This window comes from Ursus maritimus, unplaced genomic scaffold (assembly GCF_017311325.1).
Source record: "Ursus maritimus isolate PB19 unplaced genomic scaffold, ASM1731132v1 scaffold_31, whole genome shotgun sequence".
In the NCBI taxonomy this organism is placed as follows: domain Eukaryota; kingdom Metazoa; phylum Chordata; class Mammalia; order Carnivora; family Ursidae; genus Ursus; species Ursus maritimus.
Genome location: NW_024425675.1, coordinates 8,801,531 through 8,873,619, shown reverse-complemented (window position 1 = coordinate 8,873,619; position 72,089 = coordinate 8,801,531). Strand labels below are relative to the sequence as shown.

Below are 72,089 nucleotides of genomic sequence, written 5' to 3'. Positions count from 1 at the left end.
CCATTCCCCCGCCCACCTCCCCTCCAGCAACCCTCTGCTTCCTAGCGTTGAGTTGCTTATGATTTGCCTCCCTCTCTGTTTTTATCTTATTTTATTTTTCCTTCCCTTTCCCTATGTTCATCTGTTTTGTTTCTTAAATTCTGCATATGAATGAAATCATATGGTATTTGTCTTTCTTTGACTGGTTTATTTTGCTTAGCATAATATCCTGTAGTTCCATCCATGTCGTTGCAAATAGCAAGATCTCATTCTTTGTGATGGCTGAGTAATATTCCATTGTATATACATGCCACATCTTCTTTATCCATTCATCTGTCGATGGACATCTGGGTTCTTCCCATATTTTGGCTGTTGTGGACTTCGCTGCTATGAACATTGGGGTTCATGTTTTATAACCAAGTCACCAGCTTTGTAAACCATGGAAGATCCCTTTCTGCTTTACAAGCTAGCTACCAACATTATGGGTTAATGGGAAATTCTCTTTGCTTTTCAATTATGATCCCCACTCAGAGGGCCTCAGGAGATCTCTCTATGCCTTATCCTTATGGCTAATGCAGTGCACTCAGTGAAGGCCCCTAGAGCCCAAGGGTCTTTATCTTGGGACTCTGCTCTCCCCAGCTATAGGAAGCTGCCAGCCAATACCTTGTACTGAGTGAAACATTCAGAGAGGTTTCTCTCAGACCTTCTTACCCATTCCCAGGCTTTGGCTTACCACCTCTGTGTATTCAGTGAAAGCCCATGGGATAGAGTTGACGAGTGGGTGCAGAACCGATCTGTGGGTAAGTCTCCTTGGGATTCTAAACTGTCACGACAGCTCACATGGGGCATTAAGATTATGGGACACTGGGGTGCCTGGGTGGTTCGGTAGGTTAAGTGTCTGCCTTCAGCTCAGGTCATGATCCCAGGGTCCTGGGATAGAGCCCTACTTTGGGCTCCCTGCTCAGTGGGGAGCCTGCTTCTCCCTCTCCCTCTGTCCCCCAGCTTGTGCTCTCTCTTACTTTATCTCTATCTTAAATAAATAAGTAAAATCTTTAAAAAAAAAAGATTATGGGACACAACTAAAGTTGTCTTACAAGGAAATACAGAGCCTTAATGAATATAATGGAGAAAAAGAAATGCTAAAAATCAATAAGTCTGCATCTGATGAAGATAGAAAAAAGAACATAAAAATAAACCCAAACAAGGAGAAATAAGGAAATAAAAAAATTAATGAGATGTATAATCAACAGATCATAGAGAGGATTGAAAAAGACCAAAATGAGCCTTTAGAAAGAATTATAAATTTAATAAATTTCTGGGAACACCAACTGAAGAAAAAAAGGAAGACCTCAATAATCAAGAATGGAAATGAGATATACCTCAGATGTTACAGAAATAAAGTAGTTTATAATAAAAACAAAACAAAATACTTCACACACACACACACAAATGGGCAAATTTAAGGGAACGAATTCTTAAGAAAAACAAACAAAACCTTAAAATGAACTAAAAAAAAAAAAGAAAAAGAAAGCTTTAATATTCATTAAATAAATAAACAATAAACAAACAAAATTAAAGAAATTTTGTCAGTAGTCAAATAGCTATAAAACCGAAAACTTGAGGCCCATGGCTTCATTGGCAAGGTCTACCAAGCATTAAAGGAAGGAATAACACTGCTCTTGCATAAAATCTTTCAGATAATAGGAATAAGAAGGGGGAAGACTTATTTTGTGAGACTAGCATAACTCTGATACTAAAGCCTAACAAGGATAAAACAGGAAAGGACAATGACAAGCAAACTCAATTGGGTAATATGAAAAAAAAAAAGATAACCGTTATTACCAAGTAGTTATATGAAAGATGTAAATTTAGCATTATAAAGCCAATGATTTTGTCGGGGCGTCTGGGTGGCGCAGTCATTAAGTGTCTGCCTTCGGCTCAGGGCGTGATCCCAGCGTTCTGGGATTGAGCCCCACATCAGGCTTCTCCGCAAGGAGACTGCTTCTTCCTCTCCCACTCCCCCTGCTTGTGTTCCCTCTCTCGCTGGCTTTCTCTGTCAAGTAAATAAATAAATAAAAATCTTAAAAAAAAACCCAATAATTTTGTAACTATATATGGTGACAGATGTTAACTGGACTTATTGTGGTATACAAATATTGAATCAGTATTTTGTGCACCTGAAACTGTACATTATGTTACACTTCATTTATATATCAATTTTAAAAAAGGGAAAATTGATTGACAAAGGAAAAATGTCCTATTATAATCTCAACAGATTCAGAGAAAGTACTTGATAAAATTCATGATCATTTATGATTGAAAACTCCAACTATTATGGAATAAAAGCAAAATTATTTGTAGATTATCAGAAGTCCTTCCATTAACTTGATATGTAATGGTGAGTCATTGAAGTTTCCCTTGGAGTTAAAGAAAAGACAAGAATGTTCATGCCACATCTTCAATTCAACATTTTGGTAGTGCTTCTAGGCAGAGCAATAAAGTGAAAAGTTTTAATGATTGGAAAGGAAGAAATGAAATCGGTATGATTCACATGTGACGCGGTTGTGTTTTTGGTAAAACAATATAACATACAGATAAAATATTAGAGTTAACAAGGAAGTTTAATGAGATAGGTCTATATAAAATCAGCACACAAATTTCAATTGTGTTTCCGTAAACCAGGAAATTCTTAAAAACATATCATTTACAATGGCATCAGACAAAGTCAATTATCTAGGAATAGATCTGACCAAAGACATAGAAAGGATATATTTATAAGAAGGATAGCAAACTTAAGAAACATTCACAGATTTAAATATATGAAAAACACCGCATTCATAGATACACTCAATAAAGCAAAAATTAAAATTTTCACAAACTGATTTACAGATTTAAAAAAAGTCAATAACTTTTTTTCCAGTGAAATCTCAAGAAAAGTTCCAACAGCTTTGTGTGTCTGTGTCTGTGAAATTTGACAAATGAATTCTAAAATTTATACAAAAAAGAAAAAAACCCTGAATTTAAAATTCATATGAAATTTTATTTTATTTTTATTTATTTATTTGACAGAGAGAGAGACAGCCAGCGAGAGAGGGAACACAGGCAGGGGGAGCGGGAGAGGAAGAAGCAGGCTCCCAGCGGAGGAGCCTGATGTGGGGCTCGATCTCATAACGCCGGGATCACGCCCTGAGCCGAAGGCAGATGCTTAACAACTGAGCCACCCAGGCGCCCCTCATATGAAATTTTAAAGGGCCAAAAGTAGCCCAGGTATTCTTGAAGAAGATGTACGAGATGGCAGGATTTCCTCTCCTGGCCACCAAGATGATTTCTAAAGCCGTAGTAGTAAGGATAGCCTGATACTAGTGATGCAATGGACAAATAGTAAATGGATCTATTTTGACGAACTAGTAGGAAAGTTTTTAAAATAAAAGAGCTCAGGTAATGGGATGTCCATATGGAACAAAATGAAACTGAACCTCAAACCTCATATCAGATGCAAAAGTCAAAACCAATCAGGTTAAGGCCAAAATGGAAAGGCAGAACTATAAAGTTTTAGAAGACAATAAAGGAGACTATTTTCACTGCTTCAGGAAAGGGAAGAATTTCTTAAACATGACCTCAAAAAAACACATAAAACATAAGTTGCATTACACTGAAATGGAGAATTTTACTGAAAAACATCATAAAATAAGTGAAAACACAAGCCATAGGTGGGAGAAGACATATTTCCACTATATCACTGACAGAGGACTAGTATTCAGAGCATTTCCAGAACTTTCACAATGTGAAAAAGATAGAGAACCCTAAAAATAGGCAAAAGACTCCAAAGAGGCACTTCACTCAAGGGGAAATCCAAATGCCCATAGACATGAATGGGTGTTCAATTTTATTAGTGATCGGGGAAATATAAATTAAAATCATGAAATACTACTTCACTGTTATCAAATTAATTGGTGGCTTTTTGGTTTCATTGTTTATTAGTTTGACTCATATCTTTTAAATATCTAGATGAGGATGTGGAGCTCCACTTGTTGGTAATGTTAGCTGGGATTAAGTGATGAGGACTTTTATTTTTTTAAGATTTATTTATTTTGGGGGGGAGGGGCAGAGGAGGAGAGAGAGAGAGAGAGAGAGAGAGAGAGAGAGAAAATCTCAAGCAGACTCCCTGCTGAGCGAAGTGCCCACTCGGGGCTCGAATCCCACGACCCTGAGAGCACGACCTGAGCTGAAACCAAGAGTCAGACCCTTAACCGACTGAGCCACCCAGGTACCCGGATGAGGACTTTTTGATACACAATTTTGAGTTTACAGAAGTCACAAGAATCGTACCCCCCCAAAACACTTTTTTCCCTTGAACCATTTGGTTGCAACATGTAAGTTGTTGTATGATTGAAAAAAATGTTATGGTCTCACAATATGCCAAGAGTTGGCAAAGATGTGGAACTATGAGAACTCATATGTCGAATAAATGAGTGTCTAAATTGGTAGAACTACATGGGCAGATGGTTTGACACGGCAGGGTAACGTTCACAATATGTCTACTCTGTGACTCAGAGATTCCACTCCTAGTTATACCCGAGATATATGTACGAGAATGTTCACAGCAGTATTGTTGATAAAATTACCCCAAACTAGGGGCGCCTGGGTGGCTTAGTCATTTGAGTGGCTGCCTTCAGCTCAGGTCCTGATCCCAGGATCCTGGGATCAAGTCCTGCATCCGGCTTTTTGCTCAGCGGGGAGCCTGCTTCTCCTTCTGCCTGCTGCTCCCCCTGGTTGTGCTCTCTCTCTCTGTCAAATAAATAAATAAAATCTAAAAAAAAAAAAAATTATCCCAAACTGGAAATAGCCCAAGGAGTCATCATCGGCAGACAGGATAAATAAATTGTGGTATTTTTACAAAGTAGAATCTTCTATAGCAACGGAATTGGAGGAGTTATAGCTACATACCGTATAAACAAACTAAGAAAATAAGCAAGACAAGACAGATCATTCCACCTGAAGAAATTTAAAAACAGGCAACACTAAACACATTATATATGGATAGAGGCATACACGGTAAATATATAAAGGAGAATAGGAAATGATTAGCATAAAAGTCAAGTAGGAAGTGAATTGCATAACAGTTGGGATAAGCCCTGCTCTCCCAGAGGAAGCCGGGTTTTGGGAGTAGGAAGGACTGCTAGTGGGTTGCTGCTATGCTAGGAAATTTCTGTTTTGTGACCTACAGAATGGCTGCACTGGCATACTTTTTTTAGCTATTGTTCAACTATGCACACATACTTTTTACATGTGGTAATATTTCACAATAAATGTGTGTGTGTGTGTGTGTGTGTGTGTGTGTGTGTGTGTGTGTGATAGGGAGGGAGGGAGGGAGAGAGAGAGAGAGGAGATGGAAGGAGGGAGAGATTGATTGAGTCTTGGTTTGATTTAATGTGGTCCCAATAAACTTATGGTTCACTGAAGCAGGCATTTGCCAAGCACGATAAAATTTTTGCTATCTTAAAAAAATGGATTGAGGATGAGAAAATAACCATTTAGTTACAAGAAGAGAAGTCATTATTGTATAGTTCAGAGGTAGGATTGAAATGTTAGAGTTGGTGAACTAAAAAGCAAATTGGTTTCATCCAGTGACGTTCTTGCCCCTCTTGATCTGTGCTGAAGTTCTGTGCACTTGTAGTGACTCCTAAAATAACTGTCTCCCTGTTTTCTCCTAGAAGTAAATGATACCAGAACAGAACAGTTTTGTCCAGCTGCAGCCCCTCTCATTTGGAGGAAGTGAATGAATCGTTGTGAAACTTCTAGCTTCCCTGAAAACAAAAACAAAATGAAACCAGGATGACCTCTGTACGCAAAAACACACAAAACCCTCATCGAAATGACTTCCTATAACTGGAAAAAGTGGGGCTCCACGTTCACAGAAAGGAAAAAAAAAAGATCTGTATGTTCTGTGTGCAAACAATTACATGTGTATTCAAGTAACAGGAAGTTAAGGGAACTCAAAGATCCTTTCAAGGGAGAATGAATAGTTAAGAGAGTCAGTGCAGGGAATTAGTATATGCATTCAGGTCATGACCTGGCTCCTTTGGAACAAGCTGTTTTCATATGTTTTTAAAATAATCATCCTGAAGAAAAGCACATTAAATCGCAGTAATATGGTTTAAATTAGAGTGCCAGAGTAAAATTAGGCAAGGAAAATTTGTTTATTATTTTATTTAAAGACTAATTTTGAAAAATCCTCCCAGGATGATTGATTATGGGATGGAAATGACTTTTTAGGAAACAAATGGTTTCCCCAAACATTTTTGTAGGGCTGGTCCTTTTTGGTACAGAGAATAGCAGCCAGTTTCGATCTTGTTCTGCGGAAAGATTTCTGCCCCTTTTCTGCTGACTGCAGGCCCCGCTACAGCTAGGTTGTACCCCCAGTTTTCCTTTGTGCTCCTGCAACTGAGACAAGCCAAGGTAACTGGAAGGAAAGGACCTTAAGGTAGGGTTGATATTTTTGTGTACTTACAGGGTGCTGAACTCTGGATTAAGAGCTAGGAGATCTGGATCCCAGACATTTAATAGTTGAATGATTTAGAGCAAGGCGCTCAAATTTATTGGTCTGGGTGGTTTGTTTGTTTGTTTGTTTGTTTGTTTGTTTTTGGGTTGTTTTTTTTTTTTTTGGTGTTTTGTTTTTTTCATCTGTAACCTAGGGATAAAATTCCTTATCTTGTCTACATTACTGGGTTGTTAAAAGGATCAAATAAATAACATGTTTTGAAAAATACAAGTGAAATCTAGTATCATTTTGACTGCACTCTAGAACAAGTCTGTGCTGCGTGTTCCCCTGCCCTGTGCCAGCATCCTTTGCCCTTGCCCTGGCCCTGACCGTGGCTGTTGGACCTCCAGAGCCTATCATGGAGCCAGTGATAGGACGGGAGCAGTAGAGGCACAGACAATGGGAGAGGGGGAACCTGATCAGAGCAGTCCCAACAGCTCAGTTGCTCCAGGTTATCAGCTACACTCTTTGTTGGGGTCCTAGCCACGAAGAACACTTTCTGAAAACTGTTGCGCAATCAGAAATGTTTCTGAAAAATTGTTTTTTCTAGCTCTGAGTTCTTTCACTCTGATCCCTGAAATTCTGATTTAGGGTTGGTATGGAGAAGGGTCTCTTACTCTGGGGCCATCACCGGCTCCCCCAGAAAGAACTCCATCCACGTTATGGAATCATGAAATGAGTTGAGTATGGTGGAATTTGGTTTACTAAGAATTGCTTGAGACAGGCGGGACCGTACCGGTTTCAAAATGGTAACACTTGACAGAATGTAATACATGTTTTAATGGGGTATGGGGAAGACGGTGTAGTGACAGTGTTTTCTAGGCTTTTCTGGGGTGGATCACAAGCTTTGCATTGATATTACTAGTGCATGGGTTATATGCCTGAACATATAATCACAGGGGTCCCTTTAGAGGGGAATTTTCTTATTCTTTATGAGGGTTCACAGGCTAAGGAAGGAATACTTTAAGGTTAAAGAATGTTACTACGCGCGTAGGCATCAATGAAGTTGAAACCAAGACTAACCTGAATAACTTGCCTTACCACCAAAGTGGGGTTTCTCAACAACGGTGCTATTGACATTTTGAGCTGAACTGTTGTTGTTGCAGGAAGCTGTCTTGTGCATTGAAGGATATTTTGCAGGATCCTTGGCCTCTACTCACTAGATGTTGATAGCACTCTCCAGACATTGCCAAATGACCCGCGAGGGGCAAAAATCACTCCGGCTGAAAATCACTGCACTTAAAACCTTTCATTTAATTCATTGCACAAAACTATTATTTTGCTTCTGGAAATTTGCTCTTATGAAGGAACATACTTTCCAAATAATCCACAAATTTTAGTTCTCACTAATTAAAAATAATTTTTATGGCTTTCTAATTTACAAAATATTTTTATATACAATATTATGGAATTGAAAGAAGGAGAGGAGTCGATATTTATTATTTACCATATGCCATCCACTGAAGGACTTACTTCAAATACATTCTTCTGTTTAGATCATGGAGTATTTTTTTTTTTTTAAGATTTTATTTATTTATTCGACAGAGATAGAGACAGCCAGCGAGAGAGGGAACACAAGCAGGGGGAGTGGGAGAGGAAGAAGCAGGCTCATAGTGGAAGAGCCTGATGTGGGGCTCGATCCCATAACGCCGGGATCACGCCCTGAGCTGAAGGCAGACGCTTAACCGCTGTGCCACCCAGGCGCCCCTAAATCATGGAGTATTTCTTACATGAGAGTCATTTCCTCTGTATTATAGATGATCAAACAAGCTTAGAGATAGTAAGTGGCTTTCCCAAGAAATGAGGTCAACCTTCTGACTTCAAGTTTTACTACTCTTTATCCCACATCACAGCTGCCGGGGACGCACTGATCTTTTACACCCCAAGGTAAAATAGCAATTATGGGTTGTGTGTCAGAATTAGCTATCTCGTTAGGGTCCCCAGTCTTTTTTTACAGCAGTGTTACAATTTTCTATTTTGAGTTTGATGGGCCCCAAATCCACCACGTGTCACCATTAAAAGAAAATTCAGTTTCGTGTTTTGCATTGGGCCAGTTCAAATAACCAAATCACTCACGCTCTCTCTGGGTCAGTAAGTTACCTTAGCCTTCCATCTGGCTGGTTTGGATTATTACAGGGTGTGTGGGGAGCAGGGTAAGTAGGGTAAGAGACGTTACTGGGGATTTGGAACAAAGGAAGGCGATTTCCTTGCAGATGAAAAACACTTTGGAATTAAGTACCAGATAACCCTTTTCTTTTCCATGGCGTTTCTGGAGTACACCCCATTCTTTCCGGCTGTCTTCTTTCCTGGCTCCAATCTGCCATCACACACAGCTTCGTCAGTCTTTTCCCTCAAGTATCCCCTCCTAGCCCCGGACTCTCGAGATACCTTCATCTTTAGCTTTCCCCTAAATTAGATTCCCTTCATTTATAGGGCAGAGCGATTAGCTCTCTCTCCCCTCCTCAGGTTGGGGTCCACCCCCACCTATTCGGAGATGCATTTATCACTCTGCTAAACAAAAGGCCATCTCCTCAAACGCTCACCCTTGTGCAGCACTGAAGAACTGGCAGGCTTTGCAATTTCTGCTTTTCCTTAGTCCCCACCCCCCCTCCCCCATTCTCCTCCTCCCAAGCTCTGTAAGTGCAAGAGGTCAATATAACATTTATTTTCCCATTGATAAGAATTGTCTGGCCACCCCCGGACACATCTTGGAAGGAAGCAGTATTCAGTTTCGTATGTTTTAAAATGCTTTGTATTGAAGTATCAAATACATACTGAAAAGTACACAATCCCTAAGTGTACATCTCTATTAATTTTATAAACTGAACACACCCGTATAACCAGCGTCCAGAACAAGACGCAGAACATTACAAGCATTCCAGAAGCCTCTTTGTTCCCTCTACCAACCAGTGTAGGATTTTCTAATAACAAGGAGTCTGTGCCTGAGGGCGGATGGTCTCTAACCAAGAGCATTGCAGTGAGTAACTTAGTTTTATTACTGTGTTGGCATACAATCAGAAGTTCACCACATGAGGCACGACTGCTTGTATTATTTGTACACAAGTCGTTGAGTATGTAGCGATTGTGTTAATACCGCGGTTTAGGGACTCAAGAAGGGGCAGAAACCTCGCACATCCTGTTCCTGGGATTTCTCAGAGCCCGTGGGTCTTTCCTAGATGGGGTTCCCTCCTAGTCACCCAAGAAGCCCCACTCTTGTTTAGGTTCTACAAGTATTACCTATTCTCATAAGTGACTACAGCTCTCCCAGCGGAGTTCACACTACTGCAGGTGAAAATACTGCTCCTAGAATCACCAACACTGCCACTTCCTACTGTAATGTGTCAGCACATAGGGGACCCTGAAGTCATAGAATTCTCGACCCCCAGTGGATCTCATCCTTGACAGCACGTTAGTATTGAAGAATTAAAAAAAAAAACCAAAAACAAACCCAAAACCAACCAAAACCAAAACCTCATCCCCCCACAATTAGATCAGAATCTCTTGAGGGGTAGGGTCCAGCACTGATACTTTTCCAGTTCCAGATGTTTCTGAAGGGTTGAACTTCTCAACCTCTCCTTGCAGCACCCCTCCCTTTCAATTGTAGGCATATCAGCAACTCTAATTACATTCTCAAGGTGATTGAAGATTTACCCCAGACTTGATTGCCTAACCACCTTTCAAATGTAGGGTAGGGCCTTTTTTTTCTTTTCTTTTCTTTTCTTTCTTTTCTCTTTTCTTTTTTCTCTTCTCTTCTCTTCTCTTCTCTTCTCTTCTTTTCTTTTCTTTTCCTTTTTTTTCCCCCCAACCAAGGGACTATCCTTAAGTTACTGGAAACTGGCAAAATGCCTCCATTGTCTCCCAGTTTCCTTCCATTGACCAGAGTGGTTGGGATCCCTGTGATGAAGATCTGACCGCTAGAAGCCCCTGCCCGGGGAAGCGCGATCTACTCCAGCATGGGATTTCAGTTCGGGACACGAGGTCTCCCTTCACAGAGCCACGTGGAAAGTGGCTCCAGTGTCTCCAAGGCAGTTTTACTGTCAACAGTCACCAGTCCCTCACCAGCTACCTTCTGATGGCTTGTGAGTCGCACTGGTGATGTGAGGGGGCCGGTGAGTGGAGCAGACGTTCGGATCGGCGGGGGAAGGGGCATATTCCAGCAATTCAGCTCAGGAAAGGCCTAGGGAGAGGGTGGAAGGTGTTGGCCCCGCCGTGGAGGATTTCTCTTACAGAAAGAGAATTCTCTTTCACGTCATCATGTGCCTGCTTTTTCTGGCTCTTTCTCTCCCCCGAGGAAGTACTGTGCCCAGAAGATCTTCGTTGGAACTGCGTGTGGCTTCCACCACCTGAACGACGCAATAACTAAAGGAAGTGCAGTGACTGGAGGAAACATCCCAGAGCCTGGGGGTGGGGGGGTGTCACACGCAGATATGAAATTAGCCCCAAACATCTCTGACTCCTATTACACCCTTCTCCATGAGTTTCGAGTAATTAGAAATTCCACCTTTTCTTTCTGCCCCCTTCTCTTCATACTGACTTAAAAAAATTTTTTTTTAATTTACTCCTTTTCAGTTGTTTTTCATTGTTTTTCCTTTTCTTTTTTTAAAATGTTTATGCAAAAAGTTGATTTGATTAAAGGGGACAGGCCCTGTGGGCAGAAAGCGCTGCCTCTTCTTGTTCCTTCTCATCTAATAGTTGAAGGGTAGGAGAGTGGATGTGATACTGGATAGTTGGCTCCAGACTTCAAAGAGATGTCTTTGCTGGAAAACAAAGTGTACCCCTTGATACACTTGAAGCCCCAGCTTTGAAACTGGGCCCCAGGCAAATAGTCCTCAACTCATCCTTCCATAGTAAAACCCCTGGGGAGTCACCAACTCTGATGGCAGTCCTGACTGATGGGACTGGCTGGATTAATAATAATAATGATAATGGCCATCATTATTGAGGCTCTGCTGTTCACCAGTCACTGTATATTCATCACATTATATGATTAACCCTTAAAGGTAGGTATAACTCCTGTCATCTTACAAATGAAATCAGGGCTTAAAAACTTGATTGGCTTGCCTCTTCCGTCACACAGATAGTAAGTGACTGAATGAAGCTTTGAAATCAGGTCTGTCTGATTAGACCCTGTGGCCTTTCATAGACAACATTGATCTTCTGCGTTTCTCCCTGTAAGGCAAAGCTGCTAAACTTTCTCAGGTGCCTGGTGCTCTTATGCCAGATCTGAATTCAGAATTTCCCCCAATTACGACCCAGTTCAGGGCTGCTCTCCTCCTTCATAGTCCCACATGGAGATAGCTATGTCCTGTTCTCCACTTAAGGCTTTTTTCTTTTTTCTTTTTTTTTTTAAGAGATAGCTTCCAAAGTAGGAACAGTTCCATGTTCTATGCAAAATGTCATGAATTCATCTTTGGTTCTTCTTGGAAAATACCTGAAGTTTATGAGAGCTTTCCAAAAGCAATGCCTCATTCACGATTGATGCTGATAGTTGGTATTTTAGGCACCTTGAAGAGAGAGATATATTTGGGGTACTTTTAGAGGTTTCTTGAATGGGTCAGTGAGGACCCTTTGGTTGGCAAGTAAGGGAAATGCAAACGCAGGCTAACTTCAGGGGAAAGAAGATATACTAGCCAAATATTGGAAACATCAAAGAGCGAATGGTGAATACATAGTTTTATGGAATTTGGAATACAGCACTTCAAATGAACTATAGCTGCGTCTCGCAACATAGGTAAATCTCTAAAACGCACTGAATAGAAATGTCAAGTTGCATTGAGTACCTGTGAAATTTGATAAAATTATAAAGTTAAAAAAATCTGTAACACAGGTTTAAGGATACATAACTAAGTAGTAAAAATATAATGTCAGGTTGGGCACGATAAACACTAAATTTATGACTAAATAACTCTGGGTTAGAGTTGGGACCTGGCGGGAGGGTGTAGGTTGTCTCAAATCTGCAATGTTTAATGCTTTACATGGAAAACACCTAAATTATGATGCTTAACAGATTTGATAAAACTAGATGTTCATTATATTATTCTCTACTCTCATCTGTGTGTATAAAATAATTCGTAATTGGGGTGACTGGGTGGCTCAGTCAGTTAGCATCTGACTCTTTTTTTTTTTTTAAGATTTTATTTATTCATTTGACAGAGAGAGAGAGATAGCCAATGAGAGAGGGAACACAAGCAGGGGGAGTGGGAGAGAAAGAAGCAGGCTCCCAGCGGAAGAGCCCGACGTGGGGCTCGATCCCAGAACTCCAGGATCACGCCCCGAGCCGAAGACAGACACTTTACGACTGAGCCACCCAGGCGCCCCAAGCATCTGACTCTTGATTTCAGCTCAGGTCATGATCTCAGGGTCATGAGATCAACCCCGCAGGTTGGGCTCTGTGCTGGGTGTGGAACTTGCTTGAGATTCTCTCTTTCCCTCTGCCCCTCCCCCCCCACTTGCTCACTCTCTCTCTCAAAAAAAATTAATAAAAATAAAATAAAATAATTCATAATTTTCTTTAAAAAGGGAATCTACTGGCTCATACAAGAGAAAGATCTGTGAGCATCTTCTGGCTGTGAGTCTGGCTCAATAGGATCTCTCCGTCCCTATATCGTGGCTCTACCTTCTTCCCTCTGGGCTCTGTTCAAGTTCTTATTCATGATAGTTAGAGGGCTCCCAGTGGCTTCAGGCCCATGTCCTAACCTTTCAGTGTCTCTTGTAGAATGGACTTCTTTCTCCTAACAGTTTTAATAAGAGCCCTAGAATTTCATCCCATTGAATCATGTGCCCATCCATGATTAAATCATTTTGACTAGGGGAGTGAGCTGGGGAACTAGGCCTCAGTTGTGTGCCACCCCCTAAGACTGATGAGACTAGAGATTAACTTCTCTCAAATGACATTAAAGGAGAAGTTTCCCAAGGAAATTAGGACAGTGTCTAACAAGAAGAAGGGGAGATAGATTTAGGGTAAAAAGAATAAACCCTTCCACGCAGAATGTTGTATCTTGATTGTCTTAGAACGATGCCTGCTGTGTTTGCCCATCTCTAAGTGAAAGTGATTTATAGGAAAATATATCTCAGTCTCACTGTGGAATATATGTATATATGCAAACTTATAAATAATATGCCAGAAAATATAACTGAATAGTATATAAAGGAATAATTTGCCAAAATCAATCAAGATTTATCTTAGCATAGAATAATATAACAAAATTCATTACTATAATACATGCATTGATAAGTTATGAGAAATAACGATAGGTGGAACTCTATACGTATTCCCATTAAAATTAGGAACAAGAAAAAATGGTGCTCATTATCACTATTAATTTTTTTTAATGAAATGCTAGTCAATGCATTAAGGGAGAAGGTAGATATAAAAAGTATCATAGATAGAAGGTGGGGAAAATATTCTACCCATGGAAGACCAAAACTAACAAAAGTGGACAGATTCAGTCCAGTTTATGAACAAAGAGAACCTGATCTAAGGGACGAGGGCACAAGCTTGCTTTGGAATGGGGACAGTGGGAGTAGTAGATACAGAGCCAGGTTGTTCTAAGAATTATCTGAGAACTAGAGAAAAAGAGCAAGATCCAGCCCCCAGGAGATAAGGCTGGCAGTAATGAAGCTGGAAGCAGGTTCCAGCCAGCTGGCTTGGTGCCCATAGGGCACTGACACCATAGCACCAAGAATATGGAAGCCCCGAGTCCTCCAGGAGAAGAGAGTCGGGTAGGGGCCCAGACTTGCCATGTTGTATATCTGTCAACACCTCTTGGTATTCTGGAACGATAGACATACTTAACGTAAGCATACTTAAGTGAGAGCAGACGTGGTGCTCGGCTGGCTCATCATTGGTGGGTGAGGGCAGGCAGCCTATTCCTAAATGAATACTCCTGTAACAGACCATGTAACTTGGCTGAGAATAGTATGGGACAAGCCCTGACTATGCTTTCTGTGTGTATCAAGGATTGTGAATGGCATATCATAAAATAAATCATTATGTTTTAAATACACTAATGAAAGATACCTGTTGAAGTTTGAGCTCTTAACATGGTAGATTATCCTTTGTTACTCAATAGATCTAGCCCTCTGAGTAGACTAGAGGGCCAGAAATTACAAACTCAAAAGGCTCTGGTCAAAGTGTCCGCTTTCAGGTAAGAGGTAATGAGTATACTCCACTTCTTCTCTCCCACTGAGTGAAGCTGTGCAACCTGGAAAAGTGTGGAGCAACTACTTAAGGACTTTGAAAAATAAATAGCATATGGCTTGGGAAAGAAGACGAGAATTTGAAATACCACGAAACCAGCAGTGTTTATCATTCTTTTTCTTTTCGAAATTTCCTGGCCTCAGCTCGACGTACTGGAAGTGGGCAATGGGGCACAGAAAGAGAGTTCTAGGAAAGGCCTCTGGTGGTGACTTGAGTGGAAAACATAACTTCTAAGCTCAGAGAGAGCATGGAACTTGGCCCCCTTGTCCTCTTTTCAGGGGAAAAAAAGAGGGGGAAACATTATACTGAATACATTAACTACATTAAAAGGAATACATTAAAATATACTGAATACATTAAAAGGATAATAACTCTACTCACATAAATTCAACAGCTAAGGTGAAAAAGACTCATTTAATTCTTCAAAAAACACAAACTCTCTAAACTGACTGAAGATGAGTATGTAGCATATATATATATATACACATATATATATTTCTCCCTTAATGCAATTTCTTTAACTATATATACACACACACACACACAATTATTTAAAATAATTAATTCTCAGTTAAAATTCTTTTGAAAATCTCCAACCTCAAATAGTTTTACTTGTAAATTCTACCAAGCAAGTAAAGAAGAAGTAACACTAATTCTACCCAATATCTAAATAAATTAAGTTAACAATAAATAATCTTCTCAAAAATAAGCCACCAGTCCTAGATGGTTTCACTGGTGAATTCTACCAAATATTTAAGGAAGACTTAAGTTTAAACTGAATTTAGGTTGGGGCGCTTGGGTGGCTCAGTCAGTTAAGCGTCTGCCTTCGGCTCAGGTCATGATGTCGGGGTCCTGGGATTGAGTCCTATATGGGGCTCCTTGCTCAGTGGGGAGTCTGCTTCTCCCTCTGCCCCTCCCACTTGTGCTCTCTCTGTCAAATAAATAAATAAAATCTTAAAAAAATTGAATTTAGGTCAATTCTCCATACTCTCTTAGATAATAGACTATAGACCATTCTCTAACTCATTTCATGAAGCCACAAACCCGAACTTGACAAAGCTGATAAAGACAAAACTATTGACTTTCACGAATATCCATAGCAGGTTTATCTAGGTTTTAGATTCTCAGACTACATTGATTAGTAACTCACAACTAACATTATTTATAATAAAAAAAACCATACTTCTAACACTGTATTTTCTTTTGAGGTCCTTTGTTAGCTTATCTCTTCCTGGTTTTTGGTAATTTAAGTTGTTGGCTATTGACATCATGGTCTTCTTATCATTCACTCTAAATATTAGCTATTCACTTAATATGTCTTCATGAAAATCTACAGCCTACCTTGAATTGTTGCCCATCCACTCCACCCCATGTTCAAATATCAGAATGCTCACTTGTAGCTTTGAACTGAAAGTGTCATTATCAACATGAAATATCTAAAACATTCTAGTCAATAGTGAAAATGAGCTTCATGCAAATACCTGAATAGCATAGAACTCCTATCCATGTAATCAGTGTTCCCAAAAGTAAATTTCTCTTCCTTTGTGGCTAAGAGACAAAACTGTAAATAACCAGAAGAGTTAGGGCTTCTTTTCCTATACCGCTGGGTACTGGTGGTGGAGGAAATAAGCCTTTCTAGGTTTAGCTAAAGTGTGCATGTTTATGGTGATGCTATGATATGGAGTAATGGAAGTTAATCAGGAGATAAAATCCTGATTCAGTTTTTATCCCCTGGCGTGTGACCTAGGGCAAATCACTTCGACTCTGTGACTCAATTTCTTTTTCTTTCTTTCTTTCTTTCTTTCTTTCTTTCTTTCTTTCTTTCTTCTCCTTCTTTCTTTTCTTAAAGATTTTAGTTATTTATTTGAGAGAGTGTGGGACAGAGCAAGAGATGGGAGAGCATGAGCGGGGGGAGGGGCAGAGAGAGAAAGGGAGAGAGCAGCAGACTCCCCGCTGAGCAGGGAGCCCAAGGAGGGCTTGATCCCAGAGCCCTGAGATCATGACCCTAGCCAAAGGCAGCTGCTTAACTGACTGAGCCACCCAGGTGCCCCTGACTCAGTTTCTTTAACTATAAAATTAGCATAACATCAAGCGCTCAATCCAGTGAATTGGTGAAGAGAACGGCTGCATCGGTCAAGCTCCCAGCAAGGAACAGAATCTAACACAGGTGCCTCAAGAAACTATCCTCAAGGGACTGTTTACAGTAGTAGCACAGTCACATTAGGACAACGAACATGGGAGGAACTCAGAGATTAATGTAGTGGGAAGCCTTTTCCACTCTAGACCTGAAGGGGAAGAGGCAAGCAGTGATGGTACTAGAGCCCATGAGAGCTGGGACAATAGCACGTAATCTAGACTGGGGAAGTCAGATGCTCTCTGTGGACTGTGAGTTCTATGAGAAAAGCAGCATCATTTATAGGTTGTAAGTTTCAAGTTTTTACTGCATCCTAAAGTATAGCACTCCAGCCTCACAGGATGTTGTCCTCACGCTGGCATCGTAACTGAGCCTGTCTTCAGCTCTGTCGGACCAGCTGCTTCTGGGTGATGGGTATGATGATAGCGCCAGTAAAGTCCAAGGGCCTGCATGAGTCCATTGCCACATTTCTTTTGCTGCAAAATGAATTCCTTGGTTTTAAGTGGTATTACGTGGGTTATAATGGGTCTGGGGTCAAATGGAGAATAATTGCACCACGGTCCTCTTCTCAGTCTCAGCTACCCTGTCCCCTGGGTCCTGAGACAGCGCTGCTTGTGTCTAGCTCCAAAACCTAATATGGCTACTCCAGCTCTTGACCCTGACCCCTCTCATTCTAGGGCTGAAATCCCACCCAAGAGTTCAAAAGGGCAGCCCAGGACTTTACCTCTCATCGACCTCTCCCAAGTCCCCAGGGCTTTATCAAAACAACTGCAGACCAAAGCTCCTGTACGTATCAATGGAGACTAGGAGATAACCCAGAAGGTGCAGTTGATTTCCGGAAACTCTGCTCAGCCAGGGGCAAATGGAGCTTGGGGGAGGGGCCAGAGTGGGCAGGAATGATCTGTGGCTCAGCACCAGGGGCACCTAAACTCCAGCCACAAAGGCCTGTTGTACTTGGCCCTAGCAGCCCTGTACAAGCCATGAGTCACAACGCTCGTGTCGGTGCCTGTTAGAGGGTGCGAGTTCTGCAGGCGGCATTTCTAGTCTCTTCACCCTGATGCTGAGAAGCATAGCAAAAATATGCAGAAAAGTCAATGGCCTGAAGGTGAACTTTTTCCTCCCTTGTTGTCCCTTCCTGGGGCCACTGCAGGGGGCACGCTGTGGTCAGCACAGACTCGGGAGGCCTTCCCCATCACATTTCCAAGTGGTTTCTTACTTACAATCCCTTCCTCCATACTGGGCTTGCTCATAGGTCATCTCAAGCTTCAGGTCTTAAGCATCTTGCCTCCAATTGAGCTCATCATATTTTTTGAACATGGCAGAAAGATTTAATACTAGTCTATGGAACCACAATAAGGTATGTCTGAAGCCTAAGCAAGAATGATTCTTTTTTCCAGGGATTTAAGCATAATAGTGTATATGTGGAACAGAGCACCCAGGCCAAATCATTGGTTAAGAACGTCATTGACCTGATTGTTCTTGGTGTCTCGGTATCTGCCCTGAATTTCAGAACCACGGCTCCAAAAGGAGTTCAGAAAAATTTTGCGTCCAAGGCTCACCTCCATATAAAATTCAATATGGTTGAAACCTAACTCATTTTCCTCCTTCTTTCTGTCAGGAATTTTCCTTCTTATCGGTGGTACTAAGGCTTAAAATATCACAGAAGTGCTTGATATTTTTCTCTCCCTTTTCTTCTCCTTGCCCTTCACTAATTGCCCCATGCAATTATCCCTTGTGTCTTTTGTAGACAGCCTTCCATTTCCAAGCCCCCTGCCACCACCATTTTCCTGCACTTTCCTGAATACTTCCTATACATAGCCAGATTTATCCATCTAAAAGATTATATTTACCTCTCCTCCCAATGCCTTTGTTTATACTGAATTCATTCTGCCCGAAGTGTTGCTCTCTCTCTTGTACTGATCTAAACTGTACCCTTTGTTGAGTCCTGCTTTCTTTGTGAAGCCTTTTCTGGTTGCTCTAAGCTTCAGTGTTCAATTGCTCTGGTCTGAGTTTCTGGAGCCTTATTATCTGTATCAGTCATTTAGCACACATACACACACACACACACACACACACACACACACACACACGGCACTTTGCCTTATCTGTGCACGAATGCTTGCTTCCTTTCTAGCAGTACCTGGTAATGGTTGTGCATTAAGAGTACTGAGGTTTTTTTTTTTTTCTTTTCCCCCTCATTCAAGATAGAGATTCAAGAGATATCCCAACTTATATAGAAAAACAAAAAAGCAGACTACATCAGTTCAATTTCCTGAGGATGACTTGTTTTTTTTTTTCTTTTTGTTTTCTTTTTATTTTTTTAAAAATATTTTATTTATTATTTGAGAGAGAGCGAGAGCAAGAGCACAAGTGGGGTGAAGGGCAGAGGGAGAAGCAGACTCCTCGTTGAATAGGGAGCCTAATGTGGGGCTTGATTCTGGCACTGTGGGATCATGACCAGAGCCGAAGGCAGATGCCCAACTGACTGAGTCACTCAGGCACCTCTGACTTGAGGTTTTTATATTGGTAATTTTTTTAGAGCAACTACTCTATGCCTCTATGCTAGACATTATACCAGATGTTGGAGACAGCAACGAACAGGACAGCAGCCAGTTCTGCTTTCCAGAAGCACACATTCTGACCGGGCAACAACACAATTATAATACTGTGGAATACTCATCACGATAGATGCACGGGCACTATCAGAACACATAAGAAGAACACGTAATGCCCGCTTGGGAGGCCATGTAAGTTGTCCCAGAGAAAGGGATCCCAAAACTGGAACACAGGGGATGAGTAGAAGTTGCCCAAGCAAAAGTGTGTGTGAGTGTATATGCAGGGATGGGGTGGGAAGTGGGGGACAGATGATAACTCCAGGCAGAAGGAACGACATGTTCAGGGTCCTGGAGACAAAGCAAAACCTGGTTCATTGAAAATACGAAGGGAGTTTACTTTGGCTGGAACACAGAGTACAAGGCATGGGAAAGCAAGAGATGAGGTTGGAGGGATAATCAGGGCTTTATGATAAGATAATAAACACTTGTAAGGGCAGTGAGCAGCTGATGGGAGGCCGGATGACTACATGAGACATGCGTTTTGGGAATACCACGTTGCCTGCAGTGTAGAGAATGGTCTGAGCGGACAGGAGAGTGGAGGCAGGCAGGCCAGTTGGGCTGCTGATAATGATAGGTAATCCAGCAAAACGTTGATGATGACGTAATCATAGCAGTGGTGGTAGAGATGAAAAAAATGGATAAATTTCAGGGATGCTTAAGGTAGAACTGCAAGGACTAAGGATTTGGGTGTGGGGAGTGAGAGAGAAAGAGAGAGAGAGAGAGAGTTAAATGGAGGCTAATGCCATGCCATAAGATAAATCAGGAGAAAAAGCTAATATGGAGGAGAAGATAATGCATTCAGTGTCAGGCATGTTTAGCTTGGCATTCTGCGCCTGGGCATACCACATGGAGATGTCTTGGCCATTGTGTACGTTGGCTTAAGCCTCAGGAGAGAAATCTTGGCCAGAGACGTAACTCTGGGACTACTCCAAGCAAGTGGGATAAGGAAGCCATATAAGTCCAAGAAGACAGTGTGTGTGTTGAGTAGTGTACAGTAAGAAGTGTGTGTAAAGTAAGTAGATAAAAACCAGACTAAAACCCTAAAACCTAAAGAACAAAAATGTTTAAAAGACGAGCAAGAGGAAGCATCTCACAAAACAACCCTGAAAAGTGGCCCAGAGGTAGGAGGATATCTAAGAAAACATGGTGTTGCCTAAGTGTTGCATACACTTTCTGTAAGTCCAGGCCTGTTATTTATGAGAAGGTTTTTTGTTTTTATCTTGGTGTGAATACTACAGTGCAGCAGTTCTCACACTTTTTGGTTGTACAAATGATTGTATACTCTTACAAATTACTGAGGACTCAAAAGAGCTGATTTTGTGGCCACATCTATGAATATTTACTCCACTAGAAATTAAAACAGAAAACTTTAAGTGTATTAATTAATCAACAATTGATAAACCGATTTAGTTAATATGTTTATAAATGTAACTATTTTTTTTAAAAGATTTTATTTATTTATTTGACAGAGAGACAGCCAGCGAGAGAGGGAACACAAGCAGGGGGAGTGGGAGAGGAAGAAGCAGGCTCATAGCAGAAGAGCCTGATGTGGGGCTCGATCCCACAACGCCGGGATCACGCCCTGAGCCGAAGGCAGACGCTCAACCGCTGTGCCACCCAGGCGCCCCTATAAATATAACTATTTTAAAACAAAAAACTTGGAAGGCTGGCATTATTTTACATTTTGGCAAAACTCTTTAATATCTGGCTTAATAGAAAACAGCTGGATTCTCATATCTGGTTCTGCTTTCAGTCTGTTTTGCTGTCACACATTAGGTGTGGCCTCTGGAAAATTCCACTGTATTATCACGAGAGAACAAGAGTGAAAAAAGTAAATAACATCTTAATTAATTATGAAAATAGTTTGACTATTTTGCAGACTCCCTGAGAGTCTCTAGGAATCTGGAGACCATACTTGTAGAATCACCACTGCCCCAGAGCGGGAGAGCTTGACAATACTGTGAGCCTCACACACTCTTGATACCATAGTCAAAAGTAGGCTGGATAGAGTCAACTGAGGTTTCAAGGGCTATTTTATGAGAGGTTGCGGTTGCCTGGTTGATGCTACCTTGCAAAGTTAGGAATGGACTCTAGAATGTTCATTCAATTAATTCCTTCAACAAATATTTATTTAGGGGCGCCTGGGTGGCTCAGTTGGTTGAGCTGGGACTCTTGGTTTTGGCTCAGGTCATGATCTCAGGGTCGTAAGATTGGGCCTTGTGTCAGCCTCTGCGCTCAGCACAGAGTCTGCTTGAGATTCTCTCTGCACCCTCTCCCCCCTGCCCATGCACATGCTCTCTCTCTCTCAAATAAATAAATAAATCTTTAAAAAAAAACACAAATATTTATTTAGCACATAGTCTATGCCAGTAACTGTTTTAGATGCAGAGGATATAACACTGATCAAAACAGACAAAAATCACCTTCATGAAGGTCCCTTCCATTGGGGAAGATTACACAGTTGACAAAATAGTAAAATATATGGTATACAGGAGCATGGTAAGTACTATGCAGAAGAATAATGCAAAGAGGTATAAGGATTGTTGGAAGGATTTGCAAATCTCAGTAGTAGGAACAGAGAAGGACTCTTTTGAGCATAGGCAACATTCAAGCAAAGACCTGAAGGAGGTGAGGGAGCCATTTGGTTGTCTGGCAGAAAAAGCTTTTCTAGATATTTGAAAAAATTAGTTTTTAAAATTTATCCTAAATTTTATTAATATATTCTTCACCCAGATACCTGTTGTATCTGGCATTAGCTGCAAGTATAAGAAAATAAGGTCTGAGAGCTAAGGTTCATTTAGTGTCTGCCATGTACCAGGCACTTCGCTAAACATTAAATAGGAGGTTTGGTACCTTCATTAAGATTCACAGTTTAGTGAAGAAGACAAGCATGTCCATACAATTCCTGCAGATGTGCTGTAGCAGTTCTTATGAGGAGCAGTAGTCGGTTTGAAGTTGCACCTGCAGGGGTCTGTATGCACCTGGTCTACCTGACATTTCCATCTCGCTTTCACAGTGAACTGACTGGGTGAAGGGTACTACTCTTTAACCTAACAGAAGGTAAGCCAGGAAGTTAATAATACCCAATCGTACACCTTTTATAGAGCACTTGAGTTTACAAAGTGTGTTCATTAATTACCTCATTTAATCTTCATAACAATTTTAAGAAGTCGGTATTATTCTAAGAAGTATTATTGCCTTTGTCTGTGAGACAGGAAACAGGCTCAGAAGGCTAGGTAATGTAAAGCCGTTATACGGTATTGGTGTGAGGTCTCTGAGCACAACAGTCACGAGAGAGTTCTTGACGAGTTGTATGGTACAACTTAATAAGTTTATTTAAGTAGCACGGGGACAGGACCCGTGAGCAGAAAGGGCTGTACTTTTTGCTGTATGAAGCTGGTGGTTATATGCTTAATACTCACTTAGGGAGTATTGGAGGGAGGAGAGATGTGTAGGGAGTATTAGATCATAAATGTTTTCTTCCTATTTCTTTTTTTTTTTTAAAGGCTTTATTTATTTATTTGACAGAGATAGAGACAGCCAGCGAGAGAGGGAACACAAGCAGGGGGAGTGGGAGAGGAAGAAGCAGGCTCATAACAGAGGAGCCTGATGTGGGACTCGATCCCAGAACGCCGGCATCATGCCCTGAGCTGAAGGCAGACGCTTAACCGCTGTGCCACCCAGGCGCCCCTCTTCCTATTTCTACTCCTAAAGCTACTTTCACAAGATTTCTCTGGTGCTTATCATTCGGTTCAATATTAACCAGTGAGATATACAGGCAGTCCTGAGACTATAGCAAGCAGCACATATTTGAACCTTATCCAAACTATGTAGGCTGCAGGTCAGCCTTTTGGGCTAAAGGTGAACATTTTCCTGCTTCTATCCCTCATCATGTAGCGTTGGGACCTAAATTTAAGATACCTGCCTTCAAGCACAAGCCTTTCCTATTGCAATGCAGCTGTTACGAGCAGCTGCTGAAATCGAAGAGCGTTATGCTCTGCCAACTCAGTCCCTTCCCAAGTATATCACTGAAGGAGGGGTAGATTAGGTCAGGGGAGGAGTAACAGCCTACAAAAGAGGGTGAAATCACATGCGGGTCTTCCCATCTGCGCTTGCGCAGAGGATGAATAAGCGCTCCGGAAAGACGCCTGGGACTCTGAGTTTGCGCAGACGCAGAGCTTCCTCAAGGCGGAACTAGGGCGACCGGGGCTTCTGCAACCCAAACACCCGGGGAGAAAGGAAGGTGGCAGACGCACAGCGGTGCGCATGCGCGGGCTATCTCTCCGGTGAAGGGTTGAGAACCGGACCGGGGTGGCCAGCTGGGCTCACAGCGGAGCAGGGTCAGGATGGACGAGGACGTGCTGACCACCCTGAAGATCCTTATCATCGGCGAGAGCGGCGTGGGCAAGTCCAGGTGAGGCGGGTCTGCGGGCGGTGACGAGGGCGGCGGGGCTCTTTCTGCCTCCGTGGCCGCTGTCTGCTGGGCCACGTCGGGAACGGTAAAGGCGGCGGCCGGTGCGGGCCGCTCTGGGGGCGGGCCCCGCTCGTTCTCCCCGGTCTCTCGGCCGCGCGGTCTTGCAGCCCCAGCCCCACCCCGCGCCCGCCTGCTAGTCGGCCCCTGGCAGGCCCGACTTGTCTGGATACGTTTCCCCTCCTGTCGTACCAAATAAGAAGACAATTCCGAGGGCCGCCGCTCGGCCGGCGGGTTTGCTGCCGAGTTGCTTAAGGGCGTGGCGGGCGGGTTTGGGCCCGAGTCTGGCCGAGAGCGCAGCCCGACTGGGGTTCAGGCTCACGGTCACCCCGCGAGTTGAGTTGTAACTTTAGCACTTTGGTTTTTCTGTCAGGCTTTCTCTGAATACGTAGTGTTCCCCGCAGGAAGTTTCGTGACGCCCTGGGTCACATTCCTGGCCTAGTTTGGTGCACCCCGTTGCCGCTTCTCTGTTTTCTTCTGAGTCAGCTGTGAAAGAACTCTTTGGTCTTCTGACCGCTTGAGTAATTCACTTTAGTCTAAGATGCTAGAGTTTAAACTGTGGACCCCCTTTGAGAATGAAGTGTAATTGTTCCTTCGCATTCTGCCACATTATATAGAGGGGAAAGAACAACTTAGTATTTTGTGTTTTCTTTCTTGACTTTTTCTTGAGGGAAAATTATAATTGACAGTAGTTCGAGGTGAGTATCAGGTAAGAACAGTGACGCTCAGTGGGTGTCGCAAGCGGGTTGTGATTTCATCCAAGCCTTAGAACAAAGTTCTCCAGGTAGAGTTATCCTTGCCATCTGATTATTGTTATTGTTATTATCACTAGGTTGTATTCTAGGCTGTCTTGATTTTTAAACAATATTCCAATTCCAGGAGCTGTAAGTAATTTCATATTTTAGCTGTACCTGCTGATAAACTTATCTTTCAGATCACTTCATCAGCTTGTACTTTTTTAGATGCTTAAGGATTTGAAATTTTATTCTGTTAATACGTTCTACAATTTTATGTATTTTTGGAGTATGACAATGTATTTTCTAATTTTTCTCATTTAATGTACTCAGTGTATATGGAAATGAGGGATTTGTAATAACAAGGAATAAATTAATGAAACGCTGTGGGCTAGCAAAATAGTATGGGGAGTGTGTACGTGTCTGTATGTATGCATTATTTAAAGGACTGAATAGGGCACATGGGTGGCTCAGTGGGTTAAGCGTCTGCCTTCTGCTCAGTCCATGATCCTGGCGTTCCATGATCCCAGAGCCCTGCGGTGGGCTCCCTGCTCAGCCGGGAGTCGGCTTCTCGGCTCCGCTCCTGGCTCGTGCTTGTTTTCTTTCTCACACTCTCTCTCTCAAGGAAATAAATAAAATCTTAAAAAAAAAAAAAAGGACTGAATAAAGTAATTTTCATGATCACTATTATATTTGAGGGTTAAAAAGTTAATATATTGAACATTGTCTTAATAGGACTTCTATAGCCTTGTGATCTTTTTTTCTTGAGATGTGACCCTCATTTAGGTTAAGGTGTATGAGATTGCTAATTTTGAAGTCTTTTTTTTTTTAATTAATGATTTTTTATTATATTATGTTAGTCACCATACAGTACATCCCCGGTTTCCGATGTAAAGCTCGATGATTTCATTAGTTGCGTATAACACCCAGTGCACCATGCAATACGTGCCCTCCTTACTACCCATCACCGGTCTATCCAATTCCCCCCCGGCCCCAGGCCCTCAGTTTGTTTCTCATAGTCCATAGTCTCTCATGTTTCATTCCCCCTGCTAATTTTGAAGTCTTGAATGGTTGAATGTCATTTCATGTGGTTCAGTCCAATACAGGTTTGGTTGGCGATATTTCCTAAGTGTATTGGATGGATGACCAGTTAAACTGTGTTAAAATTTTCTGGAAAGCTAACTAGAGTGTTTACGTAATTGGGGTTCTTCCTCTAGTGTAAAATCAGTTAAGTGGATTTATTGGTTTCCATAGTTCCCTGCCTTCAGATGAACTTGTTTGGATCTACTCTGCTCCAAACTTTTCTCAGTACTTGTGAATTTTCAGCTGCTCTGCAAAATTTTAACACCTTTAACTACCTTTCAAGAAAGGATTGTGTTTAGGGAGAAAGTTAGCTTGTTTTTCTAGCTAGATAAACGTTATTGGTGCATATGCACCAAGGTTGGAAAACAACCTTGAACACTTATTCCTTCTGGGTATGATGAGAATAAATGACTCTACTAAGATAGAAGCCTATTCTTTTTAAGGTGAGTTAGTTCAAAAACATTTGTCATGGGTATAATCTTTCAGGCTTGTTCTGACTAATGAGTGTCTGTTTCTTTACAGATCTAGAGTTAATAGAAGTCAAATACCACTTGTTATTGTTGCACGACAATGGACATCTTAAGTAATTCAAATTAATGGGTTATTTTTCCAGTTTATTTCAGACCGCTGGAGTGTGATGAGCATGTGTGGTAGCAGCCAGGAGGTCAGGATTATGAAACTGGTGCTGCCACTTGTGTGGCCTTGTGTGTGATACTTGACCACTCTAGGTCTTCACTTCTTCGTTTGAAAAATGAGGTTGGAATAGAAATCCTTCAATTCTTCTCTAATGTTAAATGTATAAGATGCTTCGATCCTGTGGCTAGCCACGGTGAAGTAAAGAAGTAGCAAAGTGTTTCAGAAACTGGGAGGAATTATAGAGACCTTCTGTTACCTAAATTGCTGTCTCTCCTATGTCTCTGTGTCCCCATCCTTTTTGGCCAATTTCATTTGTAAATTAAGAAATGCAGACTATTTACACCGTTTATTAGAAATTTGTTTTGCTCCAAGTGATACAGTAGTAGTTACTCCTTCCGTCTGTAGCTCTGCATGGAGCGTATTTTGTTCCTTTGACTTTGAAAATATGAATACTTAAATATACATCCTTTAGAGCACTGGTTCTTAATCATTTTCTGGTTGTGAAGTCTTTAAAAAGTCTAATAGAGAAATAGACTCTCTGCCTCGAAAAAAAGCGTAATATAGAGTTTAGAATACATTTCCAGCTAACAGTGTATCCCTGGCTAAGATCTGCTTCTACTCAGACCAGTATTAAAATTTGTTGCTTTGTACCATATCAGTTCCCTGGCTTTCCTGACAAAGTACCTTTAATGACAAGGATTATCATAAGGATTAACAATTATGTAAGAAGAACCGCTGGCTTAAGTGTCTGGAACATTGCTGGTGTTCAATAAATAATAGCCAATACCATTGTTATTTGTATTATTCTGGTATTATTATTATTACTGCCACTACTACTCTATGAGTTTCTTTTATGTAATAATATTTAGTGTGGTGACCGAGTATGGATACATACCTTTTCCATTCTTAAAATATGAGTAAATTTTTACTTTTATTAATTTAAAGACTTACTGTTGGGGAGAGAAGAAAATTTGTACAGTGCAGTCTTTTAAGATTCTTATTAGTGCTGTCATCTGACTCACGTTGGAGTAAGCAAAGTTACAGTCAAGACTGTACAGTGTTAAGTGGAAAATCTGTTTATTTCACTTTTGTGGTGCTGGTTTCATAGTAAACACAAGAAAGCAAAACCAAGAAAGGGAGAGTTAATCTTTCAAATACAATTAATGACACCGGATTTTGAATACCAAAAGGCCATTATGTGTTGCAGTATACTCTGGGAAAAAAAATCTCTAGCAGCAATAATTACAACCTACAGAAATATTCATAAATTTTTTTTACATTTCAGACATCTGATAGCTATTTCCCTGATTTAATTAATGCATACAGGTTGATAGAACAGTCTCGACCTATTGTAGGAGATAATGTGAAGGATGATTGATTAATATTATAAATCTAGGGCTTTAATAAAAGCTTAGATTGTATTTTTGAAGAGCATCTAATAAATGACACTTCCACCTTATATTAAGTAAATAATTCTGGGAGATGTAAAATCTTAGAGTACTCATATGGTGTCTTTTTTTTTTAATTTAAATTCAATTAATTAACATATATTATTTGTTTCAGGGGTACAGGTCTGTGATTCATCACAGTCTTACATAATACCCAGTGCTCATTACAACATATACCTTCCCCAGTGTCCATTACCCAGTCACCCCATCCCTCCAACGCCCCTTCTGTCCAGCAATCCTCAGTTTGTTTCCTATGATTAAGAGTCTCTTACGGTTTGTCTCCCTCTCTGGTTTCTACTTGTTTCATTTTTTCCTCTCTTCCCCTGTGATCCTCTGCCTTGTTTCTTAAATTCCTACTCATACGGTGTTTTTTGCTATTATTTCATCTCTTTTCTTTCTAGTTTCTTTACCATTTCTTAGGTTTAGTCCTTCTTATCTCTCACCATAACCATGCCGTTGTCTCCCGTTAATTGTCTTGCATTTTGTTTTTTGCTGGCATTAACTTTTCAAAATGTAGAGCAGTTCTTGCCATTCTTTTTTTTAAAAGCTTTCGGTAACTCCCTATTGCCTGCTTGATTTCATACACCCTACCTAGCATTTGCTAGAGTATACCTACTCTGGCTATCGCGTGATCTACCTTCACTTTTTACTGTGGTTTTCTTCCCACTTAGGTAATAGTCCTATTACTACTTGTTACCAAATGATAGATTTTCACAGCTTTCTGTTTTACTTGAATTCAGAGTGTAGTACACATCAGATTTAAACAAAAAATTAATTTGCTGCATACCAAGAGACTTACTTTTCCCCCCTTTTGTCCACGTCACAGTATGACATGTTGCTGATACTATTTTCTCACAAGGATATACCATTACAGTTAAAAACCAAAACCAAAACCAAACCCAAATCTTTTCACACTTGGGAATTGTGTAGGGGAGCATGGGGAATATATTAAGTAAACTGCTTTGCTCTTGGGATTCTTTTATTGCCTTTCCAATAATTTAATTCCTATATATATAGCTGCAGTGAGGCAGTATTGTGGGAGCAGACCTACATCTTATGTGTGCCTAATTTTTTTTTTAAAGTAGTCTCTTTTACTTATTTTTTTTTAAGATTTTCTTTATTTGAGAGAGAGCGAGAGAGCAAGTATGAGCAGGGTGAGGGGCAGAGGGGGAAGCAGACTCCCCGCTGAGCTGGGAGCCCAACCTGGGGCTCCATCCCAGGACTCTGGGATCACGAGTGAGCCACTCAGGCACCCATTATTTGTGTCTAATTTGTGACAAAATATAATAATTATGAACATTTGCCAAATGGGTAGGAAAAAAGACAAATTTCTAATCTGTCTTTTTAACATCTCTTTTAGCCTGCTCTTGAGGTTCACAGATGATACTTTTGATCCAGAACTTGCAGCAACAATAGGTAAGCCTGTGTGTAAAAATTCAATAGAAATGCCACGTGTTTTCTTGCCTTCAGTCTGTTTTATGTAATTCCTTCTTACCCTCCATCTACCACCCCATTGCTTCCATGTCTGTTGAATTCTTTTGTCTTTCAAGGCTTAACTTTGGTTTCATTAAATTCTGGAGACTTTGTAGATCTCACCAAGCAAAAATAACTTATTTGTTGTTTCATGGCACTTGGTTAACACTGTGAATATTATGATTATCTGTACATACATTTCTCTCTTGTAGTGTGGATTGTCTTTTATTTAGCAGCATACAATTATCTGAAAATTTATTGTATGTCGGGCACTGTCCTAGTGGTGGGGTTATAATAATGAATAATATAGACTTGGTGATCTATCATTGTGGACCTAACAGTATCACCTGATAGTAGATAGTGTTAATTTTGCGTTTTTAGCATTTGCTACAGTATCCTGCATATATTCTGAACTCAAATTCTATTGATATTAGTTATTAAAGATTATTAGAAGCAGTAATACCTAAATGCATCTTTAAAATGAATTTAGATTGCCTGAAATTGGTTTGCCACATTAGCTTACTGGAATATATGAGAAAGTTGAGCTATTTAGCGTGTGTATCACATGGTTAGGAAGTAGATGACGATACAAAGGTATCAAGAGACAGCTTGCAGTGTGAAAGAGCTGAGTCAGAGCAGGATAGTAGTCTTGACTCTGCCTTGAACCAGTCGTCTAGATCTTGAGGAAGGCCTTCAACTTCACTGTTTTCACCTACGAATGGAGGAGTTTTAGTGAGAGATAATACGTTTTTCTTACAGCTCTAAAATTTCATGATCTGTTAAGTAGAATGTACTAAATATGATTCTAGCATAATTATAAGGGAAAATAGAGTTTCTCTTACTGGCTTTTTCTTTCATTTATTGTGTGTGTGGATTTTTTTTCCTTTTTTTCAAGTGTTAAATAATTTCATACTTAGAGGAAAGTTGTAAAAATAGTACAAGAATTCTTGTATGTCCCCAAATATTAATATTTATCACATGAGCTTTGTCACGCTTTCTCTAAACACACACACATACACATACACAGTGTGTTGTTTTCTTTGAATTGAGAGTAAAATTGCAGACAAGATTAATGTCTAAATACTTTAATGTGTATTTCCTGAATGAACATGGATACAATTCTGTATACAGACAGATTTCATTAATTGTCCCCCTAATGTCTTATTTAGCGAAAGAAAAATAATTGTTTCTGGTCCAGGATCCAGTCCAGGATCACAACTGTGTTTAGTTGTCATTTCTCTTCAGTGTCTTAGTCTGGGCAGTTCTTTGGTCTTTTTTTGTCATTCATGGCCTTGACATTTTTGAAGAGTACATACCAGGTCAGTTACAGTGTAGAATATCCTTTAGTTGCATGTGTCGTAGTGGTTAGATTCAGGTTGTGCATTTTTGGCAGTAATTCCACAATGTACTTCTCAGAGCATGGTGTGTATTTGTACCATATATTTGTACAATTATTGGTGATGGGACTTTGGTTACTTAAGGTGATATATGCCAAATTTCTCTGAGGTGTCATCCTGTCATTCTAACTATGGTGGTTGTCAAAAAGTGATTTTTCAAAGTCTGTCATTCCGTCTACATTTTTTATTTAGAATTCTGCAAGGAAGAGGTCTTTTTGGTTTCTTTTTATCAATATGAATTCATAGTGCCTCTAAATGTTTAATAGGTTATACCAGGCATTACTTAGCTTTTGTGTGGCATCTTAACATTTACAGATTTACATTTATGTGTGTGAAAAGGAATCATTTAAAACACGCGTAATTTGAAATCCATTTTTTTTTTAAAAGATTTTATTTATTTATTTGACAGAGATAGAGACAGCCAGCGAGAGAGGGAACACAAGCAGGGGGAGTGGGAGAGGAAGAAGCAGGCTCATAGCGGAGGAGCCTGATGTGGGGCTCGATCTCATAACGCTGGGATCACGCCCTGAGCTGAAGGCAGACGCTTAACCGCTGTGCCACCCAGGCGCCCCTGAAATCCATTTTAATTTGGCTTTGATATATTATTTGTTCTTTAAAAAATTAGTAGTAAAACTTCATTTCACTCAGTACATGCCTAACAGTGGATAGCAAGGAGTAGAAGAGTAGTAACTGGCAGGAAAATGAATTTGCCTAGAGTTAAAATTTTACTAAGGGAATAATCAGTATATAATATAAAGCTGTCTGTCTTCATTTTAAACCCAAATGGAATCTGGAGAGTTGGACAGTGACAAATTATGTATTGTCCTGATTATTAAAAAGGCTTTGTCTGCTTTAAAAATAAATACTAAGATTGTAGCAAACTGGTGATGTACATAATTTGTTCCCCAAATGGGCTCTGGGTCTTGAAAAGTATCTTTTACATCTAGGCATCAGATTGTTTTCTGACTTGGGTTATAACTAATATACACATGAGCTTTTAAAATAAAACAGCTCAGTTGCTAATGGCCTTGTAAAAATTAGTAATTTGTGGAAAATTAGTATTTTACTGTTAAAATAGAAGGAAAGCACATCTTTATCTTTCAGTAATATAGTGAGACACTCAAGTTTCTATCTTATATAAAATATTCTTTTAACATAATTGTTGGATTTTGAATCTGAGGATGGTACAGTAAAGTTGGCATTTTCTTCTTTTGCTTTCTGGCGGTTAGCCAGAGTAACAACAAAGGGGAAACACTAAACAAAGAGGGAAAAACTAAAATACAAACCCCATATTCCACTGAACTAGAAGAAAGCTAAAAACCCCAGGCCACAAAATAGGTGGAATGGCTGCCAAAAGCAGTGAGTCTCAGCAGACTGTATGTGGGAAGAAGTAGAGTGAGGATGCCACAGCTGCAGAGATTGGAGCCAGTAAGAGAAGCTTCATGAACCTGAGAGGCCCACCCTGAGATGCAAAGCCTAAATCCCTTGTTTGCAAAAGCAAAATAGGTTTTTTTAAGCTGATGGCAGGAGTTCCCCCCTGCACCTGGTTTGATTCTAAGACGTTGGGGAGATGAAGCCAAGCAAAGAATCACACAAACAAACCATTTTTAAATTTGTCTGTCTCTGTAGCAGTAGGGGAAGAGATGACTTTGCATTGTGAAAACCTCAAGGCTGCCTATGTCCACTGGCTGTTGAAAAGAAAAACAAAAACAAAAACAAAAAAAACACCAAAAAACCCAAAAACCTAAATGATTCTTATATAAAACCTTGAATCAAGACCAAGTTTTGCTGGTCAAGAACCGGAACCACTATAGCCTTCTGCATGAATCTCTTATAAATAACTTGGCCAAAAAAACATCACCTCCTTTAAAGATGAATTATCAAAAGGATTTCAGCTAAAAGCTACCCCTACCACTCACGAATCCAAAAGGAAGAAAGTAGCAGAAAAACAAAGGGCAGGTCCAGGCGCCTGGGTGGCACAGTCTTAAGCGGCTGCCTTCGGCTCAGGGCGTGATTCCGGCGTTCTGGGATCAAGCCCCACATCAGGCTTCTCCGCTGGGAGCCTGCTTCTTCCTCTCCCACTCCCCCTGCTTGTGTTCCCTCTCTCACTGGCTGTCTCTCTCTGTTAAATAAATAAATCTTAAAAAAAAAAAAAAAAAGAAAGAAAAACAAAGGGCAGATGAATACTCAACAGAGAAAATTTTTCTGTAAAGGAGATGAAAATCATGCCCAGCTGTTTTGCTATGAATTTAAAACACTTTTTGGAAGTATTTACCACTGAGAGCACAAAGCACTGATGCGAGAGGTCAGGGAAGAGATAGTGTGACTGCAGGAGAAAATGCAATGTAAGCTGATTGAGCAGAAAGAAAAATAAGGTAAAATTAAAACCATCACTGAAACAAAGGTGAAATTAGAAGGATCACAAGGGACAGTAGAGACTGTGGAAAACAAGATAAAGGACAATAGAAGCTAGAAATAGAAAAAGTGGGTAGAATTTACCAAAATGAATGAAAGTGTTAAAACACATTAGAGAGAAAAAATGATGTGGAAATCAGAAAAGGAGATTCAGCATATGTATATTTAATCCAAAAGAAGAAATAGAATGAGACAACAAATATTTAAAGGTATAACCCAAGATAATATTTCTGACATAAAAATAAATAAACACATACACAACACACACACAATTGTAAGACTATTTTGACTGGGTTTTTTGTTTGCTGCAAGGGGGTGTTTAGAAAAACAAAAGGCATCAGGTTTCTTTTTCTGCTTATGGCAAGGCCTTATGATGGTACTTTTAATCAGCTGCATAGATAGAACTGATGGAAATTTAAGCATGGAGATTAGATCCTTGTAGAAATTAGTTACACTAATTTTATACAATCTGGTTAAATAGGCAAAATTTGCTTCATGTTAAAGTTTTTATTTTTTAAAAGTTTTTTATTTTTTAATTTACCTTGTTTTATACTCAAAGTATAAAAAGTGCTTTCAGTAAAACTTTTTTCAGATAGAAAAATTAGAAAATTTATTTGTTAAATTAAAATTTAAAACGAGTTCTCTGCTTTTTTTTTTTTTTTTTTTAAGATTTTTATTTGAGAGTGAGAGGGGGAGAGAGAGAGAAAAAGCATGTGCAAGTGGGGGGAGGAACAGAGGGAGAGGGAGAGAATCTCAGGCAGGTTCCACGCTCAGTGCAGAGCCTGACACAGGGCTTGGTCTCACAACCCTGATATCATGACCTGAGCTGAAATCAAGAGTCAGACACTTAATTGACCGAGCCACCCTGGCACCCTGAGGAATGTATTTATTTAATCGTTTGAGAAATTGTTTCATTTTTTTCCTTCTCTCCTTCCTACTTTTCTTTTGGTTTGTTAGTTTCTTAAGATTAGTATTAAGTTCCCTTCTTTTTAATCCTTACTCTTTAATAAAGATGTCCTCTAAGAACAAGTTTATTGTGCCCCATAGGGTTTGGTAGGGTGTGTTTCTTTTTTGTTGCTCTCTGGATAGTTTGAATTTTCAGTTTAGCTTTTTTGAACATTTGAAATTTTTGATTTAGGAATGTGTTTCTTAATTTCCAAGCTGTTTTGTTGTCATTTTATTTCTTGTTCATTGGATAATGATATTTGTTTGGAATAAGACCATCCAACCCTCTGCCAGCCCCATGTCCGTCAGCAGAAGTCAAGTTGGGAGTCTCAGAATTCAGCCTGCTTCTGACAAGGCCTTTGTCCACACCCCTCTTTCCACTCCAAACATTTTTTATGTTGCTGTTGCTTTTTGCCGTAAAACCATCATACTGTTTGTCTCCCTTTAAGTAGTCATCACAAAAAGTCCTGGCTTCCCAGGTTATTCTTCATCTCCCAGACTTTAATTTTCATGAGGTTTTGTACATCTTTTCTCACCCCCAGCTTCCCCTCCTTCTCAACTCTTAAAATATGTTAACTCTGTCCTCTGGGGTAGTAGGGCACTTACTTCATTTTATTGTTGATACTTTCAAAGTTTGTAAACTCAAATTTGGGGATCTAGGTCCTCATAATCATTTCTCTGTTAGATCCTTAAAGCTTTTATAGTATCCCGCTTGATGGCCCCTTACCCCGATGTTACCTTACCCCTTACCCCCCAAAATAACTAGCAGGTAAAGCAGGAATTTTTATATATCTTGATGAGAAGGGGGAAACGGACTTAAAGAGGTTAAGCTGCTGCCTCAGTGAAAGAGCTGCGACTAAACCCAGCCTCCTAACTTTTCTAACTTGGTATTCTTTTAATCGCAACGTAGTAATACAGAAATAAAAAGGATCAAACACAGATTTGAACAGAATGTCAAAAATGTTAAACATAAGAAGGAAGCAACAGAATTAAAATATATCCGTTAATTAAATGTGAATAGGTCCAATTCTAGTAACTCACATTGTCAGATGGAATTGAAGAGTACTTAAAACAAATAATGAAAAGTTGAAAATAAAGGGATGGACCAGGCAAATGCAAACCATATAAAAGCAGAGGTGGTAATATAATGTATTTTAAAGTAGAATTTAAGGTTAATGTACTGAATATAATGAAATAAGATAGTATGTAATAATGAAAGGCCCAGTTAATTAACAAAGTAGCTGTAACAGTCCTAACAAGTAGGCACCAAACATAGATGCTATATAGAAGAACAGAATCTGTTCAAAACACAAGAGAATTTGATGAAAATACAGTTCTATTAGGAGATTTGTTATATCTCTTTCGTAATTAAATAGATCCAAAAGACACAGATGAGACCATAGGGAAACAGAACAACACAATCAACAAACCTTTTTTTTTTTTTTTTAAGATTTAATTTATTTATTTGACACAGAGAGAGAGACAGCCAGCGAGAGAGGAAACACAGGCAGGGGGAGTGGGAGAGGAAGAAGCAGGCTCTCAGCAGAGGAGCCTGATGTGGGGCTCGATCCCAGGACCCCGGGATCACACCCCGAGCAGATGCTTAACGACTGAACCACCCAGGTGCCCCAGGAGAGAGAGAGTCTTAAGCAGACTCTGTGCTGAGTCTGACGCAGGGCTTGAATCCCATGACCCTGAGATCACGACCTGAGCAGAAACCAAGAGTTGGTCGCTTAACTGACTGGGCCATCAAGGTGCCCCAATCAATAAATCTTTCGAGTGAAGAACTTGTTACTTCAAAAGCCCATGGAACAATTTTACAAAATCAGTCTTGGACTTAGTAGCAAAATAGATGTAAATCTGAAAGAAGCAGAAATTTTATAATACATGTTCCCTGGTTATTGATTCTTTTAGAAAATATTTTTGATATGTTATATTCCTAACATGTGAGTAGATAGTGGTTTTTTTTTTTTAATTACCATACAGTAAAATTGACCTCTTTTTGGTATACAGCTTTTTTGAATTTTAACATGGATTATACAAACGTATATAGGCATTTAATCATTACCACAGTGAGGATATTAAGCAGTTCCATCATTCTAAAAATTCTAGTGTCTTTTTAGTCGTACTTTTCCCCTGCCTCTGCCCTCTGGCAACCACTGGTCAGTCTTCATCACTATAATTTTATCTTTTTGAGACCGTCCTATAAATGGAATACATGATGTAAACTTTTCAGACTTTTTTTTCACTTAGCGTAATGCCTTTAAGCTGTATCCAAGCTCTAGCATGCCAGTGGTTTGTTTCTTTTTATTGCTGGGTTGTGTTCCATTGTGTGCATGTTTCAGAGTTGATTTATCAACTTCCAGTTTTTGGTGGTTATGAATAGACCTGTAATAAACATTTAGGTACAGGAATTTATATGAATATTAATTTTTATTTCTTTAGAGTAAGTACCCAGTAATAGGATTGCTGGATCATATGGTAAATGCATGTTAAAGTTGGAAAATAGTTCATCCATTTTTAAATAAAAGGATTGTATCATTTTACATTCCCACTAGCAGTATATCAAGTTCCTGTTTCCACATCCTCACCTGTTATACTTAGCACAGTCAGACTTTAAAATTTTAACCATTCTAATAGGTATGTATGTGTTGGTAGTCTCATTGTGGTTTAATTTGCATTGTCTAATGACCAGTTGAGTGTCTTTAAAGTTCTTATTTGCTGTCTGTTGAGCTGTATTTTGAGTGTGTGTGTGTGAAGTATATAAATCTTTTGTTCATTGTTTGTTTTTTTCTTATTATTGAGTTTTGAGAGTTCTTTGTTCTGCATATGAGCCCCTTATTACATGATGTATGCTTTGCTGATATTTTCTTAGACTGTGGCTCCCCTTGTCATTCTCTTAACAGTTTATTTCTAAAAGCAGAAGTTGTTAATTTTGATGAAATCCAATTTATCAGTTTTTTCTTCTGAATGATGGTTTCAGTGTTACATCTTTTGCTTAACAGAGGGTTGCAATGATTTTTCTCTGTTTTCCTCTAGAAGTTGTATAGTTTTATGTGTTACATTAGGTCTGTGATTCATTTTGAATTTATGTTTGGATACAGCATATGAAATATGGATAAAGCATATGAATCAAAGTTCTGTGTTTTTTTTTTTTCTTATATGTTCTAAAACTATTTGTTGAGAAGACTGTCCTTTCTGCACTGCATAGCTTTTGCACCTTTGTTTATAAATGGTGAGTCTATTTCTGGACTCTGTTCTATACCTGAATATTTGTCTCTGTCAGTGCCTCACTGTCTTGATTTCTGTAGCTTTATAGTAGGTCTGGAAGTCGTGTATTGTTAGTCTACCAGTTTTGTTGCTTTTTTCAAAGTTTGGCTCTAGTGTCTTTGTGTTTCCCAGTGAATTTTAGAATCAATTTGTTGATTTAAAAATAAAAGCCTGCTAGGATTTTTATAGGGATTGCATTGAATCTATAGAGATCAATTTGGGGAGAATTGACCTTTTAACAATATTGAGTCTTATCATTGAATAAATTATGTGTCTGTGTTCATTTACGTCTTTCAAAATTTCTTTCAGAGTGGTTACATGTCTTTACATCTTTTGTCAGATTTAGCCCTACATATTTAATAGATTTTTATTAAAAAATTATTAAAATAAAAAAATCCTTCATTGCTGATATATAGAAATACAATAGATTTTTTAAACATTTAGTTTGTATCCTCCAACCTTGCTAAACTTGCTTATTAGTTCTAGGAGGTTTTTTTTTTTTTAATCCTGTAGATTCCATTGAATTTCTACATTTTTTCTTTCCAATCTGGGTGCTTTTTATTTCTTGTCTTACTACCCTGGCTTTAAAAAAAAAAAAACTTAAAAAAAGTGAAGAGGGCTGATAATCCATCCTTTGTTCCTGGTATGAAGGGGAAAAATGCTCAGTCTTTTAACATTAAGTGTGATGTTAGCTGTATGTTTTTCATAGATACCCTTTATCAGGTTGAGAAATTTCCCTTCTGATTCTAATTTGCTGAGAGGTTTTATCAGGAATGCATGTTGGATTTTGTTAAGTGCATTTCCTGCATTTGTTGATGATAATATGAAGTTTCTTTATTAGTTTAATATGGTAAAGTCCCCATTGATTTTTTTCAGTGTTAAATCAACCTTTTGTTCCTAGGATAACCCCACTTGGTTGTGATGTGTTGTTCTCTTATACATATTTGTATTAGTTATGATAAAATTTTGTTTAGGATTTTCATCTGTAGTCATGAAGGATATTAGTCTGTAGCTTTTAATTATAATGTCTTTGGTTTTGGAATCAGGGTAATGTACAACTCATAGAGTGACTAAGAAAGTATTCACTCTTCACGTTCCTGGAGGAGTTTGTTTAGAATGGATTATTATTTAAATGTTCAGTAGAATTCACTCTGGGCCTGGGATTTTTTTCATTGGAAAGGTTTTTTTTTTTTTTTTTTTTTTTTTTTTTAAGATTTTATTTATTTGACAGAGAGAGAGACAGCCAGCGAGAGAGGGAATACAAGCAGGTGGAGTGGGAGAGGAAGAAGCAGGCTCCCATCGGAGGAGCCTGATGCGGGGCTCGATCCCAGAACGCCGGGATCACGCCCTGAGCCGAAGGCAGACGCTTAACGACTGCGCCACCCAGGCACCTCCATTGGAAAGGTTTTTAACTATAGATTCGATTTCTTTAAATAGATGCAGGATTCTCCAGTTATCTATTTATTGTGGTAAAATAGACATAAAATTTACCATTTTAACACTTTTAAGTTTATGGTTCAGTGGCAGTACATTTGCATTGTTTTTGCAACCATCACCACTATCTGTTTTCAGACCTTTTCCATCACCTCAAACAGGAACTCTGTACCAATTAAACAATAGCTTTCACTCCACTTTCCCCGAAGCCTGTGGTAACCTTTAGACTATCTTCTGTTTTTATGAATTTGCCTATTCTAGATACCTCATAGGTAGAATCATACAATATTTGTCCTTTTGTGAGTGGCTTATTTCACTTAGCAGAACGTGCTCAAGGTTCATCTATGTTGTAGCATATATCAGAATTTCATTCTATTTTATGATTGAATAATGTTCCACAATATGTATAAACCACATTTTGTTTATCTGTTCATCTGTTCGGTGAGCACTTGAGTTGCTTCAGCCTTCTATTGTGAATAATACTGCTGTCAACATTGTTATGCAACTATCTGTTTGAGTTTCTGGTGTCACTTCTTTTGGGTATGTACCTGAGAGTGGAGTTGCTGCATGCTATGGTGATTGTATTTTTAGCTTTTTGAGGAAATATCAAACTATCTTTCACAGTGACTGTACCATTTTACATTCCAACAAGCAATGCATAGGGGTTCCAGTTTCTCTATATCCTTGTCACCATTTGTTATTTTTCATTTTTTTTTTAATAGCTGTCTTAAGGGGTGTGAAGTTTAGTATCTCATGTGGTTTTGATTTCCATTTCCCTAATGGGTAATGATGTTGAGCATCTTTTCATGTGCTTGTTGACCATTTGTATATATTCTTTGTAGAAATGTCTGTTCATATCCCTTGCTCATTTTTGAATTAGGTTATTTCGTTATTATTGTTGAGTTAATAGTTCTTCGAATACTTAGTGATACTGATCCCTTATCTGCTATATGATTTGCAAATAGTTCCCACTCTGTGGTTTTTCTTTTTGTCCTCTTTTTTTAAATTTTTTTAATTTTTTTTAAAGATTTTATTTATTGATTTGACAGAGATAGAGACAGCCAGCGAGAGAGGGAACACAAGCAGGGGGAGTGGGAGAGAAAGAAGCAGGCTCATAGCGGAGGAGCCCTATGTGGGGCTCGATCCCTCAACGCCGGGATCACGCCCTGAGCCGAAGGCAGACGCCCAACCGCTGTGCCACCCAGGCGCCCCTCTTTTTGTCCTCTTGATAGTGTCCTCTGATGCACATAAGTTTGTAAATTGGATAAAGTCCAGTTTATCTATTTTTTTGTTGTTGCCCGTGCTTTTGGTGTCATATCCAAAGAAATCATTGCTGCATCCTGTGTCATGAAAAATTTTCCCAGTATTTTCTTCTGAGAGTTTTAAAGATTTATTCTTACATTCATGTCTTTTTTCATTTTGTGTTAGCTTTTGTGTATGGTAGAAGGTAAGGGTCCAACTTCATTCTTTTGTATACGGGTATTCACTGCTGCCAGGACCATTTGTTGAAAAGACTGTCCTTTCCCTGTCGAATGGTCTTGGCTCCTTTGCTAGAAATCAGTTGGCTTTATATGTTAGGGTTTATTTCTAGGCTGTCTCTTCTATTCCATTGGTTTAAATGTCTGTCCTTATGTTAGTACCATCTGCTTTAATTATTGTAGATGTGTAGTAAGTTTTGAAGTTGGGAAAGTGAGAGTCTTCAGACTTTATTCTTCTTTTCCAATATTGTTTTGCTGTTTAGTACTGCTTGCTCTGTATAAATTTGAGTATCAGCTTTTTCATTTCTGCAACAAGTTTTTGGAATTTTTATAGGGATTGTATTGGAACTGTAGATTGCTTTGGGTTGTATTGTCATCTTAACAATATTTAGTCTTCCAACTCATAAGTACAACATGCCTTTCTACTTATGTCTTCTTTAATTTCTTTCATCAGTGTTTTGTAGTTTTCAGTGTGTAGTCTTAAAAGTCCTTGGTTAAATTTATTACCAATTTTTTTTCATACTACTGTAAATGAAATGGTTTTAAAAATTTTTCTTTTTGGATTGTTCATTGCTAGTGTATAGAAAAGCAACTGATTTTTGCATGTTGATATTGCATCCTGCAACTTTGCTGAATTCATTTATTCTAACAAATTTTTTGTTTGGGTTGTGTGTGTGGGGGGGGTGTTATTAGGATTAGGATTTTCTATATATAAGATCATGTCATTTGTGGACAGAAATAATTTTACTTCTTCCTTTCCAGTACGGACGCCTTTTATTTCCCTTTCTTGCCTAATTGCTCTGGCTAGAACTTCCAATACTCTGTAAAATGGAAGATGTGTAGTAAGTTTAGAATAGATGTCCTTGTCTTGTTCTGATCTATGGGGAAAGACCGTTAGTCTTCACCAGTGAATATGTTAGTTAATGAGTTTTATATAGCCTTTATCATGTTAGGGAAATTTTCTTCTGTTCTTAGTTTGTTGAGTGTTTTTTATCATAAAAGGATGTTGAGTTTAGTCAAATGCTTTTTCTGCATGAATTGAGATGATCATGTTCCCCCCCCCCGCCCCGTTCATTCTTTTTTTTTTTTTTTTTTTTTTTTGTTGAGGTTTTTTTTTTTTTTTTAATTGTGGTAAAAAGAACACTGGGTAAAACTTACCATTTTAACAATTTTTAAGTGTACCCTACAGTAGTGTTAACTCTGCGTACATTTGCATGCAACAAATCTCTAGAACCTTTTCATCTTGTAAAACAAACTCTACACCCATTGAATGCCACCCAGGCGCCCCAGCCCCGTTCATTCTTTAATGGGATGTATTATTTTGATTGATATGCTCATATTCCACCAATCTTGTATTACGGAAATAAAACTCTCTTTATCATAGTGTGTAATCCTTTTAATAGGCTGCCTACTTAAGTTTGCTAGTATTTTGCTGGGGATTTTTGCATCAGTATTCCTCTGGGATATTGGTCTATAGTTTTCTTTGTAGCATCTTTGGCCCTGGTATCAGAATAGTGCTAGCCCCCTAGAATGAGCTTGGAAGTGTTCCTTTTTCTTCAGTTTTTTGAAAAGTGAGGAGGATTGGTGTTAACTCTGTAAATGTTTTGTGGAATTTGTTAGTGAAGCCATCTGGTCCTGGGCTTTTCTTTGTTGGGATGTTTTTGATTAGTTATGGTCTCTTCAGATTTTCTTTTTCCTGATAAGTTGATCTTGTCAGTTGTGTGTTTTCAGGAATTTGTTCATTTCATCTAGGTTATCCAGCTTGTTGGTGTATAATTGTCCATAATATTCTCTTATAATCTTTTTTTTGTCTGTAAAATTAGTAGGGGCACCTGGGTGGCTCAGTCATTAAGCGTCCGCCTTCGGCTCAGGGTGTGATCCCAGGGGATCGAGCCCTGCATCAGGCTCCCTGCTCCGCTGGGAGCCTGCTTCTTCCTCTCCCACTCCCCCTGCTTGTGTTCCCTCTCTTGCTGGCTGTCTCTCTGTCAAATAAATAAATAAATCTTTAAAAAAAAATTTGTAGTAATGTCCCCAGTTTCATATCTGAGTTTTGTAATTGGAATCTGCTCTTTTTCCTTAGTCTAGTTAAAAGCTTGTCAGTTTTGTTGATCTTTAAAAAAAAAAAAAAAAAAAAAAAACCAACCATTGGTCATGGGTTTTTCTCTATTGTGTATCAGTTCCCTTGCTCTTCTTTTCTAGTTACTTAAGTTGTAAAATTAGTTTATTGATTTGAGATATTTCTTCTCTTACAATGTATGTGTTTATAGCTATAAGTTTCCCTCTTAGCACTGTTTTGTTATATCTCAAATTTTAGTGTATTGTGTTTTCATTTGCCTCAAAGTATTCTCTGATTTTTCTTATGATTTCTTCTTTTGTCTATTAGTTGTTGTTTAAAAGGGTGTTGTTTAATTTGCACATGTTTGTGAATTTTCCAGTTTTCTTTCTATTACCGAATTCTAATTTCATTACATTATGATAAAAAATACTTCATATGAGTTTAGTCTTTTAAAATTTATTAATACTTGTTTTGTCTGTCCTGGAGAATGTTTCATGTGCACTTGAGAAAACTTTATTCTGATGTTGTTGGGTAGAATGTTCTATTGGATCTTACTGGTTTGTATTGTTCAAATGTTCTGTTTCTGTTTATCTATCTGGTTGTTTTATCCATTATTGAAAGTGGCATATTAAAATCTCCAACTAATACTGTATTTCTCCCTTCAGTTATGTAAATGTTTGCTTCGTGTGTATTGGGATCTTTCCTTTGGTGTATGAGTCTCTTATAGACAGAGTATAATTGGCTCTTTTATATATATTTATTTATATATTTAGGTATAATATTAATATATATTCTGCTAATCTCTGCCTTTAATATAATTACTGATAAGGATTTACTACTGACATTTTGCTGTTTGTTTTCTATGTGTCTTACAGAGTTTTGACCCTTATTTCCTCCATTACTGCTGCCTTTTGGGTTTAGTTGATTTTTTATAGTGACATGTTTTGATTTCCTTTTGTTTATATTCTTTAGGTATTTTGTTTGTGGTCTGTTTCTTTTTAAGTCAGTTCTAAAAGTTTTTAATCTTTGAAGGAAATTGACATTTCATCTGAATTGTCAAGTTTTTTGACCTGAACTCGTTTATAACATTTCCTCAGTAACCTTTTAACCTCTGTACAATCTGTAGTGATGTGATCTTTCTCATTTTTTATAATGGTAATTTTTGTCTTTGTTTCTCCTGATGACTTTGGCTAGAATTTATCAGTTTATTGATTTTTTCCTTACAGAACCAATTTTTTGTTTCATTGATTTTTTAAATTTTTATTTATTTTTGAAGATTTTATTTGAGAGGGAGAGAGAGAGAGAGAGAGAGAGAGAGAAAGAGTATACAAGCTAGGGGGAGGGGCAAAGAGAGAGGAAGAAGCAGGCTCCCACTGAACAGGGAGCTTGACACAGTGCTTGATCCCAGGACCCCAGGATCATGACCTGAGCTGAAGGCAGCTGCTAAACTAACTGAGCCACCCAGCTGCCCATTGCTGTGTCTTCATATTCACTTATGTTTTCTTCTGTGATGTCTAATTTTTGTTAATCTCATCCCATGTATTTTACATCTCAGACATTGTCATTTCATCTCTAGATGTTTGATTTGAGTCTTTTTAATCTCTCATGTCTACTTCACTTTTTCAACATGTGCTATACAGTTAAAATAGTTTTTAATTTCCTGTTTGCTAGTTCTAGCATCTGTTGATTGCTTTTTTTTTTTATTCATGAGAGACACAGAGAGAGAGACAGAGGCAGAGGGAGAAGCAGGCTCCCCACGGAGCAGGGAGCCCGATGTGGGACTCAGTCCCTGGACCCTGGGATCATGACCTGAGCCAAAGGCAGATGCTTAACTGAGTGAGCCATCCAGGCACCCTTCATACTTTTTATATAAATGATGTGGCATAATATTTCTTTATCTAGACCTGGAGAATATAAGATTATTTAATAGATTTTTCATTTGTTTAGCTGCAAAGAAACTTTAACTTAAGTTTTCCTTGGACTATGTTCTTAGCACTGTTCTTTAACGAATAATTGTCCATGAGTCTAGGTATGGCTTTATCAGCTCCTTTATCACCCTAGCCCAAAACACCAGACTTTTTTTTTTTTTTAATCTTTGGCATACGGAAAGACCTGATATAATGCATATTTTGAAATGCATTTTTATTACCTAATTTGTGTTTGTAGTGGATCACCAGAAATCATCCAAGAATTACTAATGTATTTCCATATTGGTGACAGGTGTTCTTGTAAACCTTTAGTATACGAGGGTGCTGTTCATCTTAGTTGTGGCTGTTCTGAATTAATTGTGACAAGCTAATAAGATCTTTTGAAAGTTTCTTTCCAAGGTTCTTGAGCTAATGCTTTCCCTCTGGCCGGTGGGGTAGACTGCACGTTAATTTCAATACTCTTTAAAGACATGTGGGCAGTTACTGTTCATTTAAGCCAGATGGCATGTGTCAACTCCTTTTCCTGGAAAGGGAGAGGGTTTTTTTGGATGGGCGGGGGGGCGCTGTAGTAAAACCTTATGTGTCTTCTTATGGAGCTCTTCTCTTTACATAAATTAGTACTTGCAGAAGATTTTCATAGCACTTTCTCCTTTCACTTATGAGGATTCTTAGAGGATTGGGCACAGATGTTTTTGTGTGTAAATTCTTTTGCAATTGTGCAGTAGCAAGGGATCATTGATAAAGTTATATAGAATGAATACTGTTTTCTAGGATAAAAACAAAGAATTCATAAGACAAGGAGTAAGTGGCACTTTTATGTTTTTACCAAGCTGCTTACAGTCAGAATCTGAGTTAGGGGATTGGCTGGCTGTGGAGAGCACTCTTAATGATGGAGTGTAGATGCATTTGGAGCCCCTTAGAAAACTGCCCTGGGGGTCCAGAGTCAGCCATAGATTGTCTTCTCTACATGAGCACCGTGAATTCCAGCACTTGGCTTTTAATGTGCATCATTAATCACCTTACATTGAAGTTTATTTTTCCGTTAACATTTTTATTTTTTTCAAGCAAGTACAGGTAGGTAAGTGTTTGAATTCTGCAGGCATTTGGTTTTCATTTATCCTGATTAAATCCTAAGCTGCTGACCTTTAGTGACACTTTTTTTTTTTTCACATCCATAACTCCAAGAATTTGGGATGTGAATTTGGGTATTTGATAAAGTGGCCTTTCTGTTTTCTCGTTTTCTGGTAATTGATTTTAAAAGTATTATTTTACTGGGATGCTTATCAGCATTTTCATTTTTTTTCCAAGGTGTTGACTTTAAGGTGAAAACAATTTCAGTGGATGGAAATAAGGCTAAACTTGCAATTTGGGTAAGAGTTTTAAAAATGTATTTTGTATGAATATTAAACTTGTATTTTTTAAAGATGCAGAAATTGATGTGTGTAGAACTCTAGAGGTAAACAATTTATATTAACTTTTGGACAGTTTGGTTAAGGGATAAACAATAAATGGCTATGTCTTATAATTGGGTAATGAGGCAGAGACTTATTTTATTTAAAATTTTAAAATATATAATCCCTTAAGAATATTTAAAAGCAGAATAAAATATAGAAAAATCATCTTGTGTGCCAGAGAGGATTATTGTTATTGAATATGTTTCTTTAAAGTTTTAAGAGGCCAGTGTGTACTCAGCTAACACTGAAGGCAGTTGTTGGGGAGAAGGAGATGAAGGTGCTCAGGAAAAAAGTATTTTTCATGTTTGTTAGTATAAATACTTATGAAATTTGAGTTTGCCAACTTTGGATTTATTTTTTAATATCAATGTCCAGTCTTAATTTGCTGGCTTCTTTTCATTTCCCTGTGAACCCAAACATTCTGATACATGTTGCTTTCCTCACTAGACCTTTTCATGATAGTGCTGACTGAATAAAGTAGCATTAACTGTCAAAACGTCCAAGATGCTCGATGTCCATCTCTGTCTGCCTGTCTTTCCCCCACTCTTATCTATCTACCTACCTACCACCTTCTCTCTATATATCTAAATGATTGATAATATATTACCTATATAATTTATAAAAATGTGCTCATCTCTCTGATTCCCACATGTACTATGATAATTAAATATATAAATATGTTTTTGTTACGAGTGATATTATTAGAACTGGTCAGCAGTCATCATGTTGAGATGTACTTCAACATGGTGATTAAATAGTAAATGTTTGGGCATCAGTTACAGATTGAAATGGCAAGTGTTCATGCATTGTATGATCTGATTCATCTTCCTGGCAATCTCAGAACGGCATATTATTTCTAACACACATTTATCCCAAATAACAAGTAACTGTGTAAGTGTGTCTCATGTTTTTCTGTTAATTTTTTTCTAACATATAATACTTTACATGATTGGTAGCCAATTTGCCCCCCCAAATATAATTATGATATCAGTCAGAATAGTAATGTCTAACAGAAGACAATTTGGAAAATGTTGAATTAGGCCATAATAAAATATATTGAACAGTTTAAGAGTGCTGACTTCTTCCCGTACAAAAGCAGGGGCCTGATTTTCCATATACGTTTCATGGTTGAGTTTATCACTTCTTTCTGCCCTTGCTACTGTTTTGTGAGGTATGCGTGTTAGAGTAGGATCTAAGGCTTGATAGTATCCATGAGATCTTTCTTTTATGCAAGAGGTTTTTTAAATTTACTTTTTAGTTCCTGTGTAACAAAAAGGTTGGCAGGTATTACTGAAATGACATCTTTATCATAAGCATATAAATATTTTTTAAACAAGAGGCCCAGTCTCACAACCCTGAGATCATGACCTGAGCTGAAATCAAGAGTCAGACGCTCAACCGACTGAGCCACCCAGGCGCCCCAAATATTAATGTTCTTGTGTGTGTGTGTGTGTGTGTGTGTGTGTGTGTAATACTGTCATATGCTGCAAATATTTTTTTTCCTGTTTGTCATTTGCCTTGTTTAGGATAAGTGAGTGTATGTATGGGATATGGACGGTGTGGGGAGAGATGTTCTTGCCATACCAAGGTTTTAGTATTTATGTGGTCAGACCACTTTTTTTTTCCCCCACCAATTTGAGTGTTATATCATATTTAGGAGGGCCTCCTCACTCATTAATAGAAATACATGAATCCATTGTTTCCTCTAATTCTTCTGTGATATGCATATATATAAATCAGTTCTTCTCCTGCTTGGATGCTCCGCCTAGGATCAGTCAAATAGAATAATCAAGTGCAAACCTGTCCTCGCTGCTCCCGAAAGTGCCACACACGCATCACGGCCTACTTAGCACCTCTAAGGCTATTTTTCTCTGTATCCTGCCCTCACTTCCCTCCCACATTTTAATATTTAGTCTTTCCAGATCCTTCTTAGTCCTTTATCCATTTCTGTCTTTAATAATCTCTTTTCTCCTCTCCCATCAGATGAGAAAACCACAGATAATAAGCTCTGCTTTTCTTATCTTACAAGGATGCTATTACAGTTAATGCAAATTCCTATCTTGAAAACAAACACACTTTTGACTGTTTAAGCATGTAAATTTTATAGGTGTTATAAATCCTGATCCAATATCGTGGCACAGGGTTTTTGCCCAAATTATCATACCTACTTAAACATTTTTATAAGTGGATCCAAAAAAATCAAGACTCTAAATAGCTGGACTAATTTAAATATTTGTGTGTAAAGTGTCAGTCATGTTTTAACATTAAAACATTTTTTTTTGCTCTAGTCTTTTTTTTTTTTTTTTTTAAGATTAATGAGAGAGAGAGAGAGCACAAGAGAACACAAGCAGGGGGAGGGGTAGAGGGAGACGGAGAAAACAGACTCACCACTGAGCACGGAGTCTGACATGGGGCTCTATCCCAGGACCCTGAGATCATGACCTGAGGGGAAAGCAGGAGTCAGATGCTCAAGGCACTTCGCAGTTCTGACTTGTATGTTGTGTTTCATCAGAGCAGTTACTGAGTTGATCTCAGTGAATAGCAAGGAAAACAAATTTCATATGCAAATGCTTTCCGCTGTTTCTGGAAATTAATTATTACAGTGTGGATACGGTTTGTTACGAAAACAGAATATTTCTGTTACAACAAAAAGTCTTGTGACTAGAATATTTCTTGCTTGGTCCTTGCCCTAACCTATATCAAATTATCCAAATTATAATCTGCTTTAGATAGCAAGTGCACTTCACTTTATCACCTTTAATTTATATTACTGTTTTTGAAAAGTTGAGCCAGTGTGCAAGTGGAATCATTTTAATATCAGAGGTTTTATAAGAAACTTCGAAGCAAAGGGAATTTGTAAAGAGAGAAATCACTCTTATCATAAATTTATCTGTTTAGCAAGTTTAATTTTGTTATTTTTTTCACGTCAGTATGGCAGGGTTGGGGCAGTTTCTGTAGTGGTGACAATCTGGAAGCAGGGACGTTCTGCGTTTATGTCAGCTTACCTGGGGAAGAGCAGTAGATGTGCAACGGGGTTTACTTTGAAAGTTATTTTCCTCTTATGTTTCCCTTCTGGGACCAGAAATTACTCGTATATTCTCTACCTATTGCTCTTATATTATTTTGGCCAGGGAAAGAAAGTAGGTAAGTGGGAAAGTAGGTAGCTGGAGCCCGTCACTGCTGGTTTAAAATGCCTCTCCAATCTTATAAACCTCTTAGAGGTTATTCACATGTTTTATATCTGAAGGAGCTTCTGCTTGCCCCATAGCTAAACTTGAATTTACAACCATGAGACTGGCAGCGAAGTTGATGTTTGACATAACGTCTTCACTTTTCTTCAGGTTATTTTATATTAGCAGACTGGAAACTTTTTCTTAAAGGGCAGATAGTAAATATTTAGTCTAATCCTAAGGCAGGCCATGTGGCAGTGCATAAGTGAATGGGCCTGGCTGTGTTCCAGTAAAACTTTATTTAATAAAACAGGTGGTGGGCTGAGGGAGTCATTTGTCAACTGCTGCTTTGCATAATCATAGGTATCTTGAAGCCACAGTCTAAGGATGGTAGAAAGAAGGCAGAAGGAACCAGGCCCGGAAGTACAGACTTGTTATTAGTTTGGGTATCCCCCCCCCACAAGAAAAGTTAAGCAATTATCCTGTGGCAAGAATTGCTCTAGGCACTGGTGTTAAACCGGTGATTAAGCAGATGAGGTCTCTTTCCTCATGAAACTTGCACTTCTTAGCTGGTGTACTTCTTATGTTCATCTCCCCCAATACGAGTCAGAAACATGTGATAGCAAGTGGTTTGGTTTTATGCATTTTTCTAAAAGAAGATACACGGAAAATACTTTAAGAGTCCAACCTAAAAATTGTTTACCTAAAATAACTGTAATTCTCTTTTAAAAAAATAAGTGGTTCTCAACCGTGATTCTACTTTAGAATCTCCCGGAAGACTTTGAAAACTCTGTCATACGGTAGACCAATTAAACAGGAATCATTGGGGGTTGGACCCAGGCATTGGAATTTTTCATTTCCCAGGAAATTTCATTGTGCTTCTGAAGTTGAGAACCATGGCTTTCAAGGAAATGGGTTTAATGTGTGATAAAAATCTTTAAAAATATCCCTTTACTTAGATGCATTTTTCTAGTGATGAGTCAGTATTTATTAATTTTATTTTATGTGACACTTGTCAGTAAGAAAACACATCTAATTTAAATTTCAAGTTTTAAATGAGCTTGTCCGTGGATATTTTTAATAATGCTGTTGTGACTTTGTACTCTTAATAAATTGAAGATCTATTATTTATACTTTTTAAATTTAGTAATAATTGATTGTCACTTTTAGGATACTGCTGGTCAAGAGAGGTTCAGAACATTAACTCCCAGCTACTATAGAGGTGCACAGGGTGTTATATTAGGTAAGGTTTTACTTTAAGATACTCTTTTAAAAATATTGTTATTTTATTGCAGTTTCTGATTTTCCTTATCTGTGAAGGTCAGTAAGTTTTTATTTTTCTTCAGGGGTACCTATATGTAACTTGAAGTTATATTAGCTTCATTTAATATTAATGAATATTTAAACTTCCAAGTTTTCTTTTCAGTTCTTTGTCTAGCAATTAAAAGTTAAAGATCAAATTAATTTATTTGTTTTAAAAGCACTTGTTGATGAGGACATATTTGAGGATTAATCCACCTGTAATTGTCTTCAGAGTGTTACCAGAAACTGATCTTCAGTCAGCAGCGTATTAACATTTGCTGTGCGTTTATAAAGGAAGAAGCGTGCTAGTTGCTTAGTTGAATCTGTTTTATTAGTCCTAAAAAGTATCACAAAGCACTTAACATTGTTGATTCATAATCATACAGATTCTAAAAACCAAATGTGGATTCTCACTATAAGTTGTTGAAAAGTACTTGTTATTAATATTCCTGGGAAACTTTTAAAAATAAATACTGGTCAGTTTTAGATAAAATTATCTTTTTATATTATATCATAAATTGTGAGGTTTTAGGTTCATTTCGTTAATTTTTAACAGCAACTCTTACTTTGGTTTAGCATCTGTAAGTGTAGAAAACACTTTAATAAGGTCTTTATATTAATAAGCTCTTTATATATTACAATGCAGTGCGATGTAAGGTGAAGTGATAAAGGGAGACAGGATCCTATCAGTTAAGTTTACATATTTTTTCAAAGTTGCAAATTCTGGTCCTTGTAAGAGTAAAATTAACAGGATCATAGATGTTTAAATCCATGGGAAAAATTTGATATTTTGCCACAGGTTTAGATCTGAATGTTTTTGGTTTTTGGATAAATGTCTTTTATTGTTATGAATGGGAACAGCTGTTGTTTTGCTTAAACTAATTTTCAGTTATCGCACAGGATATAATTTCATTTCTCTCACAGTGTGTATTAATAAAATTGAAGCGTGTGTATGTATATGTTTATTATTTTTTAATACACTTTCTCCCCTCTGGGTGAATAGATACTGATTGTTAAGCATCGAAGACTTAGAAACAAACTTGCCTATATAGAAATATTAGCTCTTAGTCACATATCAGAAATAAAATGTCATTGCTGCTTATTTTTAATGCTTATTTAATAAGTGACCCTTTTTATTTCAGTTTATGATGTCACAAGAAGAGAGACCTTTGTGAAATTGGATAATTGGTTAAATGAATTGGAAACATACTGCACGAGAAATGACATAGTAAACATGCTAGTTGGAAATAAAATTGATAAGGTAAGAAGTCAGACACTTGGCATTTTGACTGTATTTTGGTAGCTTTTCTTAATCTTTATACTTATCTTTTAGGAAAATCGTGAAGTCGATAGAAACGAAGGCCTGAAATTTGCACGAAAGCATTCCATGTTATTTATAGGTAGGTGTGTGAACATTTATCCTTTCTTTATTAATGAGGAATTTTAAGGAGTTTTTGCTACATTTTTCTCGTTATGAACTGTAGATGTATGTATTTAGTTCATTATTTTCTTGTGCTTTGAAATCTAACTATAGAGCCAGGTTCATTTTTCCTTCTGTAAAAAAAAAAATCGGATCGCGTTTTGTAGGTTGGATAGGACATCATTCATCTCAGGATGTAAGGGCATTCAGTAAAGCCAGGCACCCAGTGCTGTAGTTGTGCCTTGCTGGTCCTTGTGCTGGCAGCCGTGGTACCACCTGGAAGTTTGTTAGAAATGCTTCATTTCAGGCCCAACCCATCTTTTCTGAATTGGAATCTGTATTTTAACAAGATCTTCATGTGATTTGTGTGCACATTAATACTTGAGAAGCAGGGTAAAGTAGGGTTTGGCAGACTACAGCGTGGGGCCAAATCTGGTTCCACCATTGTATCGGGACACGGCCTTGCCTACCCGGTCATCTACATGCTGCCTGTGGCTGCTTTGGTGCGTCATGGCAGAGTTTAGTGGTTGCAGCAGAAACCATGTGGCATTCCAAGCCTCAAATATTTACCACCTGGCCCTTTACAGGGAAAGTTTGTCGATCCCCTGTCTAGGAAAGTGGACAGGCTATATCGCTGTGGAGCTTTTGTAACATTACAGATTCCCTGGGCCTTGTCACAGGTCTGAAACGGCCTGGAAGACAGTTTCTGAAAACACCTTAGTTGATTCTGATGTGAAGCCAGCTTTAGGAATTACTGATTTAGCTCTTCCACTGTTAGAATCTTTTAGGAATTGGGAAATGGAAATAAAAGAACATCATCTATAGATAGAAGCAGGGTGTTATAAGTGGAAGGTAATAGGGAATTTTAGAAAGGAATTAAGTACTATGTCTGCTGCTTACTTGCTGGGTGTCCTTCATTTTGATGCATTAGTTCAATAAACATTTATTGAACACCGACAATATAACAGATGAACAAAATGGACAAAGTCCCTGCCCTCATGAAACTCACAGACTTAAGGAAGTAAGTTGTGCTGTGAAGGAGAGAGAGTATGATGGGGGTGGGAGGTAATTAGGAGAAGTTCTTGGAGGGAGTGCCATTTGAACAAGAATCCATAATATGAAGATCTAGAGGGAGAACATCTCAGGCTGAGAGAATAGCAAATATTTCCTGAAGTAGGAACCAGTTTAGTGTGTTTAAGGGACAGGAAGAAAGCTTGTGGGCTGGAGCATAGTGTATATTGGGGGAAAAGTTGGTGGTGATAGAAGATGAAATTTAAAAGGTCATGTTGGGCCTTGTAGGGTATGGTAAAGAAATGGATTTTATTCTAAGTGTAGAAAGCAGGGGAGTAGTGCTGTGATCTGATATTCTTTTTAAAAGACCTGTTTGTACAGAAAATGGTCCATGAGGAGCAGAAGCAAGAAGCTTGTCATTTCTTACAGTGGCCCAGATGAATAATGCTGTTGCCTTTGACTGTGGGAGTGGTTGTGGGTGGCTTCTGGAAGGTTGGCAGACCTAGGAGATATTTGGATGGTAAAGGTGACAGGCTCTGCTGATAGATTGGGTATTGAGGATAAGGAAAGAGAGCAATCAAGGATAACTGAGTCTCTGGCATGAACAAACTATGTGGACTGTGCTGCCATTAACTGTGTGTGGGAGCCTGAGGTAAGAACAGGTTTGGGTAAGGGAGTGGGGAATCAAGAATTCTGCTTAGCATAAGAATGAACCATTTTTCAGATAACGAGTGGGCATGCTGGTCATTGGCATTTAGGTGGTATTTAAAGTTATGGAATTACAGATAGTGGTCACAGGACTAACTGGGTAGAAAACAGCTGAAGATTGAAGCCTGGGGTGCTCCAACAATTGGAGGTCAGCAGACACAGGAGGGTCAGCAAATAAGGCTGTGAATGACATGCCGGTGAGAGGAGGAATACAAGTGTTTAGTGTCCTGGAAGTCAAGTGAACAAAGTATTTAAAGGTAGAAAGTGATCAGCTGTATCAAATGCTGGAAGATGTCATATAGGATGAGGACACTGGATTTGACAAGATGGAGAACGCTGGTATTTTTTAAAAGAAAAGTTGCAGTGGAGTGGTGAGAACAAAAACCTAGTTAGAGTACAGTTGACCCTTGAACAGTGTGGGGCTAGGGGTCCCGATCCCCCGCACAGTCGAAAATCTGCGTATAACTTTTGACTCCCCCAGAACTGAAATGCTAATAGCCTCCTGTTGACCTGAAGCCTTACTGATGAGCAGTCAGTTAACATATGTTCTGTATGTTCTGTGTCTTACATACTACATTCTTACAGTAAAGCTAGAGAAAAGAAAATGTTACTAAAATCATAAGGAAAAGGAAATACCTTTACAGTTCTGTACTGTATTTGTCAAAAAAAAAAAAATCCATGTGTAGGTGGACCCTTGAACAACTGGTGGTGTTCAAGGGTCAGTTATAGTTCGAAGAAAAAACGTGAGCTAAGAAAGCGGAAACAGCTTACATAGGTAACTCTTGATGACAATTTTGCTTTGAAAGAGAGTAGAGAACCCGGGTGGCTACTAGAAGGGTGTGTGTAGGCTGCAAGGCAGGGTGGTTGGTTGCTTGGTTGGTTAGTAAGATGGACAATAGTTTTGGAGGCTTTTAAGCTGACTGATGTGATCCAGTAGTGAGGGCATGTGAGGCACATGATTCTTCAGTGAATGAGAAGGGATGGGATCCGAGGAGCTAGAAAAGGGGCTGCTCCTAGATAGCAGGGGCAGTTCCTCCACTGTCACAGGAGCGGAGGCAGAGCCGAAGGTTACACGTGCAGGCAGGTGGGTGAGTCCCCTAGTGGGATGATCAGTAGCTCCTGTCAGATCGCTTCTATTTTTCTCAACATAAAGGTAGGTCATGAGCTGAGATAGAGGAGTTCTATGATAAAGGAATGAGAGTCATCTCAGTGAAAAAGGCAGTTACTAGGGAAAGGTAGGATTGGGGGGCAGGGCTCAATGTCCACATGAGTTTCATGGGGAGCATAAATGTAAAAGGAGATCAGTGGCCATGGTTGTATATCACTTATCCAGTCACCTGTAGCTGCTTGGTTGCAGGCAGAGAACAGCCAGATTGTTCAACTTGGAGCCTGAATTTCCTTATTCTGAAATGGGAATGATGATCTGGGGGTTGATTTTAAGAACTAACTGAAAAATTAAGGAGGAACTTTGGCATAATATTTGAGTAGGGCGTTACAGTGTACAATTCTGTCACAAAATCTTGGGCTTATATACCACTCACTATTCTTGTGGATAGAATTTAAATAGCTCAACTTTTGAGAGTTGTGGGAAAGTCATGAATATTAAACTTGTGGAAGAAGCTGCAGATTTGCCTCAGTGTATAGTGCTGGCTGATATTTATGCCGTAGTAGTTTCCCAGAAAGATGTAGGAATAGGACCAGAAAAGAATAGACTCTGACATTTTTTCTTGAATTTCAGAGGCAAGTGCAAAAACCTGCGATGGTGTACAGTGTGCCTTTGAGGAACTTGTTGAAAAGATCATTCAGACGCCTGGACTGTGGGAAAGTGAGAACCAGAATAAAGGGGTCAAACTGACACACAGGGAAGAAGGCCCTGGAGGAGGAGCCTGTGGTGGTTACTGTTCTATGTTATAAACTCTGGGAAACTCCATCTCTTGCATATTTGATCAGATAGTGACATCTTTCTGTATATAAACTCTCTAACTGCTATTTTAGGGACCTTGCAGTTTGCACATATTTGTTTTGTATCATGGCAGTAAATATTTGCAAGAAATCCCACTCATCGGCTTTCCCAGGTACAATGTTATGGTAAGCATGCACAGTTTGCAGTCTACAGTTTTTTATGTAACATAAAATAGGTGTACTTTTTAAGTACATTTGATTTTATGATTTACATTTATCATGTGATTAAAAAAATCCACCTATCTAGTCTATGTTGATACAAGGTCTACTTTTGGTTTCCTCTTTGCTTATATTCTCCTATCAATTACTGAATTAATTGGTATGTAGAACTCCCAGAACCACTGGGAGATATTCAGGTATCATCAAACCTGGCAGATTTCCTTTCAGGAATAACACAGAGCATGATCCCACAGCTTTTGTAGGATGTTTGCTGACAGATTCTCTTTTAGTACTAAGCAAAATTCTCTTTACAGGACGCAGTCCAGGCCAATTTATAATTAAATCTCCGTTTGTTTTGATGATGCTTCTAAAATAGCATTGATGTGTTAAGAAGTTTGGACTTACTTTTAAATTTTCTTCAATGAGTAGCTCAGTTGCTTAACTGGCGTTTTAACTCTGTGATATGTACGTTGGATTCTGACCCTTTGTGCAGCGTTTTTAGTTATGTGGTGTTTGGCAGAATGGCCATGAGGTTTTCCCCCATTTTGGTTTTGGAAGGACGAGAATAGTGTGTTTATGTAACTCACGTAGTACTTACCACTTTAAAAACCAACACCTTTTTCCATAAATGTTGGTGGTGTTTGTCCAGGTACCTCAATTGTAGCTTGTGTATTGTTTATGAACATCTGTATCTTATGACTTCCTTAAATGGCTAGTTGATATTCAGAAACCTATTTCTGTGTTTTGAGGGTTGGGAAAAATAGAACACTAAATGACGACAGGAGAAAGACCTATTGCTTCCAGATTTTGATGTGTGTGGGAAAATACTGTTGCAATGAAAATCTTGGTAATTTACTGTAACAAGTAGCCAATAGTTTATCAAAACCAACTTGTACAGACTAATAAATCTTTTCCACAGTATTCAGTTTTCTAACCTCTTGCTATTATACATTGCATATTTTTTCACTCATATGTTATTTAATTTACCTTGATATCTGCTATATTAATCCCCCAACTAAGTTATTTGTCCTTTCAGGCAGGTTACCATGATATCCCTCGGTAAGATTTCTGATACTAATTTCTGGGCAGTTTGTTATTTGTATACAGTTGCAAATGATAGACTTTTTTTGGCTCACCTTTGCAATAACTTGTGATAGTGGATTTACATCAAGTTGGGTTCTTTCTGAACTGTATATCTTCATGTAAGAAACCTAACATTCTACTTGGTTCACACTTGTGAGACTACATTACGTGTGATTAAAGGTTTTATACATTATATATGTATTTACTAAATATAAAACATTTACTCCTTTACTGTTGGAGAAAGGTAGCTAACACATGTACTTACGATTTGTTTGTGTTACATTAAAGCTGTAGATTTGTATATTTATGTAGTGTTGTCTGTATTGACAAGACATTTATTTCTGTTTATTGCTTTTTGCTCCTTGAGCTATATAATAATCATTTTGTGCATTGGGTTGTTTGTGTTGATTTGGTCAAAATTTGGATACATATGAGTCACTTACTTTTAAAAAACTAATTTTGTTTGATAGATTTATATTGTAACCTTTTATAGTTTTTGAAATAAATATAGCCTGCTTTCCCTAGATGCATTTATTCAGGAAGTACTCTGCATTTCCCTATTACTCTCATGGGCTGAGGAACATCTGAATGTAGTGTTTTTGAGATTCTAATGTATTATATGGCTTTCACTTCACTATTTTGTTGCAAGCTTATTTCCTAGTGGAGGTTTTCTAAGTGAAGTAGTTATGATAACTAAAATTAGTCACTTGAATAGCTGAGGATTTTGTTAATTCTTCATTTCCAAATCAGTTGAAATAGTTTAAAAGTGCCTTTTGCAGATGGTGCAAATTAGAACAATTAGAATATAGTGTTTTGAATTCTAGAAATACTGACACAGACCTAAACAACAAATAAATACTCAATTTATATTAAACGTAATAGTTAACATCTAAGAGCTGGATTATTTCTTTTCGTTAAACCTCACAACAACTTGAAGAGATTGGTTGGTATGCCTATTATGCCCATTTTAAAGAGGAGGATAATGAAATACAGGTTTGCTAGGTAACTCCCCAAAGATCACAAAGCTTCATCAGTGATGGAGCTGGATTGCAGCGAAGGCATTTTTCCCAAGTCCATGGTCTTAACCCTGCTCCTTTTGCTATGGCTGCTTACTAGCTCCTTTGTTTTAACACAGCAGGATTAAAGGCATTCCCTCATGTTTTTTTAAGTCATTTTTTTTATATGTGTAATAGAAGTAGATCAGATTTCTTGGTTATAAAGTAAATTCCATTGATGTAAACTAAACAGGTAAGTCATTTGATCTGAAAGTTAAGGTAGTAGAGTGGGTCGTCTTAGTCCTTTTCCTTCTTGGGATGGAATGAAAATCCCTGACTTAGGAAAGATACAAAATCAGGAGGTGTATGGGACCTTAAATTTGTAATTGGACCTGAGAAAAGAAATCAAATCTAGGAATAGTCTTTTTTTTTTTTTTTGGAATAGTCTTTTGCTCAAAACAAATCTGGGGGAATGTTTTCATCAAGTACTTAAATTGCCGTATCTGCAGATTCACACTTGGTATTGACTTTCTAAATGAATACAGTGAAACTGAACTTGATTTTGATTCATTGTACTCAACATACTCAAGAAATATATGTGATTCTGTACAAGTGTGGAACTGACCCCATAGCTCCTAAAAGAATCCTTATACCACTACCTTTACTATCTGTGGGATGGCACAGACCTACCTCATATCCATAATATCTTTAAACACAATTTAGTGTATAGTTTTTCGTATTTTCAAGCAAGCTGGGATAATCCTCTAGGTACTCCGGATTGTAGTTCTCTAAGTATTATGCTTCTATATTTTACTAGTCATACTCTGAAAGTTTTTTGTCTGTTTAGATAGAGGGAAAAAGCATTTAATCAGTTTCCGGAAGACATTACCCTAGTTCTGACCCCAGCTATTCTTTGGGTAATTAACTAGAGACTCCATCCTGGGTTTTGTCTAAGAATGTTCAAAGAAGTGAATAGAAAGAAACAGGCTAAGTCAAGACTTGGAGCTAAGGAATATAAATATGGACTTAACCCAGTGATCTCTGATTTTTTTTTTTTTTTAATGGGAGCATCTTACCAGCTTGAACAACAACAACAAAAAAGGAGTCAGCTTCTGTTGGGGCTTTAAATTTTACTGTTTGTTGTTAGCTTTTTGTTTCATATTTAGGAATCCATGTTGTTTCTGATTGTGGTATAAAGTTTGCTTAAGTGCCTCTTAGAGCTGTTCTGTTACACATACATTTCCAATTGTGTGCACACCTGTTCTCAGTCCTGCACCCTCCCCATCTCTCACACATAATACTTCTTTTTTTAAATTAACCCGGTAAGTGACAAATTATGTAATTTTATTTGTATTTCTTTGATTACTAGTGAGATTGGCACTTTTAGTATTTTATTGGATATTTGTATTGTTTTTGTTTTTGGTTTTTTTTTTAAGATTTTTTATTTATTTATTTGACAGAGATAGACAGCCAGCGAGAGAGGGAACACAAGCAGGGGGAGTGGGAGAGGAAGAAGCAGGCTCCCAGGCGCCCCTGTATTGTTTTCTTTAATTGCTTGCTCATGTATGCTGTCGTTGCCTATCCAGCATTCACTTCCACCCACGATTTCTTTGGATAACTGAACCCATCACACATGTGGTTTAGATGGAATTGTCACACCCCCGGCTCTAGGTAGGGTTGGCCTGGTTGCCTTTAACCATTGCTACTAACTCTCCCTCTTCCCCTGCCCCCCAAAATAAATGGTTCAAGGATAGGCTCCTGACCCAGCTCAGGTTGCTTAGATACAAGATGCTTGGTGAGGCTTCCTTAGGAACGGCTGAAAGAAGACACCTTCTTGGAGGTAGTGTGGTGTGAAGATTGACATTCTGAACTTGCTGCAGCTAGTTTTTCTAATACAAAGGAGCCAGCCTTGGGGCTGTACCAAAAAAATGAGAGGGAGTCTAAGTTGGAGCCCTGATGCCGATCTGGAACATTTGAATCAAGTTGTACCTGCAATCAGCCCTACTTTCTGACTTTTTACTGATGTGAGTCAATAAATTCCATTTTTGTTTAAGCCAGTTTGAGTTGGATTTTCTTTTTTCTTGCAACCAAATGTATGCCACGTGAGTATATACGTTCTTATTTCGTAGGGGCTCTTTGTGCATCGAGCTCAATATGTTGATGTTTACTTGCATAGGGAAGAAAAAAGTAAAACTGTCATTTGAAAAGCCATTACTCTTGAAGAACTTAATATTTTAGTGAGGTTACTTTCATATATTTCTTTATAGACATACACATATAAATGAGTTGAATTCATACATGTGATTTTAAGGACCTCTTGTTTTATAGGGTCTCATTTTTTTGGTTTAGTTTCCTCTGTCACATGAATACTCAGCTCTTACCTCTCTCCTCCCTGAGGTAATCAGTGTTGCAACCTCGCATGTATCCCTTTTTGTATTTCTCCAAGCCTCCATAGTCGCCCCCCAAATCATATGCGTCATCTGTATATTTACCTCCTGTTTCCTTTTTTACCTGACGGTAGATTGTGAAAATCCCTCCAAACCAATTTATATGCATCTAACATCTATTTTAGTGATTGTGCAGTATTAATATTCCATGGTATGGGGTATGGATTACCAGAGTTTGTTTGCTGCTGTAGTGATGGGCACTCATATCATGTTTCCATTTTTTGCTTTTGCAGATGGTATTGCAATAAATATTCTAACACAGATCTTTTTGTTTCTGTGGGACGTGTATCTCAGAGTTGGATCCATGGGTCAAAAACAAAATGTGTATTTTTTGGTTTTTATGTATTTTATAGATGGCTTTCCAAAAATGTGTAACGATGAACATTTCCACCAGCATTCCCTGTCAGCCGCAGGAAGTGTTCTCAAATTTTAATTTTTTTTACCTCATATTTGCAAGGTGTAACTTATTTTAGTTCACATTTTCTGTAGAGCATTTTTTCGTGTTTGTGGACCATTTGGAGTTGCTCTTTTTTGAAATGATTATTCATATTCTTTGCCAGTTTTTCTGTCAGTTTTTGTGGTTTTATCTTGTATAAGCTACAGATATTAACCCATATGTGTATGTTTTAAGCATTTTTTTCTGAGTTTTATTTGTTTTTTCACTCTGATGATGCTGTGGTTTTTCATACAAGTTATTTTTTTATATTTTATACCTTCTGGGTTCTCCAGCTCTCAGGTTGTACATGCAGGATCCTTAGCCTCTTCTGAGATCATTGTTTTCTTTCTGAACCACTCATAACTTGGAGTTACTTTTGCTTGTGTCACAAGATAAGGAGCCATCTTACTCTTTTCCATATGGATAGCCAGTGTGCCCGCACTACACAGTAAATACATTGTATTTTCCCCACTGAGCTGAAATACCATTTTTGTGCTAGATTAAATTCCCCTAAGTACTGGAATCTTCTTTGGCCTTCTATTTTAGAGTCTCTTAACCTTGGAAGGTAATGTATTTCAGTGTAATTGGTTTTCTTTAATCCTGTGTATATTGTTTTATGGTTTTAAAAACATTCTTAGAAGGGCTCTGCAGCTTTCGTCAGATGGTCTCAGGGGCCTGGGGAAACCATAGTTTTGATGTTAGTGGCTCTATAATATGTTTTTGGCTGGTAAGGTGAATCCTTTCTCACTCTTTTTCAATTTGTTTTTACATATGAGTGTTAAAAGGTTACTTTATCCTTTGCCCATTTTTCCTTTTTGTGGTTCCTTTTTTTTTTAATGAGTTTTTTCTAAAATATGATATGGATACTACTCTTTTACCATTAATATATATTGCTGAAGTCTTCTCCCAATTAGTGATTTCTCTCTTGGATTTGTTTGAAATACTGCATAATTAAAACATTTTAAACCAAAAATTTAGTCATTTTCATCAGTGTTTTAAAACTGGGAACTCTAATTGGAGTTTTTTTTACTTGCCATTAGGAAACATAGGATATCTTTTTTTCTGTCCAGATTTTTTACCGTTTTAAAAACTGATAGTTTTCTTTGCATAGGTTCTCAGCATTCTTAAAAGTTATTCTCAGGATTCTTTTTTCATTAGTGTGAATAGAATTGTTTTTCTCATTTCAGAATCTATGTAGTTGCTTTTCTGTTCTATCCACATGCCAAATCAGCTTGATACTTTGGTTTAAACTGGAGCTGCTATTTTTTGGGGGTAAAATAACAAAAATGTAATTTATTTTAAAATATATTATTTAGAGGAAGCTGCAGGCATCTTGTTTTGATATTTGAGTCTGTGCCCTGACAAAGTGGTTAGAGGAAACCTCCCATTTCACACCAGCTGTTAAGGCCTGCGCCCCAGCCTTCAGCAGAGCCCACTCTAGCACTGCCCCTTGGCCAGCATGCCCAGATCTCCCAGCTGTCCCTAGGCCAGAGCTCTTCTTGGGTTTCCATGGGCCAAGCTCTCCCTGGGATTCACCAGTTTCTGCCTTTTTTCTAACGTAGTAATAGTAAGACTGGACTATTATTTCTGTTGTTGATAACTTCGTGTTTTGTGAGATTCATAAAATTGGGAAGATTCTTTTTCTACATGCTGAAATACTTTATTTTAAGAAGGGAGATTGTTCATTGCAGGTTTCCTAGAAGTCAGTGTAGCATATTGGCTAGTGTGGCCCCTGGGCATCAGAGTGTGTTCATATTCTAGCTCAGTTACTTTACTGCTCTGTGATCTTGGGCCAGTTACTTAACCTTTTCGGGTCTCAGTTTCTTCATACTGAAAATGGGATAGGGGCGCCTGGGTGGCTCAGTTGGTTAAGCATCCAACTCTTGATTTCCACTCAGGTCATGATCTTAGGGTTGTGAGATCAAGCCCCACATCGGGCTCTGCACTGGGTGTGGAGTCGGCTTAGGATCCTCTCTCTCCCTTTGTCCCTCCCCCAGCACGCTGTCTCTCAAAAAAAAGAGAAAATGGGCTAATAGTGTCCACAACTTTATCGGGTTGTGAGCATTAGATGAATAAGGGAGTATAAAGCTTGACACAGTGTGCTTCAATAAGTGTTAAGCTTTACTATTAGCATAGCCTGGTTAGTAGCTGTCTCAGTTTTTCTATTGTTCCTTAAATCAATTTTTACAATTCTCAGAGAGAAAACTACTTTTTTTTTTTTCTTTTGAGGCTTAAAGATTTTCTGGAACAAAATTGGACATACTCATTTAAAAATTATTTTTCTAAAGTTATGGTTTCTCATTCTGTATGTATTTTCCTTTTCTGTTTTGCAAGCATTTTGTCTGTATGGTCCTTTTTTAAAAAAAGATTTTATTTATTTGAGAGAGAGTGAAAGTGAGCGAGGTCACAGAGGGAGAGAGGGAGAAGCAGACTCACTGCTGAGCGGAGAGCCTGATGCAGGGCTTGATCCCAGGACCGTGGGATCATGACCTGAGCCAAAGGCAGACTCCTGACTGAGTGAGCAACCCAGGTACTGCCCCTGTGGTCTTTTAAACAAGCAAAACAGTAGTCTAGAACAGTGAACTGGAAATAAATGATGTAATGATTTCTAGGTAGAGTGGATAAATGCAGATAAGGTACCTGTTCCGATACTGCCACGTTCCTTCTGTTGTCAAGGCTTGTGCAGGCCTTCTACTGACAGCAGGCCTCTCCTCAGGCTACATGACATTGCATGTGTCTTGGCCCTCTGAAGTCTGCACACACCACAGGAGCTCCAGGCATTCCGCTTGTCGTGTCAGGAAATAGTACAGCCTCCTGCCGCAAGACATTTCTTCTTTCTAAGATTCATGTTCCTTTAGCCATATTTTCCTCACTAGGAATTTTAAGCTAGTTAAATATTCCCACATGTCACACTCATACCGCCTATTTTAGGTTAAACACAACTGACATCCAAGTTTTCTGTAACGCACCACTAATAAATCTTGTACCAGATAACGTAACCATGTGCATTTATAAACTTGTCTGTTTACACTTACCTCTTGCACGGCTCACTTTATAGCAATAGAGCTAAGATTGAATCACTCTTACAAAATGATTGGAGTTAGAATTCCAATAGAACTACTAATCACAAACAGGCTAAGAGATAGTAAAGCTTCATTAGCATTCTTTTTGTCCTTAGGTGTAATTTCACCATGGGCAGACAATCAAGTGTTCACATTACTTGAATACTTTTTCTTTATGGTTTATTAGGTTTATCATCTATTTGATAGGAGTTCCTTCGCTCCTATTTGTACTCAGTTTTAGCGTGCGCTTTTTCATCCCTTTTATTTGATTTTTCCCATTCCTACGGATGCCACCCTGATCTCAAGACCTCCCCAGATGTAGTCATTATCACTAAATTCTGGTTTATTACTCCCGTGTTTCTTTTTGCAAAAATTATGCAATATTCTTTTTTTTTTCCATTTCTTAACAGAAAAGGTAGCATACTCTATACACTCTTTTTTTTTTTTTTTTTAAGATTTTATTTATTGGGGCACCTGGGTGGCGCAGTCGTTAAGGGTCTGCCTTTGGCTCAGGGCGTGATCCCGGCGTTCTGGGATCGAGCCCCACATCAGGCTTCTCTGCTGGGAGCCTGCTTCTTCCTCTCCCACTCCCCCTGCTTGTATTCCCTCTCTCGCTGGCTGTCTCTGTCAAAAGATTTTATTTTTATTTGACAGAGACAGCCAGCGAGAGAGGGAACACAGGCAGGGGGAGTGGGAGAGGAAGAAGAAGGCTCCCCGCAGAGCAGGGAGCCCAACGCGGGGCTGGATCCCAGGACCCCAGGATCACGCCCTGAGCTGAAGGCAGACGCTTAACGACTGAGCCACCCAGGCACCCCGCTATACACTCTTTTGAATCTTCCTTTTCTACTTAACAGTGTAACCTGAAGAAATCATTCCACATATCATTGGTCTGTGGAGCTCATCCTCATTCTTTTTTTTTAAATGGTTGCAAGTCTTCTGTTGTAGAGTGCACAGCTTTTTCAACCAGTGGCCCATGAATGGACAGTGAATAACTGTATGTGTTTCATTTCTTTGGATGAGAAACCAAGTTTCTAAGTCAATTTTGAAAATCTTTATTGAAGTATATTTTACATAATATGAAAAGCACTCATTTTAGGATCACATTTTGATGAGTTTTTTTTTTTAAGATTTTATTTATTTATTCGACAGAGATAGAGACAGCCAGCGAGAGAGGGAACACAAGCACACAAGCAGGAGGAGTGGGAGAGGAAGAAGCAGGCTCATAGCGGAGGAGCCTGATGTGGGGCTCGATTCCATAACACCAGGATCACGCCCTGAGCTGAAGGCAGACGCTTAACCGCTGTGCCACCCAGGCGCCCCACATTTTGATGAGTTTTAATAGATATATACACTTGTATAATCACTATCACAATAAAGATATGGAACATGCCTATTGCCAGAAGGGCCCCTGTGTGTCATGTCTGGTTGCCTTCTTCCTCCCACCTCCACCATACCCAATGCTGCTTGGGGCTTTCTATGTGGACCCCCAGCAGATAGGCTCTGGCCTCTATTGCAGTCTTTACCTGGATACTTTAGACTTCCTTTTTCTCTCCTTTTATCCATTAAAGGCAACCATCTTTTCTCCATTTTGCATAGATCTGCAGAAATATGATATTCTTCACTGCCTTCACCATTAAGATTTGTTCTTCAATTCCTTTATTTTTAAGATGTTCTTGGGAGGGCATAGAAACAAACGTGCTTGGGTGTATCTTCTAAGCTAGAGCAGTCATTGGTCTTTTAACTAGTGAGGCCAACAAGAAATTGATGACTGGAAAAAAAAAAAGGTAGAATCAAAGGGTGGGCATTCCTAAAGAGATCAATATTTTGGAGTAGATGTTCCAGGGCAAGTGAGCTGGAAAGATAGGCTGTGTCAGAGAGATGCTTGACTTTGAGATTTTGGGAGTAAATCAAGATTATAACCATGTATGGGTCCCTGAGGGAGTGGAAGAATAGATAGTTGGAAGTGAGGAGGCCGAGATACTAGCTGGATTATGGATGTTTTTTCCATCAGTAGACACACAGTTGAATCTATTTCTAGATTCGATTTTGTTCCGATGTTGTAGTGCTGTGCCAAAATGAACCATTGAGATTTACGGAATATTTATAAATCGAGTTCTCCCCATCACTGCTTTTTTTTTTTTTTTTTTTTTTGCCAATGATTTTATCTAGTTACAAAATAAAATCCTTTGGAATTCTGACAAGAGCTGCATTAAATATATATATTTATAAACTGACATTTTAAAAAGTTCCCCTACCCAGACACATGGCTTATCTCTTTCCATTGTTTCAGTTCTTATTTTACATCCTTCAGTAAAATTTTAGAATCTCCTTTATATATATCCTCTACTACATTTGTTAATATATTCCTGGGCATTCTATCATTTTTTTTTTGTTACTACAGTGTATCAAGTGTTTTTAATATTTTTCATTTCTCATTAATTAGTCTCAGTAATAAAAATTAGTGCATATATTTCTTATAAATAGCATCTTACCAAATTTGTTAATACTAATCTCTTTAGTGTTTTTTATTTCTAGGTTCATAATTATATGTATGAGTAAAGATAATCTTTGTTTGTTCCTGATTTTATGACAATACTGTTTTGCCTTTTAGTGTACTATTTGTTTTTTTACTTTCAAGAAAGTCTTTATTTTAGAATGTTGATTGATGCGGCTTTGTTCTTTTAATATTTTACTTCAGTCTTATTTGGAATGGCAGCTGAATTTTTCCAAATTCTTTTTGCTTGTTGTTTTTTTCGCCACCTACTAATATCAGTAAATGTTTCGTTGCTTGGTTTAATATAATGGATTATATTGTAGGTATGGACCTTCGGTATGGTGGTTACACCAATTCACACATGGTAATGTAGCATAGAAACATATACACATGCATTGCACCAACGTCGATCTCCTGTTTTGATATTGTACTATAGTTGTGTGAGATGTAACCATTGGGGGGAAACTAGGTGAAGGGTACAAGGGACCCATCTGCACTATCTTTGCAACTACTTGCAAATCTATAATTATTCCAAAACAAAAAGTGTAAAAAAATAAAGGATGAAATTAAAATAGAAAAGTGAGAATAAAATAAATTCTTGTTCTTTGAAAATACAAATAAAATAGATTAAATACCCAAGTCTGACCAAGCGGGAAGAAGAATAAATAAGAATATACAATTAGGAATAAGAAATAAGGTATACCCCCAACGATGGAAGAAATTAAGAGATCTTATAATTCAATAGCAATTAATTTGAAAATTTAGGGTAAAATGATCTACTATGGGTCACGTTTCTACAGAGGGTCTCCCTGGGTGGCCACAGAGTTTGTGCTTCCTGAATCCATTCCCATAAAACACAATGGAACACCTAGAGGTCTACAGGGTGGAGGGGAGGAGCATAATTCCATCACTACAAAGATCTCTCTTGTTCTATCCCTTTATGCCATGGTTGCCCCCCCATCCTTGACTCCTCGCAACCAGTACTTTGTCCTCCATCTATATAATTTGGTCATTTCAAGAATGTTATATAAATGGACTCACATAGTATGTGACCTTTTAAGATTTTTTTCACTCTACGTATGCCCTTCATCCAAGTTGTGGGTATCAGCAGTTCTTTTGTTTCTCTTGCTGAGTAGTAATAGTATGGGTGTACACAGTTTGTTTATTAACCTGTTGTAGGGCATTTTAATTGTTTTCAGTTTGGGGCTGTGCTGCTCTGAGCAGTTGTGTGCACTGTGTGGATGGAAGTGTCGAGGAGTGTGGGTGCACTGTCATTGTCCTCGATTCATAATTCTCTGTGACTCTGTTTTATGATAATATTTAAAATTGTTCTGTAGTTGCATACTTATTTTATTGGCAATCTCTAATAGAAACATTTAAGCCCTTTTCTACTGTAGATGGTTTATTTTGATATCAAGTACTCTTTCTATTTGTAGTATCAGTTTTAATCATGTCTTTGGGTAAGAGCTATTTCAAGGACTGTGACTTAATTTCATATTGAAGGGCTTTGTTTTATTTCTTTCCCTGTAGGTTATTTTTTCATCTTCTTGTAAACTTCTGGTTTACAATTCAATTATGGTTAGAGAATGTGGAACATAAAATCTCTCTACTTTTTGGAATTCATTAGGGTTTTCTCGATGGCCAAGAATTTGATTTCTTTTTTTCTGGTTGGTTTATATTTTATCATTCCTGTTTTAAACTTGCAGTTGGATGGGCCAGGGTAGCCAGGGCAAGAGCAGTTAGTTCATCTGTCATGATGCAGTGATGCGGTATGTTGGGGTTGCGCAGTTTGGGGCACCTGAGGTGTTTCTAAGTAGAGGAGAGCTGTACTGGGAAGAGGGACCAAAAGGTACTTAGTACGCAAGTCAGGGAAGATGGAGACCAAGAAGAAACATAATTACAGAAAGAAAAAACACTACTATTTACCGTCTCGTAGATGCCAGCTCCTGTGCTTGGCTTTCACTCTTACTAATCATTAAACCTTTAAATGTGTTCACCATGCTGTACTGTATGGAATACATTATGTTAAAGCACACGTATTAAAGATGTTTATAAGAGTACTAGAAAAACAAATCATTGCACTCTTAAAATCTGGTGAGTAGGTGTGAAAATTTTTATTTTACAGAAAAGGAAATGGAAACTCAGATTAAGTAACTTCCAAGGTCAGAAAGCTAATAATAGAGTTGGGATTTTGATTGATTTTTTAAAATATTTCATGGATATAAGAAATGTATAATTTATAGAAAACGAGGTTTTATATATATGCATCTATTAAGTAAAACACATATCATTCCCATCTTCTATGGCATTGTTGTTATTTTGTCTGCTTTGAGCTGTCAATTCTAAAAGAGTTGTATCACATATATTATCATGATAGGTGATTTTATCAAGTTCCTATAACTAACTCTAGAAGTTCTAGCTTTATGTTTAGTCCGTAAGGAAACACAGTGTATATATTCTTTATGATTCTGTCTTTTATCATTGCATAATACCCCCCTCTTTGTCTTGTTTAGTTAGTTGGGGTCTTGAATTTTGACTACTCTGATGACAGTATTTGCAACCACATATTATTCTTATATGTTTATTCCATTAATTTTTTCCCCATCTTTATAATAAAGAATCTAGGTAATGTAGATATGTTACAAAGATTAATATGATGAATGCACATTGAAGTCCTACTGTTTGTGTGTGGGGGAGTGTGTATATAGTATAATTTAATTTTGGAAATTCCAATTTCTGTATACATCAGCCTTGGTGATAAAATCAAAAGCAGAAATTTACCTTTAGATATGTGCTTCCAAGATTGGAAAAACTTGAAGAACATGCAAAATACAAGAATTCAGATTTGTTTTCTTCAAGGTCTAAATGAGCTCAAAAGAGTGTGGGGCTGGGGGGAGGTCGAAGATAGGTAAACAATATTATAAAAATCTTACTTTTTTATACAAATTTAATGGAGAAAGGAAGTGGTTAAAACATTCAAAGGGAAGGACATGGAAATAGCAAAACTCACTTAGTTCTAAATGATTTAAGATGCAACTATTAGAAATCCCATTTCAGTCTCACAGATGAATATAATTTGTATAAATTATATTTTAGATGTGTCAGTTAACTAGATGAGAGGAATACTTTCACCATGTATATGTATACCAACTCATCAAGATGTATGCCTTAAATATCTTATAAGTTTATTTGCCAATTATACCTCAATAAAATGGGGTAAAAGAGCTTTTCTTTTTTTCAAGAATTGGTCTTGACTTATAAAGGATAAGTATTACAGTTCCTAGGTTAGTATTTGGAAATAGAGTTGAAGTAAATTCAGTAGATTCTAGAACTATTGAATTCTAGATTCTTTTTGAATTTAAAAGAAAGCCAGTCTTGTATTTTGGATGGTTAGAGAAATTTCCATCCACATAGCATCAGATGTTTTGATAAACATGGGAATGCGATGAATATACAGTTGCTGGGTGAAAAAAAATAATGGTCGTTCCTGCGTAAACCAGTTTTAATTTTCTCACGCAAGAAATATTTTTATTAAAAAAATTTTTTAGGAAATATTTTTAATTGCCTACAACCTAGAACAAGACAGACAAGTTCCCTACGTTCATGGAATTTATATTCTTGTGGGACGAGATAAACAATAAAAAAATCTACATTTAGCCTTTGATGTCATTTTTTTCTCTATCGAAATCCACACTGTAGCATGTTCTACAAAAAAGGGCACATGTGTTTGCTCTGCCACTAAAACATGAAAAGTTTCTTGGAAATGAATTTAATATTGTATGTTCGCTCTTGAGCCTGACCATTTCTTTCTTTTTTTTTTTTAAAGATTTTATTTATTTATTCGACAGAGATAGAGACAGCCAGCGAGAGAGGGAACACAAGCAGGGGGAGTGGGAGAGGAAGAAGCAGGCTCATAACAGAGGAGCCTGATGTGGGGCTCGATCCCATAACGCCAGGATCATGCCCTGAGCCGAAGGCAGACGCTTAACCGCTGTGCCACCCAGCGCCCCAGCCTGACCATTTCTATTGCTAGGATCACATGGCTTGAGAGAAGACTTGAAATTGGAGAGACAGAATACAAAAAATAAGGAAAGTTGTGGATTTTTAGTGAGGATGTTGCAGGGAGGGTAGACGGGGAGTACCAAGATAACTTCGACTTTATTATTCTCTAAAATTTGAAATTTAGCTGTTAAGATTTGTAAAGTGTGTGTGTTCAGGGAAAAATTGTAGCCTGTCATGTCAGACTCTTTTTCTGCATAGTCATGTTTGAAGAACAGATTTTGACTGATGATACATCTAAATCCAAGTGACAATAACTTAAAGTGAGATTCAGTATTTTCTTCCTTTCATACGGATATACTGTGTAACTACGGCCATTAAAAATTGATCCAGTTCTTTTTATTTTTAAAAAAATTTTTAAAAGATTTTATTTATTAGAGAGTACGAGCCAGGGGAGGGTCAGAGAGAGAGGGAGAGGGAGAAGCATACTCCGCAGTGAGCAGGGGGCCGGATCCCAGGACCCAGGGATCATGACCTGAGCCGAAGTCAACCTCTTAACCAAGTGACCCATCCAGGCGCCCGGAACCAGTTATTTTTAAAGGAAAGTTATATATCAAGAAGAATGGGCATTTTCTATAAGAAATGTTTGTGGTAGTTGCTTTTTTAAAAAAATAGCTCATTAAAAGAGAGAAAGGCAGAATATAAATGTGTGATGGCAGGATCAAGATCTCTAAGTGAGATCTCCCAGTTCTCCATGAGGTGGCAGCAGCTCTTCAGATATCTGAGAAATCGTGCCGTGAAGGTCATGTTCAAAACCTTCTGAGACTGTCCAACTGAGAATTTTTACAGGTTGTGCTTTTTTGTTGTTGCCAGACTTCTTTTCTTGTCCTTTCTTTGCTCTGTCTCTCTCTCTTTCTCATTCTTGCTTTTTTTTTTTTTTTTTGGTGAAGTTCTGCCATGGATCACCTTTTTATTAGATCTGAGCCTTCCTTTTCTGAAATGGCCTACTTATGCTGAAGTCAGTAGGCAGGCTTCACAACAGTCCTGGGGCCAAATTACAGGTCAGCATCCACAGAGCTTGACTTGGCTGGAGATTGAGAAAATGGAAACATAATTGATCTTGCATTTTAGAGGAGAGGATTGCTTCCTTTCTAGGATAGGCGTTTATCTTTTTAAAGAGAAGTTTCAGGGATAGAGGCATTACAGATAAAAAGTGGATGCCACTAATGTTTTATAAAACAGTTAATTTAAGGCTTTAAAATGATTTATTTACTTTTATATTTGCTTTAAAATCGTTTTAGAGATTAAAGATGAGATTATATTAATCTTGTTTTTGTGAGGAGGGAACTGTTTTCTGGAAGCACTCAGTTAAAATAAAGATTTTAAAATTGCACTTCATTTTCCACCAAACTTTTAAAACTAAATTGTTTGATGATTTTGACTACAGTATATTGAATACATTTAATTCTAATAGGCTTCCTTCCCCAAATGTTTCAAATTATAAGACAATTCTGTCATTGTATTCTTCATCAGAATCTGGCACTACCTCTCTGTGCTTACTTTGCTTAAATGACAACTATTTCTGGTCTGAGTAATGACAGACATGCTTGATATAAATATGTGTTCATAATGGTAGAGTCATTTTTAGAGGTTCAGAAGTCTTTTTTCCACTAATGTTCTTGACCACACTTGCCACTTTAAAGGTGTTGGTTTTATTGATAATGTCTACATTTTTATTAGTAATATTCCTATTTCTTTACTTTTTGCTTCTATATTAATTCTTCCCTCTACTTTTAAAAAACAGACTTTGTTTTTTATAGCATTCATAAGTTCAGAGCAAAATTGAGTAAAAGAACAGAGTTCCCAACATCCCACACTAGCTATTTTCCCATTATTGATTTTTTTTAAAGATTTTATGTATTTATTTGACAGCGTGATGAGCACAAGCAGGGGGCGCCGCAGAGGGAGAGGGAGAAGCAGGCTCCCCACTGAGCAGAGAGGACAAGGGGCTTGATTGATCCCCAGGACCCTGGGATCATGACTTGAGTTGAAGGCAGAAACTTAACCAACTGAGCCACCCTGGCTCCCTCCCCATTTCTAGTTTAATTCCAGTGTCATCTGAGAGAATATATGATTTCTATTCTCTCAAA

At 38.3% G+C, this 72,089-nt stretch overlaps 1 protein-coding gene and 1 long non-coding RNA gene across 2 annotated transcripts in view; both read left to right on the top strand.

The window, feature by feature from the left end:
• Positions 1–7,865, top strand: part of LOC103656483 — a 43,250-nt gene extending 35,385 nt beyond the window's left edge. The window contains exon 4 of the long non-coding RNA XR_566624.2: positions 5,694–7,865. This is a non-coding gene — a long non-coding RNA (uncharacterized LOC103656483). The remainder of the gene's footprint in view (positions 1–5,693) is intronic.
• Positions 7,866–23,685: 15,820 nt separating this feature from the next.
• On the top strand, positions 23,686–57,032 carry RAB18 (RAB18, member RAS oncogene family). The gene is made up of 7 exons (XM_008683877.2): positions 23,686–23,883; positions 29,202–29,257; positions 45,546–45,607; positions 50,032–50,104; positions 51,306–51,424; positions 51,497–51,563; positions 55,041–57,032. The coding sequence occupies exons 1-7, from the start codon at positions 23,816–23,818 to the stop codon at positions 55,214–55,216; spliced, it is 621 nt and encodes a 206-aa protein (XP_008682099.1). The 5' UTR covers positions 23,686–23,815; the 3' UTR covers positions 55,217–57,032.
• Positions 57,033–72,089: the final 15,057 nt, after the last annotated feature.

What these genes read in the sequence shown, in the direction of transcription:
- RAB18 (XM_008683877.2), top strand. Translation starts at nt 23,816, where the DNA reads ATGGACGAGGACGTGCTGACCACCCTGAAGATCCTTATCATCGGCGAG. An exon ending in AGCGGCGTGGGCAAGTCCAG is followed by an intron (nt 23,884 to 29,201) that starts GTGAGGCGGGTC and finishes CATCTCTTTTAG; the next exon opens with CCTGCTCTTGAGGTTCACAG. An exon ending in GCATTCCATGTTATTTATAG is followed by an intron (nt 51,564 to 55,040) that starts GTAGGTGTGTGA and finishes CTTGAATTTCAG; the next exon opens with AGGCAAGTGCAAAAACCTGC.